General features: G+C 48.1%; 2 protein-coding genes across 16 annotated transcripts in view; one reads left to right on the forward strand and one right to left on the reverse strand.

Moving 5' to 3' along the window:
• The first annotated feature begins 7,204 nt into the window (after nt 1-7,204).
• Klhl25 (kelch like family member 25) lies at nt 7,205-40,134 on the forward strand. Of its 3 annotated transcripts, none has more exons than XM_015493101.2 (3): nt 7,205-7,356; nt 30,822-32,625; nt 38,390-40,134. In XM_015493101.2, the coding sequence occupies exon 2, from the start codon at nt 30,832-30,834 to the stop codon at nt 32,599-32,601; it is 1,770 nt and encodes a 589-aa protein (XP_015348587.1). In that variant the 5' UTR covers nt 7,205-7,356; nt 30,822-30,831; the 3' UTR covers nt 32,602-32,625; nt 38,390-40,134. The 3 variants fall into 3 exon arrangements, with proteins under 3 accessions (XP_015348587.1, XP_048646249.1, XP_015348586.1); XM_048790292.1 differs by lacking the exon at nt 7,205-7,356 and adding an exon at nt 7,371-7,507; XM_015493100.2 differs by lacking the exon at nt 7,205-7,356 and adding an exon at nt 18,070-18,436.
• Nucleotides 40,135-54,374: 14,240 nt separating this feature from the next.
• Nucleotides 54,375-70,671, reverse strand: part of Akap13 (A-kinase anchoring protein 13) — a 320,766-nt gene continuing 304,469 nt past the window's right edge. For 10 of the 13 annotated variants that reach the window (XM_048790293.1, XM_048790302.1, XM_048790300.1 and 7 more), the window contains 8 exons: nt 70,662-70,671; nt 67,154-67,315; nt 66,190-66,260; nt 65,663-65,707; nt 62,660-62,710; nt 61,436-61,885; nt 59,698-60,025; nt 54,375-58,948 (listed from right to left, as the gene is read on the reverse strand). The exon at nt 70,662-70,671 is cut by the window's right edge and continues 185 nt beyond it. In XM_048790293.1, the coding sequence (XP_048646250.1) occupies nt 58,899-58,948; nt 59,698-60,025; nt 61,436-61,885; nt 62,660-62,710; nt 65,663-65,707; nt 66,190-66,260; nt 67,154-67,315; nt 70,662-70,671 (1,167 nt within the window). In that variant the 3' untranslated portion in view covers nt 54,375-58,898. The remainder of the gene's footprint in view (nt 58,949-59,697; nt 60,026-61,435; nt 61,886-62,659; nt 62,711-65,662; nt 65,708-66,189; nt 66,261-67,153; nt 67,316-70,661) is intronic. The other 3 variants (XM_048790296.1, XM_048790299.1, XM_048790298.1) reach the window with 3 other exon arrangements.

Here is a 70,671-nt window from a genome sequence, read left to right on the forward strand (position 1 = left end):
TTTAAGATTTATTGTCTGTGTATTTATTATTATTTCCTTTGAGACTTCTCTTTGGACCCATGGATAATACAGTTTACCAACTCTTATGTCTGTTTTATATGTGGTGAGTTTTCTTCATATGATCAGGGATAGGCTGTTTTCCTCCGCTATTGAATTGTACTCACCCAGCAAGGCCTACTGGGAATGTTACCTCCCCAATTTATCTTTCCCTCTGTGACTCTGCCAAAGCATTTAAATTTGAAACTCTATGGCATTCTTCATTTAACTTTTCAGCTTGAGTGTTTGGGGCACCATTGAGCATTAGTTGTGCTATGTTTAAGGACAGAACTATGATTTATTCTCCTCTTTGTCTTAATTCCTTTATATCCACTCAGCTCCCAGCATGGTGCCTAGAATGCATATGGGCTTTTTAAAAATTTTTAACATTTTTTTTAGTTGTAGATGGACAGAATATCTTTATTTTATTTTATTTATTCATTTATTTATTTTTATGTGGTGCTAAGGATCAAACCCAGGGCCTCACACATGTGAGGCCAATGCTCTACCACTGAGCTACAACTCCAGCCCTAGAATACCTATGTTTAATTCACTTTTTGAACATTAACATATTAATGAACAAAGCCTGTGACCTTTGAACAACTCCCAGAGGGCATCCCCACTCATCCAAGCTGGAACCCATTTGAGAGTGGAAAACAGTTCCACAGAACACACTGCCTATTTTTTGGAGAAATTTTCTGGAGCCAGGCCCAAGAGTCCTCCAGTTTTGTCCTGGCTACACCCACAGCTTCAATGGATGTCTGGGAGGAGACTGGCGGGTAGAGGCCATTCCCTCTGCCACTGCCAACCAACTGGGATCAGACTCATAATGGGACAAGATTTTCAGAGGTGGCAAGTGAGAAGTACTGAGCTCCTGCCCCTGCAGTTGGGGAGCGAGACCAGGGATGACATTCATGATAAAGATGACTCCACTCACAAGAGGCTACTGAGTTAGTTTTGAAAGGTCCTGGCAGAGTCTTTGTTTACTTACATGCATTAACAAGAGTACTTTCTTATGTTTCCCTCTTTGGGGCTGAAAGGCCCCTCACTAAATACAGTTTGACATCTTTACCAATTGTTCATTAACCATTGTTCCATACTTTGTTTCCTTTCTTCTTGTTTCTGCTAAGGAGGGGAGTGGGACCCGCCTGGTCAGTGACTGTAAATGGGACTGTTTATTCTGTGATGCACCCCACCTTTCTCCCTGGAGCTCATTCTCACCTCCACAGATGGCTCCTTCACTGTTGACCTCTCAGGCTGGCCCTTGGACCCTAAAGTTTCTCTCTGGTGTCTCTGAACATGCCCACTGCCTCATAGACCAAAATGGTGATGACTTTGCCCCGTCCTGTACTGCTGGTACGTGAGTAGGCTTCCTATATCAAACACGGTCTAAACTGTGGCATTTCCAGAGTTGTAGGGTAGGGGGAGTACATTTCAGGCAAAGGGCTTCATGGGCACACTGCAACAGAGACTGATGAATGGCTTCAGCTTCTTGGAGTAAGAAAGAGCAGTGAGGGCCAGAGGACTTCTTGCTTGTCCTGTAGCCCCCACACGGCCATTCTTGCCTCCTGCAGCCTGTCTCTACAAAACCCAGCGCTACTGTTCCTTAGTGTATTCAAGACCTAAACAGTGGCTCCCCAGTGAACTTGATCTTGGCTACACACCTTGCAATGGCAATGTCAACACCTACCCACTCCCTTGGGAGTCAAAACCGAAAAAGACATCTCCTGCCACAACCTCACCTGACCAAGGGTTGGATCTTTTGGGAGCTTGACTGAAAACAGAAGACTCAGTTGACTTTACCCAACACTGACATCATAAACCACTGGTTGCAGGGTGGCGGACACTACTTCCAATGTTATGTTCCATTCATTCTGAAGTCACTGGATAAATAGTGACTGAGAACCCACTGAGTGCCAGCTACAGTTCTAGGTCAGGAGATGAGGACTTGTGCTCATGGAACTTATAGTCTGAGAGAGAAGACTGCCAATTAAACCCTCCTCCAACAAGTATAATTTATATATGTGGGTGTTATAGTCAACAACCTCCACCAGAGCCACTTGTAGTTAAACAGGTGGAGCTTCCTGCTTATTGCTTATCACAGTAAGGGAGATCACACACCAGGGAGGACATGGGGCATCTCAGTAACAGGATGTTAGAAAGACACTATAGTAGGATTTGGGCTTTGATAGAGTGGTTGAGGAGAGTGCCCAACAAAGTGGGGGTTGGCTCCAGATTGGTGTTATTAGAAAGCAGGAATAAATCCATGATAGGATAGCTCAAAAAATCTTATCTAAAAGAACAGTTTTGCCAAGTGCAGTGAAGAACACCTGGAATCCCAGCTACTTGGGAGGCTGAAGCAGGAGGATCACAAGTTCGAGACCAGCCTGGGCAATTTAGTGAGACTGTCTCTAAATAAAACAAAGACAGGCTAGAGTGAGGTTAAAGATGAAATTTATAAAGAAGCAGCAGTTTTTCATATCAATCAAAAGAGAAAGATGCCTGTTATGTTGTGGTTTGGACAATATGCATGCTTTATCATCTATGTTTGGACATGATGTTAGAGTGGTCTTGTTTCTGCCTTGACCCTTCTTCATCATAGACTGGCGTTATCTGATATTGATGTTCTGTGAACTTGTTCATGTTCAGTGGGAGAGTGCCATGGCCTAGCTGTGTGTGCAGGGCCAGGGCCAGCTCCTGGATGTCAGGCACAGTCTCCATCCATCTCTGTATATGTGTTTGTTTGGGTGTGCTCCTTGACTTATGATGGAGGTTATTTCTTGAGAAGCCCATTTTAAGTTGAAAATATTCTCAGTCAAAATGCATTTAACATGCCTAATCTACTGCACATCCCAGTTTAGCCTATCCCACCTTATTTGTGCTCAGAAAACATACATTAGCCTATAGATGAAAAAAATCATCTAACACAAACCCTATTTGATTTTATTTTAAAAATTTTTTTATTTGAAATAAAATAAAAGTGCATTATAGTTATGCATAATTGTGCATTACAGTTATATATAATAGTGGGATTCAGTTTGACATTCATAAATGCATATAACATAGTTTGCTCCATTTCAATCATCAGTACTTTCTCTTTCCCTCCTCACCCCTCCCCATCCCCTTCCTGTATTGTATCAGTCTTCTATGTATTTATTTTTAATTGGTGACATATATATGTGTGTGTATGTGTATATATATATATATATATATATATACACACACACACACATTGTATGTATGTATATACATATATACATACATATATACATACATGTATATACATACATATATATACATACATATATATGCATACATATAATTGGAGTGTATTGGGATATATTCATGCATGCATATATCAAAATTTGATCAATTTCACTCCCCAGTTCTTCCCCTTTCCTACCTTGCCCTCATTCTACTAATCTCCCTTCTATCTTCATGAGATCACAAATCCTATTTTATAAGAAAGCATCAATTTCATGTAAGTATTTAATACAACACTGAAAGTGAGAAACTTTGGTTGTATGGATGTGCTTTCATTCCATCTTAAAGTCAAGAAATCCCTAAGTCAAACCATCGTAATATCATCATAATGGGGTTACTTTAGGGTGTTTAGGAAGCCCAGTGTGTTACAGTGACATTTGAGCAGAAAACTGAAGGAAGCAAAGGAGGGCACCTTGCGGTGGGGAAGAAGGTGAGGAGATGGGGACAGTCTGGGTAGAGCCAGCAACAGTGGAGTCCTTGAGGGGGAATCATCAGGCTGGCTGGTGTGAGGCTTAGCATGGGGGTCAATGGGTTTGGAGCAAAGCACTCAGGGACAAGGAGGTGGGAGATGACAGGTTAAGTATTGGACATAGCTAGATCAAGGCAGGCCTGTGGGCAGCATAAGGACATTGGCCTTCACCCTGAGTGTCGTAGGAGCCATTAGAAGGCTTCTAGTGCACAGCCATAAGGAAATTTTGTTGTAAATAGATCTCCTGGCTGTGTGAGAGTGGCCCCCAGGGGCAATGGTGGAGCAGGGAGATGAGTGGTGCAAAGGGCTGGAGAGAAGATACCACGGGGACCAGTCAGGGCAGCAGCAGAGTGCTGTGAAGCACCCGGACTCTTCAAGGATTTCCTGATGGCTTGGAAACGGAGTAGGAGAGAAGGATGCCAAAGTTTTTCACTTAAGCAAAGAAAAGATTGGATTGTGCTTTCCTGAGATGAGAAGCCTCTCTGGAAGAGCAGCTCTCTGGAGCTCAGTGAGGGCCTGTTTAGGTTGAGATGCCCTGAGACCTAAGTGGGGAGATATGGAGTAAGTCGATGCATGTGTGGGCCTGGAGCCCACAGGAAGTTGGGGCTGGGGGTGTGGATATGGGATTTACCAAAGTTTATAAGAACATCATGACTTCATGGTCCTACATGAGATCAGAGTGTGGATGTAGGTAGGAAAAAATTCTTATATATCTGCACTCGATTTCTGTGTACTCCACTATTTTTAAGTTTGAAAGGTGAAGAGAAAACACAGAAGAGATTGAAAGGCATATCCAAAGAGGTTTGGAGAGGACCAAGAGTTCAATGATCTATTAACAAATATGCATTGAGTTCAACCCATCATCCAAGAACTTTTAAGACTTTAAATTCTGAGCCACCAGAAATACTGGGTAGATGGCAATACTGGGGTGGGGAGGAAGGTTTAGGCAGGACTGTAGGCTGACATCAGGCATCTGTTCTTCCCTCTTGTTAAGAGAACGTTGACTTTGGGGAGGCAATGTACTCAAAATTTCCCAGATGCCCTTCCAATAAGATATAAACAGAAGTGTGATATGCAATTTCTGCTTAAATGGTGCTAATGCAGCTGAGAGGAATACATCTTTTGCTCTTCTACCCTTATTCCTTCCTGTTGTCCAGAATTTGGATGTTATAATCAGAGCTCCAGCAGCCACCTTGGACCTTGTAAATGGAAACCAAGGATTAAGGATGACACAATGAAAACATAGAAGCCCATGTTCCTGGCAGCTGTTGAGTTGTCAACCAGTCAAGGATTGCTAAACTTTAGATCTTTTGAATGAGCAAGAAACAAACTTTCATCTTATTTAAATCACAGTTAATTTTGGCTTTTCTGTCATATGCAGAACAAGCTAATTCTAACTTATAGATTTGTTCATAGTTCTTCAAAACTGGGAAGACAGCTTATGTGCACTAAAGATTAAAAGATGATTGTTTATGGTCCCTGCTCTCCCAGAACTCCCTGTACACCCAGCTGGCCTGGTTGGCATCAGGTTATTTAATGCCACTGGTAAGAGCTATTATGGTGGATGTGTTCCTGAGTCCACACCAGGACTAAGGCAGATGATAAAGCAAGCTTCATCTTTTTTCCTCCTTTCCTTTCAGATCATATCTAAATTCAATAACTCAACATGTGTTCTTGCTCTGATTTCATTCCATTGACTATATTTGATTTTAATATATTCCACTACCTAATTTAAGCCTTGAAGTTGAAGAGGAGAAAATGATAATGTGGACCAGATTTTAGATGGTTGGCACTTATAATTTCTCAGAAAACCTGTAAGGAATAATAAGCAATGGTTAAGAACTTGCTAGGAATCAATTTTGCATGTGAAGTTTCATCCAATCAACAATTATATAAATACTCTAGCCCTAGAAACTTGGCAGGATGCTAAAACTACAAATATGATCTGTGTCATTTCTTTAATGGAGCAATTATTTTGATGTTGTGTTTTCCTTTTGGAAGGTACCTTAAAAGTACACTTGGCCAGCTTTTCACCTCTGGCCAATCCTGCTCTTAAATATCTGAATCCTAGTGTCTTAAATGTCTCCAGATCTGGGCCAAATGGAGATATTGAACACATACCGGGTGCCAGGTTCATTGCATATATTATCTTACTTAATCTTTACAATAACTCTGCAAGAAAGGTTTTAGAATCCTCCTTTCACCCATAAGAACCAGACCCTCAGAGGGTACCAGCAATCTGCTTACAGTCATATATAGCTCATGAGGAACAGAGCTGTTATTCAAATTCAGAACTCACACTGCTGTTTGCCTGTACATCAAACTGTTTTCCCCCAAATACCTTTGTTGGTGATGCCTTCTCTATTGTCTAATAGCCTTTTAAGCCAGGGAATCTCTTATGAGCAGTGTAAACAGATTTCTGCCCCTGGATTCTATTTCTCAGTTTCCACTAGTCACAATCCTAACCCTCTTCCAAATCTTTTGTACATTCCCTTTCTCCTCTATCAGCCTTCCTTGCACCTGCATATCAGCATGATCTCTGCTTTCTGGGAATTCTCCTTACTCCATTCTTGGCTTTTATGGCGCTTATCACTTTATTTTACCAAGGTTCTTTGTATTTTTGAGTGATATACTTTAATCATTGATTTTTAGTAGGAAGGAGAAAAGAAAGGGCAAATTTATTGCACACTTTTTGTCTCCTTTAATCCCCTGAATAATCCACTGAGTAGTTTTTATCTGCCATTTTACATATGAAGAAACTGGACACACAGCAGGCTGAAGAGGTGGGATGATTTGCAAACACGGATTTGCAAGGACGTCAAATTGGAATTACAGATCGTTCTCTCCACACCCCGCCCCCTCAGACTAGCACTTCGCAAAGGCGTCCATTAAAATGGTTCGTGAAATAAATTAATGGATGGGCGGATGAATGAATGAGTATTTAAAGGCTGGTTTATAAAAGAAATTTAGTAAAAAATGACATAAAAGAGCTGAAGTTCCGCTTGAAATATAGATTCCTTGTACACTTGGGGTTTGGTGGCTGCAGAAAATCACAAACGTTCGGATTAAAAAAGAAAGGGCTCCCTTAACGTTGAGACAACTAAAGTGTGACTTTGCGAAGAGGTCTACAACGCCTGTGATTCCGGGACAGACGCGCAAACTACAAAGCTCCCTCCTTCGGAAAGCTCTGGAACACCGGCACATTCTGTTCCCAAACTCGGGCCTCTGGGGGAGGGCAGCGCCTGTCCCTTTAAGAATCTGGTCGAAGTCCTTTTCCTTGCTCTGCCCCGCCTCCCCGCGATACCGGCGCGGTCTGGACGCCCACCTCTTTCTGCTTGTGAGGCGGCACTATGGGTTCGGACGCCCATCCGTCACAGAGGCGCCACCTCTGATTGGCTGTTACGCTTCGGGCCGGGAGGCGGGGCGGGAAGGCCGGAGAAACTAGTTTGTTGGCGGCGCCTCGGCGGTACCGCGGCGGGCGCATTCGGGGCCGTGGGCAGCCGGTCAGGGGAGGCGGCGCAGCGGCTGCAGAGCTCGTGCGGACGGCCAGGGGTCTCTGAGCACGGCGGGCGGCAGCGCCCGGAGCGGTGAGTGCCTGGGCTGGACTGAGCCAGGCTGGGGGCGCCGTCCTCTGGCCGGCTTGCGTCCGCGCTCCGGCCACCGCACCGGGGACTTGTCACCTCCCCCGGGCTGGACCCGGTTCGTGGAGTCCTGGGCAAAGTGAGCCTCCTCAAGGCCGTGAGTTCTGGGAGGAGCGCAGAGGGACTGGGGTCCCGGAGCTGCCCCGGCTACCGCGTGTCTTGGGGCCACTGGGGTAGGGGACAATGTGGGGGGAGGGCGGCAGCACTTAGCCACCCCAACCCCTAGCCCGGAGTCCTCCCGTCGCGTCTGTGCCTGGGGACTCCGCGAGGGTATTTGCTAAGAGCCCTGGGCGAGGGAATGAATTGTTTTGCAAATGGATGTTGCGCACGGGAGCTGCTACTTTTCCCCCTGGGAGCGGTTGATTCATTGAGTCCACACACTCTCTTTTTAAAAAATTACTATTGATCCTGGAAAACGGAGGTTGCTTGTCTTCGAGGATATGAGCGGCAGAGCTCTGCGCCCTGGCGGAGCGAAGTCCCCGTTCACTTGGGCCCTGCCTGGTGCCCTGCGAGGACAAGAATTGAAATGTTGGGTCTACTCCAGCCGGGTCCTGGAGCCTGCTACCCTTTTGCCCCAGGCCTTGTATGCCCCACTAGACAAGAGTCCTGTATCTCTGTGCGTTTCACGAGAAGGGAGAAATGGGTAATAGTCCCAAAGTCACACCCACCTGTCCAGCTGGGTGGTGGCCAACCTGGCAGCTCCAGAGCAAGTATATAGTCTGATTCCTCTTCCCGCATCTTGACCTGGCCCCGGGATTCCTCCCGTTCCCCCCCCCCCCTTCCTTTTCTCCTTCATAGTTGTTTTAGCAGCTTTGCCTTTGGGGAATTGTGTTCCCAGGGGCACCAGACTCCTTTTTTGTGTGTGTGCTGCTGCTTCAGCCACCCCAAAGTTCACTCCCACTGTCTTTGAGGTAAGAAGAATTTCCATAAAGACCTGGTCAAAGGAAGTGGGTGGTCAGCCCAGGCCCCTTCCCTTTAATCTGGGTTCTTGAGTCCTGCTGAGCTCCCAGTGCGCTCTCTCCCTTGGGGAAGGCTCACTGGGCTCTGGTGCTCCCTGGTGAGTCAGGGCAAAGTGTGTCAGGTGTTTGGGTCCTTTGGTTTCACTCTGGCATGGCAGTGGGTCAGGGAAGGAGGGAAGTTGCCTATGGCACAAGGACCAGACTGTGACTTGAGACTCAGGCCTTTGGTATCCTGGGACTCTGTCTCCCCTTTCATAGGTGGAACTGATGCTCAGTGGGCCTATGTGTGCCCTTAGGATTTCTGGGTGATGTTGGGAAAGCATTGCAGCTGGGGGCTGGGAGGAGTAGGACACAGGGTCCTCCCCACCCTTAGAGTTGGTCTTTCTAAGACCTGGAGTCCTGAGTTTCCAAGCTGTGCCTGTGGAGCCTGACAGAATTATCTTTTCCCAGGCCCCACAAATATTTCGATTTTGATTAATTTGTTAGGAAGTGACTCCAGGGAGGTCATTAAGGAGAGTAGACAGAAATGGAAGAGTAAACCTTCTTCCTGGGTCTCAGGCTGCTGCTGAATTTATGTGTGTGGTGTAGAGACAAGAGCTGTGGGCAAGTTGCACGCTCCACATTGGAGGCAGCTTCTGTAGCCTGATGTCCTTAATGGCATCTTAAACCTGTGGGCACCCAGTGTTGGGAAAGGAGACCAGGAAGAAAAGAAAGAAATTACCCTGTGCCAGACTGTACAGTCTGCAGTGAAAACAGGCCTGGTTCTTCCCAGTATAGAAAGAGTGAGTGTGTAATTTAGTGAGTGGTCTTAGTCATTCATTCCTTCATTTATTATTTCATTCATTGTTTCAGACTTGACCGGGGACCCTGCTTTTAGGGACCTCCTAGATGAGAGGGTGCTGGCATGTGGATCAGGCGCCCTGACTATCAGAGTACAGAGAACCTCAGTGATTAATAAAGGCAGCAAGGGAAGCTGAGGGGACACTGAGGAAGAGTGCAGGTGGCAAAGGTGTCCTGGAGAGAGGATGCCTGGTCTAAGATAGAAAAGGCATGCCTCAGCCCAGATTCTCCTCTCCTGCTACCCACCCACATTTCTCCCAGAGCCAGTTCAGGTTGATGTCAAGTTAGGGCACAGGTGAGGTCAGAGAGAATGCAAGTGAGAGGTGATGGAGAGGTTCTTCTCAGCTGTGGTGGTCTGCTCTGCACTGGCAGTAGTCCACTCACAGGAAACTGGGTGGCTTCTGAATGCGAGGGGTCCTGACAGAACCCACCCCATTGTCCCTAAAGACCAGCCCATGGCCTGACCCCTTAGTCCTTCTGTAACATAGGGTAGTGGGGGTGTAGCCTGGCCAGAGTGGGCTGTCAGAGCTGGGACAAGCAAATAGAGTGTCTAGACAAATGAACTGACTGACTGAGATAGTGGTTTTCGTCTAATGTGGTAAATTTCCTAATTGAATTGCCTGCTCAGGGCTGTCGAAACATTTTCCCCAAACCAGGAACACTTAGTTTGGACAAGTGGAAGGAGTGGCAGGAAGAGGGAGAGCTTACGTATCCGCAGCTTTTAGTCACACCATCCCAGCAGGACTTAATCAGTCTACATCTGTCCCCTGGTGATTGCAGCCACCTTTCTGCAGGTTTCAGCCCCTTTTCTGGACCACCTCCCCTGGGCAGCACCAGCTCCATTACTAGTTCTAAAGGTAGCAAAAGCTGATACCAGTGGCTTTAAGCCATTGCCTCACCACACTGACTTCAGGTCCCTCAAGGGCCATTAGGAGGTAGGAGTTTGGGGAATTAGAGGGACAGAGAATGGCTTCAGGGATGGGCAAGCTCTCCGTAAGCCCCTCAGTACAGTATCAGTGGAAGGAGTGCAAGCTGTGGACCCAGACTGGGGCTCCATGCTGCTGGGTGTCTGTGACTGAATTCTGTAACCTCGCTGGGCCTTACTGGTCTCTCCTGGGATATCCTAAAGATTAATAGTGTCACCGTGTAGACTCCTCTAGAATCTTCTGGCACCAAGTGGACATTGGTCATAGCCAGCTTCCTTTTCCCCTCACCCCATTCCCTGGGCACAGACTGAGGCTGGGTGCTGGCTTGCAGCCCTTTCTTGGGCCTCAGCCGCCTCCCTGCTCCTTCCAACCCCTGTCTCAGTGCCCTTTCGGATGATAAAGGGTAGACAGACACATGTGGCTTATTGACCTGTTTTTAAAAGTGACAGCTCCGTGGTCTCAGAAATCCAATTTAGTTGGGAAATTGCACAGTGTTTTCTGCAAATGCATAAAGGTCTACCCAATCTTTCTTCCCCTGCTGAGGCTCCCTTGGGCTATCCCTGTTTCAGCGACTAAGGCCTGAAAACTAGCTCCACCTCTTCATCCTGCCGTTGGGTCCCTCAGACCTAGAACCTGTTGGCAGAAAGAGCACTAAAGTGGTGGGAGTCCCACCTGTCCTGCCCCTCCTGGCTGTGTGTCTCTGCAGGCCCCCTTACCTTTGTGAGCTTCAGTTTGCCTTTCTACAAAAATGGGCATTGCTCTTCCATGTAGTGTTTCTGTTAAATGTTTTCCTGTGATATCTCAAAGGTTCCTGCAAGCTCTGATGTCAAGCAGCTTTACACAGCTTGGGGTGTTGGCTCAGCCCTCACAGGTAGGAAGAATTTGAGAAGCGGCAAGTGGAGTGCAGAGGAGCCATGTTAGAAAACAGGAGCTGAGTGGATTCTGGTTCCATCTCTGCCTCTGATACATACTGTGGGCTTTGGGGTTACTCTCCCTCTCTGGACCCTCCTTTTCCCTGTCTAGGATGATTCTAGTAGAATGAGAGGAGTGCAGTAGCTAAGCTCCTTGTTTCCTCATCTTGACGACTGGAGATGGATTGGGTTTTCCCAGTATCTCCAGAGGGATAGGGCTCTTCTTCCAACCTCCCTTGGTTCCCTGCCCACTCCTTCAGAGTTTGGGGCCTGCATATGCCCGTGGGTGAGGGGACTGGGGAAGCCAGAAGACTGGGTCAGGAAGTACCAGTCTGGGCCCAGGGGGAGCAAGCATGGGCTCAAAGGAAGATGCCATGTGGGTGACTCACTTTGCTCACCGTCACTGACTGGTCCTGGGGAGGGAGCTGGGCAGCAAATAGAGGAGCCCCTGCTCTGTAACAGATGGGATGAGACCTTGCCTGTGGGGTTTCCCCTGGGCACAGAACCAGAGCCACCAGAGATAGTCAGAGTGTCCCTTTGAACAACAGGGATTGTGAGGAGATGAGGGGGACAGAAGGAGGAGGCTGAGTGCCAGCCTTTGCCCAGGAGGCACCTGCAAGACCTGTTGGATGGCTCCTCCCACTGAGCATGGCCGTGGGAGAGCTGTGGCTGCTGCCCGCCTGAGGACCACATTCACCTTGTGCGTCACTCTCTCCACCTCCACAAGATCAACGCCTTTGCCTGGCAGCTGTGTGGAAGTAGGGTACAGAGATAGGAGGGACAGAAACAAAGAAGCCTTGCATGTTCTCTGCCTATTCCTGTTGAACCCCCAAGGAGGGTCTGACTGCACCTCAATCTCGGCCAAACAGAATTAATTTCCTAATTAAGATAAGAGAAGCATTCCTAGTCCAAACCTCAAGATGAATTGTCTGCCAGGTTTGCAGTTGGCCAGGTTGATTTGTCTGGGTAGAAGTGAGGGCCAGGAGTCTTTTTCTAAAACACCATGACAGTGCATCCAGCGTCCAGAGTGTACATTCTGCTTCACCAGAGCTGGGCCTGTGAGTCCTTGGTCAGCAAGTCCCTTGACCTGTGAATGCCTCTGTTGTGAATCAACAGTCTCAGAAATAAGGGAGAAGGGTATCACAGGCAGTGAGTATCTTGGCACAGTGCTGGGGTGTGAGTGGCATGTGGGGAGTCTGCCTCAGTTTGCACATTGGAGAGTAAGATCATTGTTGGTCTCTATTCCATTATGTCCAATGAGTATTTTTTGCCGTCAGTTCTCTGCCAGGCTCTGGAATTCAGCAGAAAACAAGATGAGGCCCCACCCTTCTGGGACTCCTGTCCAACTGAGGGAGACAGATAACAGACCATATAAATGCAGCTGTAGGAAGGGCTTGTGGGGGCGTGGACAGGGAGGTGAGAGAGAAAGGATCAAGGGGCGGAGGAGCCACGTGGGTGAATGGAGGGGGTCAAGGAAGGCCTCTGTGGGGTGGTGGTGTGTGAGCCAGCCATGAGAAGATCTGAGAGAGTGTCAAGACTGGGATGGCACAGGCTGGAGAGGGGCGTGAACGAGGCACCAGGGAAGGCTGCAACCATGACGTCGTATGGTCTTCTGATGCATAGGGAGACTAAGGAAAATATTGTGCTTTTAAGTTATCTTATTTTTTTTAATTAGCACACCAATAGATTCTTTTTATAAATGAACAATAGAGGGGGGAAATAACAAAACGTGGTATGAAACTATGTCCCTCTCCCTGGTATATATTCACAGATATAGATTATGTATGGATTTTGATTTTTCCATTATTTGGATCCTACTCAGTACTCTACAACTTCTATCACTCAGTGTGTGGAGAAACTTTTACCCTTTTCATGGGCACATAATATTCTGCACTGTGACCAGACCACTATCTTTCATCCCTTTGTCTCCTAAAGAGATACTTTTGGGTCATGCCTGATTTTCCTCATTACAAGCAATGAAGTCTTGAACATCCTTGACTGTGCATCTTTATGAAAAAGTGAGACTGTTAATTTCCATCATTAAAGTCAGATGCCTTGCAGATAAACTTAGTTTTATTTCTCCACATTTTCACCCATCCTTGATATTATTCACATATTCAGTTTTAGTTAACATGATGAAGCAAATCTCATTCCTTTAAAAAGAAAAAATTTGATCCAGTGTATTCAGGCTTTCTCTTTTGATTCTAATCCGCCTCTGTTTTTCCAAAGGATCAACATTTAGCCAGGGCTAGTTCTGCCTCCTATTGGTCTCCTGGCCTCAGCTGGGGATTGAGCAGAGCTTGTGGCCCTGTGTATGCATCTGTGAAATGAGGCCCTTTAATCCCTGTCCAGCCCTGCCCCCTGCTAGCTGCTGTGCCCGGTGCATGGGAAAACATTCCTGGAAATTCATTTTATGCTCAGAAGCTCTGCAAACACAAGGAGGCATGGCTTTTACTAGTGAGGGCCAAATATCTGAAGGCTGAAACATTTGAGTGAATTCAGGGTTTCTAAACAAGAGTGTATCCCAGAGTTGGCCTGGGATGACTTTGCCTATGGTAAGCGGAGATGGCTTTAGGTGAGATGCAAAGAAATTCACCTGTCCTGAGAAAAGTTTGGCTCGGCTCCAGAGCACCTCTCAGAGGCCTGGCCAGTCGGGGAGTTGCCTCCTGTCCCACCTGTAGCAATGAAGAAATGAGCTAGCAGGACAGAGAAAGTTCCCTCACCACTCCATGAAAAGGCTCCAAAAGTTGGCCACCACAGACCTGTTAATAGAGATCAAAGGCTGCAGCTCCAAAACTTTGTTAATTTCCATGTATATTACTTTGGGGGTCTTTGTCTGTATTCCTGTAACAGAAAGCTTCAAAACAAGCAGAAGATTTACCAAAAGGCTCTTGTACTTGATTTGGAGACAGAAGCGGGCCAGGGAAAAGCTATGGAGACTAAAGGAGAAAGAGAAGCCGATCTTGAATGGTGGAAACCAGGCCCTTGACAGAGGAGTCAAGGGATGGTGGGGCCACAGCCAGGGCCCCCAGGGGAATTCATTACTGCCTAGTGGCACTCATCAGGCTCTTCTGTCATTTCCCAAGTGGTCTTGCCTCCCACCCTTGGAGAAGCAACATCCAGTTTGGCTGCAATTCCCCTGCTGCCCTGGGGATGATCAGGACTGAGCCCCAGAGGAGGCTCCTGTTATCCCAGGCAGCCGGACCTGGTTGAGACAGGCATGGTGGGGGAGGTGAGAGGGCAGCCAAGGGGACAGTGGGGCTCCCAAAGGCCTCTCGAAGGGAGGCCTCCTCATGTGTAATTTGTCTAGTAAGGAGAGGGAGGGCTGAAGGGCACTTTTGCTTTATTGGCCACCCCTTGATTCTGAAGACTGAGTGTTTAAGGAAGTGAGGAAGCGTCTCACTCTGGAGATGCCCTGGAGGTGGGGGCACCAGTGGGCCACTTCTGTCCTGGGCACCGCTTGCAGGCAGGTGTTTCACTGAGTTGGAGAGAGGTTGGATGGCCAGGTTTGCTTTTAGGCACTGGGACTCACTGGGATATCTGCATTGCAGGAAATTGCAGTTGCTATTTTTACCATTTCGTCCAGGACTTTTTAGTGGAAGGTACAATTACATGCAAAATTTCAGGGTTTGCCTGGCCAGCTTAGCCCTCGGAGCTGGCCATGGGCCAAGGCAGGTCCCCCTACAGAGTGGTCACTTGGTGTGTAAAGCAAGATATCTTTGCATATGGACTCACAGCTACCTTGTTGCTGGACGGCATCCTAAGCAGTTTCCAGTGCCCACAGTTTCTTCTAGGCCAAAAAGAGGACTTTGCTGGGGTTGGCCTAGATAATTGCCCATGAACACCTCATAATTGGCTGCACATGCAATGGTGAGGCCAGCTTGGTGAAGCCATGTTGTTCCTAACAGTCCAGGAAGTTGGAACTTTATTAAATGAAATTATTGAGAACCCATGCTACCCACTGTGCTAAATGCCAGAGCTAAATAAGACAGCCTCCACTCTCAAACCTCACACAATTGAAGAATGCAGAACACTTCACGTTTTCTCAGAACCTTTTAGATGAGCACCTGATATGCTTTTAATACATATACATTGTGGCTAGAGGCCAAGTGGGCCTGCACAGTAGTCCCCCCTTATCTGCACTTGGACTTTCATGGTTTCAATTATCCGGGGTGAACTGCAGTATGATACTATTAAATGCAAAATTCCAAAAATAAATAATAACTTTTAAATAATTTTTGTTACAATATATCTTACAATAGTTCTATTTTATTGGTTATTATTGACTTCTTTCTGTGCCTTATTTTTAAATTGAACTTTTATCATATGTTGTGTGTATAGGGAAGAACATAGTATCTCTAGTGTTCAGTACTCTTTAAGGTTCTGGGCACCTGTTGGAGGTTGTGGGATATGTCCTCCAAGGATAACGGGGGCTCTGTATTAGTTTCTATGGCAACATGGCAAGTCACCACAAGTTGAGCAGCTTAACATATTTATTAGTGCATGGTTCTGCAGGCCGGGAGTCTGGGTTAGCTCAACTAGGTTCTCTGCTTCAAGTTTCACAAGTCCAAAATGAAGGTGTCAGGTGGATGGGCTCTCCTCCTGAGCTCTGGGGAGATCCTGTGTCTGAGCTCTTTCTGGTTGTTGGCAGAATTGGGTTCTGGGTAGTCTTAGGGCTGAGTTCCCTCCATGCCACCTGCCCCTTCCATCTTCAGCCCTGCAGAGGGACTTCAAATCCTGTTCTGCTTCGAAAACCTGACTTTCAGTCTGTGACCAGCAGGAGAAAATTGCTTTTAAAGGGCTCATGGACTAGGTCATACTCACACAAATAGTCCCCCTCTCTTCAGGTCACCTGATTGGTAACATCATTAATTACATCTGGAGCAAAGATTCATTTCATTTGCAAATCCCTTTCCTGTATGGAGCAACATGTTCACAGGAATAAGACCCCAGGTGGAGATCAGGAGTCATCTAGGAGTTCCACTGGCAGGATACATCAGCCACACCAGCATTAATAACAGGAGCTCTCATGAATTGAGTGAACTTTACGTTGCCCCTTGTGCTTAACTCTTGATGTCTTGTCTCTCAGTTAATTTTTAGGACAGTACCTTGAGCTAGGGGTAGTTACAAAAGCCCCCGATATCCTTGGAGGACATATCCCACAACCTTCAACAGGTGCCCAGAACCTTAAAGAGTACTTATCACTAGAGATACTATGTTCTTCCCTATACACACAACATATGATAAAAGTTCAATTTAAAAATAAGGCACAGATGGGCTGGGATTGTGGCTCAGCGGTAGAGTGCTCGCCTAGCGCACGGTACCTGGGTTCAATTCTCAGCACCACATAAAAATAAAGGCATTGTGTTGTTCCATCTATAAAAAGATATTCTTTCTCTCTCTCTCTCTCTCTCTCTCTAAAAAAAAATAAGGCACAGAAAGAAATCAACAATAACCAATAAAATAGAAGTATTATAAGTTATATTGTAACAAAAGTTATTTAAAACTTATTGTTTATTTATATCATCTTTTTTCCAGATGAGAAAACTGAGACTCAGACTATAAGTAACACAGGCTGTTTTTACAGGTGCTAGCATTTGAAACCAGAGACACTTCATAGCCAGCCATTCTGCTAGGCTAGTTAGGATTAGTTTCTCCAATTTGCTTTGTGTGATTTACGGACCACTATCCAGAACAGGGTTGAGGGTGGCTTTTCCCCATCTAGCATTTAAAATGTTTACATATGAAACATGTCAATCATACTTCAAATGGCAGACTCTGGGGACCTTTTATGTGGGTTTAACAGATCTCTGGATCATTTTCATTTTTTACTCCAGTAAATGTTGTGGTTAATCCACTTTCCATTCCACTGAATTTATTGAGCATCTAATGTGTCAATCTAATGTGAACATCTAATATGACATAGAATATGTCCTCGCTCGAGGAGTTGCAAATATAGATAGGGGCACAATACACAGCAACATGAAGAACTGAAGAATGCTGACCAGCAGTAGGAGAAATGTGACAATACTGCATGCAGCAAAGAAACAGAGGGAGTTAGAATGGTAATTCCAGGAGAGAAGACAGTGGTGCTTTATTATTTACCACATCCTTGGCACTTGTAGGCCTGGCATATTGTAGGTACCTAGGAATTAATCATTGCATTAATTTTTTTGAGCATCTGCTATGTACAAGGCCCTGTACTGATGAACAAATGTGAAGACCAGAGTGCGTGACCTGATAAGGATTATGGAGGAAGAGGGGCTAGGGTGGGCAGTGGAGCTAGAACAGAGGCAACAGATTGAATGAGGTTCAGATGCCAAGCCTCCTATCAGGCTTTTGAGCAGGAGGGTGGTCAACAAGTAACCATCTGGTACTGTATTAGTGGAAGAGGGGAGACGTGGGGACAGGGGCTCTGGGCTAACCCAGTCTGCAGCAATAAAGGTAGGACCAGAAAAGAAAACATAATGCACAGATCCATCATGGAAGGTTTAATGGAACTTGATGGCTCAGCGATATGTTAAAAGTGTACATGAGCAAGTGACTATTTATGGATACCCATGTATTTGCTATAAATATACATACATATGTAATTTCAAGAGACCTAGAATCATCAACTGCAATGCCCGAGCTCAGCAGCCCATGCATGGTGTACTTTTGCTGCCCAAGGCCCTGCCCTCTGCAAACCACCAAGTATTGTTGTTTTGGAGGAGATCAAGGTGGTCCATGGGATAGGAAGCCTTCTGCTAGTGAAGGGAGGAACAGAGCAGGGCAAGTGTTTTAGTAGGTGATGGCCACCTGTGGGTTAGAAGGTGCTGGATCCCCTGGCAGCTGGCTATGTGGTAGTACAAACTGGGGGAGGGGGAAATGGAGGGCCCCATACAGGTCCCCACACTTCTACACAAGTTTCTTGCTCTAAGTTCTTAAAAGAAGGCATGATTAATGTGGAGATTAAGAAAGTTCTGCCATGCAGCGTCCTCAAAGTGAGATTGAGGGTTCACAGGTCAAAACTATTTTCACAGTAATTCTAAGATGATGCTTGCCTTGTTCACTCATTCTCTTCTGGGTGCATAACTCTGTACTAGTGTTTTCCAAATGACCCATGTACTGTGTTACAAAATCATGCCTGGGTGAACGATCCATTCAAAGTGCAGGACAGGCCAGTGGAGGAGAATGTCAGAGTACAAAAGTTCATAGACAGAGGTTCAGATTCCACATTGCAACAAGCCTTAAAGAAGCTACCACATGTCAGGTCTTAGTGTAGTATATCACAGAAGTGTGTCCACAGTGATCCAAAAGACTCTTAAAATCTTCTGCCTTGTCCAGCCACAGGAGACTGGGCTTCATAACCTGTAATCAAACCAACTCAGCAGGTCAAGTACAAAAGCAGGTAGGAGAATCCAGCTACTATTGTCAATAGTTTTTTTTTTTTTTTAATTAATTTATAAAAAACAACTCTTATTTATGCTAAGATGTTATCATTTGAATCTGGAATGTCCCCCAAAGTCTGATGTGTTGACGGCTTGGTCCCCAGTGGATTATTGGAAGGTAGTGGAAATTTACACACTAAAATTTACACACAAAGTAGGACCTAGTGGAAGAGGTGGGTCACTGGGGGCATGCCTTCAAGGTGGATATTTTGTCTCCAGACACTGCCCTTCTTCCTGCCCACCATGGGATGAGCAGCTTTCCCCCACCACATGCTCCCTGCCTATTTCTTGCCATAGGCCCAGAAACAGCAGAGCCAACTAACCATAAACTGAAACCATGAGCTCTAATCTTTACTTCTTTAAGTTGTTTTTCTTAGCTATTATGTCACGGCCATGGACAGCTGACTAAAACAACATATAATGGGTTGATCCTTTCTTCCTTCTTCCTTCTAGGGGTGGAACCATGGGTCTGTGTATGCTAGACAAGGGCTCTACCTGATCACCCCCCAGCCCTATTTTTATTTTTTAATTAACATATACATTTTTCTCAGTTTTAATTTTGAATATGGTAAATCTCAATAGACAAAACCACATAAACAAAAGCACCTGGGGGTCCTCAATCATTTTTACATTATAAAGAGATCCTAATTAAGCAATCTAAGAGTGACTATGTTCCTGTAAGTCCCTGCAAAGCTGGCACCAGGCGTCAGGCTCTGTGTTGAGTTGTGTATATCCAGTTCCCCTATTTAGTTGTTCAGCAGTCCTTTATGGTTGGTGTAGTTTTCATGTCCATTTTACAGATGAGAAAACTGAAGCCCTGAGAATGTAAATGTGGGGCCCAGGTCTCAGCACGGAAGTGGGAGTGCTGGGACGCTGGGGGTCCCGGATTGACATGGCCTTGAGCACTGACTCCAACTAAACCATGGATGTGTGCAGGTCACTTATCTTCTGGGCACCTGAGTTTGCACATCTGTACTATCGGGCCAGTGATGCCTTGCAAAGAGGTTGAGAGGACCCAGTGAAAGTACCTGTAAGGTTCCCGGCACAGAGGCTCTGCCCTCCTGCTTACTCTGTGCTCTCCTCATGGGGAGAGGAGGAGCTGTACCATTTGCACCAGCACAGCTAGGGAGGAACAGAGCTTCTGGAGACGGGAGGAGCTCTACTGCTAACAACTGCTGGTGCTTTACTCTTGTTTTTTCCCTGCTCTCTGATTTGTTCGTTTTTCTCCAGGCCGCTCATTGAAAGTGATATCTAGGTCAGCGTGCTTTTAACGGTTCCATCTGTGGCACTAGACAGCAGGAGGGAGCGCCTGTTTGCAGAGGGCCGGGTAGTCCTGAAGAGGAGGGAGGAACCCCCTTGGGATGCTGTGCTTGCTTTGAAGGGAGCTCTGCTCACGTCCCTCTTTTTCTCTCTGGCTTGCTCTGGTTACGCTGTTTCACCAGATGGGAGAGCCCGAGTGTTGGGCTCTTGACCCTTCTGTGACTAGAGCAGTGGTGTCCCTTTTATTGGCTCTGCTCTTGCCTAGACCCATAGCTGGGCTGGCAGATGACTCCCAGCTCTGGGGGACAGGGACAATCAGTCCAGCAGCCCTGCTGAGCTGATGGGAGTGGGATGTGACCTGGAGAGGTTGGATGGCACCCGCCATACACCTGATGGACAGGGAGGGGCCTGTACCTCCCTCCCTGGATGGGAGAAGCTTCTTTGTTGGAGGGCTTTAAGCATGGCTTGGCACAGCCTACCTGGGAAGCGGAACTTTTAGGACAGTGTGGCATCAAATCTCCATCATTCTCCAAAGAATTTTTCTCAAGAGAAAACAGTAATTCAGCCAAAGCAAAGATGTTATTTGGGGATAAAAATTCAAAAAATTACGGGTGAATAGATAATAAATTATGGTTCTTATATATTTCAGAGACATTAAAATTTATAGTTGACAACCACAGACGTTGAGGCGCCAGGAGATTCCTGTGGCTCCTCAGCATGTGCCCACAGTAGGCCTTCAGACAGTCTTTGCGCAGTACTGAATGTAGGATAGAAAATGTCAATTATGTGAAAAGCTAAGGTAAAAACAGTGTAACACAGTATCTGTCATTGCAACAATTTTCAAATGTATTTATTCATTTTATGTGATGCTGGGGATGGAACCCAGAGCCTCATGCATGCTGAGCGGTATACTCTCTGCTGAGCCATGCGCCCAGCCCAATTGCAACAATTCAGAACTGTTTATTTGTGGGTAAAAGCTGACAATAAGAAACCAAAATGGAAAGAGTTCTTCTGTTTGCAATGTTTCTCAGACTTCTATTGTTAGCACCCTACACCCCAAAATCTTTTTCAACCTTTTTTTCTAAATTTGTCCACCCCCATTAAATTTTAATACCCTTGTAGACCTGTGTGTCTCTCAGTGTACTGTGTGTATCTGCTTTGTATATAAAAACAAGACTGTTATCTTTCTCATTACTGTTGTGTTGTATTTTTCAGTAAAAGACAACAGATTGAGCTCCTGAGTTCATCTTGGCCTCCTTCCTTGGTCTGCAGAGCTGTCTGAGCAGAAGGGCACTGGCCATTGTGACTACATCTGCCCAGGGCTGGGTGTGTGGCCCACTCAGTTGCTCCCGTGGGAGGGTTCTGTTGTCTTCTTTCCTAGCCAGACAGCTTTTCTAAAAAAGATAGGTTGATGAGGAACCGGCCAAATCCATATGGTGCCTTCAAGTAGCAAGACAAGCCCTGGGAGAGGTTAGGCTCCTTCCCTAAGATGGCCTTTCTCACGTGGGGTCTGAACACAGAACACAAAATGACCTGAGATTCTGCATCCCACTGGACCCATTGTTGCTCAGGAGAGAAGTGAATTCTTTTTTTTTTTTTTTTTTTTTAATTATTTTTGCAGTGCTGGGGATTGAACCCAGGTGCTCATGCATGCTAGGCAAGTGCTCTACCACTGAGCTATATCCCCAGCCTGTGAGACATGAATTCTTACCTGCAGTGGATGTCTTGGGGTACAGGCCTTGATTTGCCTAAAGATTTTGCTGTACTGATTGTGCCAAGGCTGGTGAGAGGCTGCTCCTTGGGGTAGATAGAGAGGACATCATCCTGGTGCCAGAAGCTGGTGGTAAACTTCTGTGGGCCTTCTTCTCTGTCCCCTCTGGTAGAGGGGAAAGAGTGGATCGGATATGGATTCAGATGCCACCCCTTCCCCAGTTTTGTGACATTGGGCTGTGTAGTGCTGTTGTTGGCACAGACTTGAGCCAGAATCCTGGGCTCTGCCCACCCCTCCCCAGGGGGTTTGGGGCAAGTTTCCTAATGTCTCTCTGTCCAGTTTCCTAACCTGTAAAGTGCAGGTTCACCTGCACTTAAGGCTTTGGTAGGGATTAGATTAGTTACCACACAGAGCTCTTTGTTAATGATAATGGCTTTTTTATCTGTGAATTGCAGAAATAGTAGGGTATATAGTAGGATTGCACTTTGTGGCTCTTTTGCGGGCCAGTGAAGTTGTGTGACTGGTTTTGGCAGGTGAGTTGTGAGCAGAAAGAGTGTGTATCCTTCCCAGGCCAGGCATTTAATCAGTGCTATGCTTTCCAGAGCCCTCCTTTCTCTCTTTGGCACAGTGATTGGTGACGTGGTAGCAGCTCTGTCTGGTTTCCTGAGCGTGACAGGAATAAGGTGAGAGTGACAGTGATAAGGTGAATGCTTACTACAACCACAAAACATGGTATGAGCAAGAAATAAATCTCTGTCCTGTGAAGCCACTGTAAAGTCTGGGGGTTGTTTGTTGCTGCAGTGTAACCTTATTTACTCTGACTAAAACAGTCATGATCATATTGTACTTGGTTGTCAGGATTAAGTCTGATAACGTAAAATGGTCAGTGTGAAATTAAGTATATGGCAGTCATGTCTTGACTCCCTGCCTGGCCAGAATCCCTCCTGACCTACTGATTCTTGCAGCAAGTGTTGCTTCATCTTTCAGCAGCTTCCACAGGCCTTGACCCCTCACCTCCAGCTCTGTACCGCCTTTGGCAAGACAGAGTTGCTGCCCAGGTCAGGCCCAGCACAGTGAACCTTCCTGAGGGAAGACATCAATCTCAATAATGCCCATCAACCTGTAATAATAGCTCCGACACCCTGACCACCGTGGCTGCAGTCAGCCTGGGACATGACCATCGATCACAGGATCTTTGGTAGCTGGCCTCCACCGGCGTGCTGGACGTTGGCCAAGTCCAGCGAGAAGCTGCAGTGGTGCTGCACCGACATGCGTGCTGTCCCTGCCACTTTTCCAGCCCTGGCTGTCGGCGGTGGGGGCCACATGCAGGTCCTGGGATTCCTTGCCTGCCTAGGCCCTGCGTGTTGGGAGGTGCAGGTGTGAGCGGGCCATGACACTGTTGAGCTGGTCCTCAGAACAGCAGGTGGAGACCAGGTTGTTCCCATGCTGGGACCGGGTGAGGGTGTGATTCTGCTCTGTTAGGGGAAGCTCAGGGGTGGTGGCCTGCCATCCCGCCTTTCACAGGGAGCTGTTTGATGCAGGGACATCTGGGGTCCCCCTGAAGAGGAAGCCTATCGTTACACTGTATAGTGATGGTCTCTCTATTCCAGACCCTCTAGACCCACTCTGCATTCTAGCACAGCCCTGGACAGACGGCCGGGGGCCCAGGGCAGGGCCATCTTCCCACTGGGCCAACTGACTGAACCTCTTCCCGTAATAAAAAAGCTCAAAACCAAAATAAATAAATGCACATACAGTGGAATACATAAATAGTTCTGATCAGCTGCATCTTAAAAACAAAAACAAAAAAACCCAGGATGTGCACAGATTTGGTGTTTGGCTTGGGCGCTGGGGATGGAGCCCAGGGCCTCGGGCCTGCTAAGCACCAGAGTCCCCATGGAGCTCCCTTGCAGCCCTGCGGCTTTTTGAATAGATGTATGTGTGTAAAGGGTTTTTGTCATTGTTTGGCTTTTTTGAAGGCCTTTGAAAGGCAGAAACATCTGGGGAAAGGACTCGTGGTCTGATAATTCATTAGAATGTTCTGTGGCTCTGATTCAGATACAGCAGTCATTCATTTTACTTCCAGTTAACAGTGAGATTTGGGTGCTCAGTAAGGGTGCTTTGGCTTCCATTGGAAAATTGAAAGGACCGATGACCCTGTGCCCTTGTGGGCTTCCTGAGCTGGACACGGGGGCAGGGCTGGGCAGGAGCCACAGGTGGGAAAGCCTCTCCTGGGAATATGTCGCAGTGCCTTGACCTACACGTGGAGGGTGCTTGGTAGACCTTAAGTCCTTCGCCAGTGCGGTCTCAGGGTTAACCCAGATCCGACAGGCTTGGCAGAGATCTTCAGTATTTTTAATTGTAAAATAATACATACTGATTAAAAAAAAAATCAACAAACTTAAAAATTGTCCAGGGAACCCCCCCTTATCCAAAGAGGAAGTTGGGGAAAGAGTAATCCAGTAGTATCTACTCTGTTATTTACATGGTGACAGTGTAGTGGCAATGGCCGTAAAGCAGCTTGACCCAGTAAGCATTGCTAGGCCAGTGCTGCTATCAGTGGCTTCCAGTTGACATCCCAGCCAGTTCTCACAACAACCCTGTAAAGTAGCTGCTTTTTAAATCATCACTTTATAATTGAGGAAAATAGGACCAGAGAGGTGAGTTAACTTGCCTAAGGTTGCACAGTAATGGCTGAGCTGTCTTTAGGATCCCTATTCCTAACTATTAGCACTGAGAAACTTTGACCTTTTTTCAGCACTTCCTTGACAGTTATATTAGTGGAACTGGGGCAGAATACCCTGAGAGAACAGCTCCAAACTACTCGCTACCTCTCCCATCTCCCAGCACCCATGTGTGTTTTGTATTGCCCGGACATCTTGATTTTTGTTCTTTTGGTTTTCAGCACAGTCTGTGATATCCAGCAGGTGCTTAATTAGGATTTATCTCAGATTTTTAGATTGGGTGACCTGGGCTTAGTGATAAGAACATTTGCCTAGAGTGTGTGAGGCCCTGGGTTCAGTCCTCAGTACTGCACACTGTGTGGCTCTCTGTCTGTCTGTATATATTGACCTGTGAGCACTATAGTCAGTGAGGTCAGAGGCTGGGACCCCAGTTCCAGCCCCCACCTGGGGTCCTCTGTTCTCCATCTCGCACCTGCTACCACTGGAATGTCCAAGGTGGACCTTCACTCACATGGTGGCTCCCGAGCCCAGGTGGCCAGAACAGCAGGGGAGGCCAGGCAGCTCCTGCCCGCCCTGAGGCCGGCACTAGCTTCCTCAGCACTGCCACCAGGGGTAGTCTGCCTTCCCTCCAGCTGGGCCGGCCTCCCCTTGAGTGAGCCTTACAGAGATGAAGTGGAGGCTGCCAGTCTCTGAAGAACTCAGCTTGGAACGTGCAGTGTCGCCCTGTTCCCAGTGGTAGTCCCAGAAACTGCCCAGGCTCAAGGCAGGGGCATAGAGCCCCCCTTGGGAGTGGGAGGTGTGTCTGCCCCACTCGCCCACGTGAGCTCTCCCTGGCCCCTCTCTCTCAGGCCCCTCTCTCTTTCCTGAAGCCTCACTTCCACCTGGCCTTTGCACTTGCTGATCCTCTGCCTGGAGCCCTCCTTTCTCGCCTGCTCTGGCTTTTGAGTGTCAGCTCACATCCATTTACAGGGCCTAGATGGGCCCACCCTCTTGTCCCTCTGTAGACCATTTGATTCTGTCCTCACACGCAGGAAGTAAGAATACCCTGTGCCCTCAGTTGCTTACTCACTCCATCCCGCCCTCCCACCCCAGCCCAAGTGCAGGCCACCCCTATGCCTGGCAGGTGGTACATGGAATTCAGGAAACTTAGGGCCGGTGAGTTAGAACCAAGTGGTCAGCCCTCGCATACAACTGCTGGTGTCTCTGGTGATCAGAACTGCAAGCAGGAAGAGAGGGCAATGAGAGTCTGGGGTGACAGACTCCACTTCCAAGGCGGGATTGGCCCCCTGAGCTGCTCCTCTGCTTCTGAAGTTGATTTCACAGGGGCACCTCCAGGGCCCCCCACCTCTGGGCACTGCCCTTCTGTATGGTTGGCCTGGGAACAGCCTCTCTGAACTTTAGGGAGGCCGAAGACCACCTGTCCCTGCAGCTGGTTGTACCCTAGCCTGCAGTGCCATCCCTCAGGAGAGGGGGCTGACAGGGCAGGGCTCCCCAGGGAGGTGGGAGGGGAGACTTCTATCATTCTGTTGTCTTCCCTTCCCCTGCTGTGACCCCCACACACCCCTCTCAGAGTAGGGAGCTCAGAAAATGCAGTCAGGCCAGTGTTTCAGGAGTGTGGTGGGAACCTCTGTTTTCTTATTAAATTGGGAGCCGTGGGCTGGGGATATAGCTCAGTTGGTAGAGTGCTTGCCCCCCCCCCCAAAAAAAAGGTAGGGGGGTGGGGGAGCCAGGTGCCATGGTGCACATCCTTAATCCTAGCTATTCAGGAGGCCAAGGCAGGAGGATTGCGGAGGCCAGCCTGGACAACTTACTGATACCTTGTCTCAAAATCAGAAGGACTGGTAATGTGCTTGTGGTGAAGCGCTTGCCCAGCATGCTCCACAGCCCTGGAGTAAAACCCCAGAACCGCAAAACAACAACAGAAACCGGGAATGGCGGAAATGGGCTGTGGCAGGGCCCAGGTTCTTGTGGTCCTGTTGGCGCTGCCCCGTCCCCCCCCCCCCCGTGCTTACCTGGGCAGCAAGGGCAGGGCTTGCCTTGCTGTCAGTGCTGGCTCCTGCCGTTGCCATGACTACTGTGCCTTTTGTTCACCGTACCAGAGCACCCAGCCTGGTGTGGTGGAGGTCCAGCTGCATGCTCCTCTCTGAGGCTGACGTCTGGACCCAGAGACCCGCACACCATTGGGAAGACACGGCCCCTTTTCCAACTTGAACCAGAGAGCCATGTGGGTTTGCTGCAGCCTTGAGCTCTTAACATGGCCCTGAGCTATCCACACCCAGGAGCCACCCAAAAGCAGAGCAGGGAGCGTCTCCCACCCCACTGGCCTCCGGTGAGGAATGGTGGACTCAGAGGGCTTGCTGGCTCCTCAGGTGGAGCGAGGTGAGGCAGGGTTGGTGCTGTGCCCTGGAGTCAGGCCTCCCAGAGAGCATCAGCCAGCAGCAGCTTTACAGGCCTCTTCATTTTCCCTTCAGAGTGGAGCCTTCGGCCCTGGAGTCCCGGGATTGTGGCAGGTGTTCTCCTGAAGGCCTCACCCCCTTTGTTACTTTTTGCCTCCTTCATTTGAGTTACTTTGTTTCACTGTGCACTTGGCTAACCTCACAAGAGCACTAAGAGACATGGGCTGCGCACGTTGTTATTGGGTGCATTTTAATAGTTCCTTTGCAGGTAGGGACACCAGGCAGGGTGTGCGAGTGGCCTTGTCTGAGGTGATCGGGTCCTCTCAGCAGGATGATGAACTGCCGCTCTGTGGCCTTGCAGTGATATGCACCTGTGCTCTGTGCCTTCAATTCATCAAACCCTAGGGCAATGCTTAGATAATCACAACCTCTCTGACATAGTTATAGTGTGAGAGTGTCTGATTGATGGTGGCCACCAAAGATGGGGAGGCTGCTGGGAGGTCACACAGGACTGCTTCTTCCCTCTAGGTTGCCCTCCCCCTACTGCCTCTGCCTTACACTGCACTCCTGTGGCAGGGGCTGGGGCATAACTGGCCCTGAACACACAAGAGCAGTCTCCTCAGAGCCAGGCTGGGCTCCCTGGAGGTAGAAAGAACAGAGGGACATACACAGGAAGACCCCTTACCAAGGCCAGCAGCCTCAGTTAACTGATTTCCCTGTGAGTCCTTGTCCCAGCCAGGACCCATGGTGGCAGGTTTCTGACCTCAACAGAGAGTGCAGATCAGGAGTAACCCTGCAGGAATGAGGGGCTCTGCTGTCCTCCCTCAGACTCCGTCATGCGCAGAGCCATCATCCGCCTTGCTCCCAGCCCTGGTCCAGTCCAGTGAGGAGAAAAAGCCTGTGTCTCTCCTGAAAGTTCTGTATACACCATAGAGTAGTCTTCAGGCCCATCTGTGGAGTGAGGCCATCCCCACTGGGTCATGGGCACAGACTGATTGGCCAAGCCTGGCGGGATGTGCCTCTTGAGCCATCGAGGACAAAATGCCCACCCTGGAGTGGAGGAGGGTGGAGGCAGCGGGCACCCAGAGAATAGCCAGGTGTCAGCATGAGGAAGGGGCATCCTGCTGGTTCAGTGACACACAGCCAATGTTCTTCATGCACACACGTGGTTGCAGCCACCTGGGCAGCGTTCACTACCACCGTGGTCTTCCTGCCCTCTGAGTCTAGACAGCATCTGGGAGCAGTCAGTTTGGATGTTATGTGAAGTGAGTTTCGTGTGTTGAATGTGTCTCAGGACTGTCTCACCACCAGAGAAAGGGACAGGTGGGTCCATTCCATCAAATTGAGGGACTGCTGTTCATGCTGGATGTTGAGACGCATCATTGCGCACTGCACATGGTCCCTGCTTTGCTGGACTCCTGTGCAGCTAGGGAGACAATACTAAATAACAGGTTTGGAATGTGTGTGGGCCTTAGTATTCCTTATCTGAATATTGGGTCCAAGTGCCTCACTTGGGATATGGTGAGGCAATGGCTACTGTCACTGGGAGACTGACCCAGAGGCAGGTGCTGTCCAAAGGAGGTGGGAAGCTGAGAAACAGCCAGGCAGGTGCCTCTGCTGCTCTCGGCCCAGAGGGTCCCCCAGGCTGGCAGCTGATGGGAAGCGGGAACCTGCTGTGGTACAGTGAGAGTTGTTGGTGTCTATTATCAAGCAGCCATTCATGGTGAGTTTAGCAAGACACTGGTCATCTCGGGCTCTGAAGAGGTCACTACTGTATGGCCTTCTCAGGGCAGTTGTTGGGATTTAACCCCACTTTGGGACTTCCTCAGTCTGTTGAGCTTACCTATAACCCCTTTGAATGGAGCCTCCACCTGGATGTCCTCACCAGTGCCCTGTGAACACAAGTGTGGAGGCCCTGCAGCCCATGATCACCTGCCTGAAGAGCACAGACCTGGGATTTGTAAGGGGCTAGGGAGGGGATTACTGCAAGTGAGGCACTGCCCACACCAGAAAACCCCTCAGGCCTCCATCTGCAAGCTTGGGGTATATTGTCCTCACGGCATGGCCGTGGGGAAAGCAAGAACTTTACCCTCATCGCCCGTCAGGGGTCAGGTCTTGTGCATAACTGGTGGAGCCCCACATGCCCCTGGGGGGAAGAGGGCTTGGGCCTGAGAGTCCCAGAGTCCTTCTTAGTCTTTGGCTTGGAGCCCACATTCTGCCCCCCCAACCTGGTCTACAAATCAGAGGCAACACTTGCCTCATAAAATGGCCCTCACGGAGAGGGGGGTAGGATAGGGCTCCCGGGTGAATGGCCACGCTGGGGAAAGAGGCCAGGGATTGAGGGAGTAGAAGCTGGAATGAGGATTTAGCAATCACAGCAAGATTTGGGGAAACGCATTGCAGGGTCCACAGTTCATATTGGGCAATTCCCACGGGTCAGGGGCCTTGACAAAGCCTCCAACTTACCGCTCGGCATAGCCTCTCAGCCTCCATGACTCCCTATCCTAGCTAGGGCTTCAGCTTCAGGGCAGGCTTGAGAAATAATTGCCCAGTGAGGGAATCTCAGAGGCCTGAGCTGAATGAGGATCTGACTTTAGAGAAAAAAGGACTGAGGTACAGAGAAGGGGAGAGGTACCCCAGGCAGAGTGTGGGAGTGGCAGAGATCCCTGTATACAGCCCGATAGCATCCTCGCGCCCACTCCCAGGCAGGTGAACTTCATGACCTCGGGTGTGCAGCTTCACGTAGCAGTGTCTGTGGAAGGTCCCAGGGTCTGCCAGAATCTTGGGGCCTAGGCAGCAAGGACAGGAGCAGGGACTTCACCCACGCAGCTCTGATTACATTAGTTTGTGGCTTCTCTGGTTCTTTGCCAAGGAAGGAGAGAGAAAAACGAAGTTGGACGCTAATTTACAACTTCACTGAAGCATGAAATCGCTTCCTTCCTTTACCAGATTATACTTAAGTAGAAAATTGACTTTGGGTGGGGGCAAGGGGAGTTATATACTTTTGAAAATTAAAAGTGAAGAAGAAACTTCGTTGTGCCCACCACTGCTACTGGGAGGAAAGCAGCACAGGCTTTGGGGGGGTCAGGATGCAGGAATGCAGTTTGCTTCTTGGCTGCGTTTTCTTGAAGCGTGTGATTTTTCCTGTCTTGTTGGTGAGAACTTCCTTTGACAACACTAAACTGGGTCTTGCTGGACTTTAAAATGCTTTGGAATTTTTCCCCAATTCAAATTTAATTGAATTTGGATCAAAGCCAAAGTGCTTTGAACCCTCCAGATTGAAGCAGGTGGTGAACCTCTGCCAATCCAGTTGCACAGTTGCGGTGCCCAGCAGAACAGGAGGCAGGAGACACACACCCTTGGTGGCCAAGATTCTGTAGTTACCTAGAGGGATCAGGAAGGGACTGTAGGCTTTGAGTGTTATAGCTGCTTTGGTGCTGAGAGTGTCTCACTGTCATCCCAGGCCTTTGTCTTGCTCCCCAGGGTGAGTCACTGGTGAACTGGCCTCACCTCCAAAGCCTCACTCATCCCAGCTAGGTGCAGAGGTCTCTGCAGATCCCTAGATTTGGAGAACATATCCACACTGAACATTTGGGGAGAAGGGGGTGTTTGGCTCCTACTGTTTGCAGCCTAGCACAGGATGGGAATGGGGGTGGGAATATGGAAGGTTCTGCTGGGGTGCTCACTGGTCCTAGGGAACATGTTTTAAAAGTCCCCCATGGCAAATTCTCCAGGAATCCAAGCCTTCATATGCTAACTGAGGGTAGAGGCGGGCCTCAGAAGTGGACAGCCTGCATGGGATTCCTGGCCCTGGCTCCTGGTATAGCTGCTCTGCCTCTCTGAGCCTGGGCTGCTCTCACTAAACAATGGGTCTCACAAGAGACCCTTCAACCAAGGACTCCTGAGCATGCAGTGTGGTCAAGGGCACATGCTACTGAGCGCTCCCTTGGCCTCTGTCTACACAAATCAGGATGCCTCCCATGTGCTCTTCACTAGGAGAGGCAGCCCTAGCTGGAGCTTACCCCAGGGATGGCTCACCTTAGCCCAAAGATGTGTCCTAGTGTTTCCAACCTAGGAACAAAACCAGTTTCTCCAGGGCAGAGAGAGACCCTTGGTGCCCATTGTTCTTAGAGGTGTGGCTTAGGGAGTGGGGACGGTTTGCCAGAGCTGAGCAGAGTGGAGGGGAAGGAGAGGCCAGGGTGTGTGGGGCTGGGGGCTGGGGGCTGAAGGCCAGGCCACCAAGAGGGCCTGTGGGCAGGAGAGGCCTCTCTCACCTGTGTCCCTCCCCCTGCAGTTTGGCTACCATGTCGGTCAGCGTCCACGAGACCCGCAAGTCACGGAGCAGTACGGGCTCCATGAACATCACCCTCTTCCACAAGGCCTCCCACCCCGACTGCGTGCTGGCCCACCTCAACACGCTGCGCAAGCACCGCATGTTCACCGACGTCACACTCTGGGCGGGCGACCGGGCCTTCCCCTGCCACCGGGCCGTATTGGCCGCCTCCAGCCGCTACTTCGAGGCCATGTTCAGTCACGGCCTGCGGGAGAGCCGGGATGACACGGTCAACTTCCAAGACAACCTGCACCCCGAGGTGCTGGAGCTGCTGCTGGACTTTGCCTACTCCTCCCGCATCGTCATCAACGAGGAGAATGCCGAGTCGCTGCTGGAGGCCGGCGACATGCTGCAGTTCCATGACGTGCGGGACGCGGCCGCCGAGTTCCTGGAGAAGAACCTCTTCCCCTCCAACTGCCTAGGCATGATGCTGCTGTCCGACGCCCACCAGTGCCGCCGGCTCTACGAGTTCTCCTGGCGAATGTGCCTGGTGCACTTCGAGACCGTGCGGCAGAGCGAGGACTTCAACAGCCTGTCCAAGGACACGCTGCTGGACCTCATCTCCAGCGATGAGCTGGAGACCGAGGACGAGCGGGTGGTCTTTGAAGCCATCCTCCAGTGGGTGAAGCACGACCTGGAGGAGCGGAAGGCCCACCTGCCCGAGCTCCTGCGCAGTGTGCGCCTGGCCCTGCTGCCGTCAGATTGCCTGAAGGAGGCGGTCTCCGGCGAGGCCCTCCTCATGGCGGACGAGCGGACCAAACTCATCATAGACGAGGCCCTCCACTGCAAGACCAAGATCCTGCAGAATGATGGGGTGGTCACCAGCCCTTGTGCCCGGCCACGCAAGGCAGGCCACACGCTGCTCATCCTGGGGGGCCAGACCTTCATGTGTGACAAGATCTACCAGGTGGACCATAAGGCCAAGGAGATCATCCCCAAGGCAGACTTGCCCAGCCCCCGGAAGGAGTTCAGTGCCTCTGCAATCGGCTGCAAGGTCTATGTGACGGGAGGCAGGGGCTCCGAGAATGGGGTCTCCAAGGATGTCTGGGTGTATGATACTGTCCATGAGGAGTGGTCCAAGGCAGCACCCATGCTGATCGCTCGCTTTGGCCATGGCTCGGCAGAGCTGGAGAACTGTCTGTACGTAGTAGGGGGACACACGTCCCTGGCCGGCGTCTTCCCAGCCTCGCCTTCAGTCTCCCTGAAGCAAGTAGAGAAATATGACCCTGGAGCCAACAAGTGGACGATGGTTGCCCCACTGAGGGACGGTGTCAGCAACGCTGCAGTGGTAAGCGCCAAGCTGAAGCTTTTTGTTTTTGGAGGGACCAGCATCCACCGAGACATGGTATCCAAAGTCCAATGCTATGACCCATCAGAAAACCGGTGGACTATCAAGGCTGAGTGTCCCCAACCTTGGCGGTACACAGCTGCTGCTGTCCTGGGCAGCCAGATCTTCATCATGGGAGGTGACACAGAATTCACAGCTGCCTCAGCCTACCGCTTCGACTGTGAGACCAACCAGTGGACACGGATCGGTGACATGACTGCCAAGCGTATGTCCTGCCATGCCCTGGCTTCAGGAAACAAGCTCTATGTGGTCGGGGGCTACTTTGGAACCCAGAGGTGTAAGACCCTAGACTGCTATGACCCCACTTCAGACACGTGGAACTGCATCACCACCGTGCCCTACTCACTCATCCCCACGGCCTTTGTCAGCACCTGGAAGCACCTGCCGGCGTGAGGAGCACCTGCAGAGCCCAGCCAGGTGAGCCCCAGCCTGGGACTGCTCTGAGCCCCCAGAAGGACCAGGGGAGACACACTTCTGCTTGTTCCCACTCTGGATAATGGTTGCTGTGTCTTCCAGGGAAGGCTAGGTGAACAGCAGATGACTGGGATTTAGGGACCGGTGACCCTGGGTTGAGGCCAGGGTGGCATGCTTGCTGGTGTGCCAGGGAATTTCTCTCTCTGTTTCATGCGTGAGTTGGAGAGGAGGCCTTCCTTATAGCAGGCAGGTAGGTGGGCATGTGAATTAAGGGAGGCCATTCCTCCAGGCCTCAGAGTGGGGGTTGCCATGGAGCAGGTGCCCATGAGTCTGTTGGTCTCTGTTCTTAGGACCACGGTTGTGAGAAATTGTTAAATGGAAACCAGTAAAGGTGCCACAGACAGAGAGAGCCGTATGACACATTAGGCTCTCAGGAGGGTGAAAGGAGGGAGAGGAGACACCAGGACTTAGGCCAGGTCTGGGATGGGCAAGAGTCTAGTGAGGGGAAGGAACAGTGGGAGGAAGGTCTGCTCTGGCCCCACCTCCTCTGAAGGGGGTGTGGTTTTTCCTGCAGCTGGTCAGAGGCAACATCAAGTGGCAGGTACCAAAACTAGAAGGGAGTGTCCAAGCCAGCCTGGCAGGTTGCTCCAGGAGGGACCAGCAAGGGTGGTGGGTTCTTAGGCACCAGAGAAGGGTTCTAGATGCTAGACATGCTCTCCATAGTAAGGCCCTGGGAAAGGCTGGCATGTCATTAGCTCTTGTCCTATGTCCCATCTTAGAGCCTTCCTCCTGTGCACACCTAGGATGGAGAATGGAGGGTGGCCCCCAGGGGCATGGGAAGCTAGAGGTGTAGTCTAGCAGCAGGAGAGGAGGCCTGGAAGAGCCTTCCTGCATGGGGCCAAGATGTTTTCATTCCCCCAGCTGCACCAGCGACCTAGCTCTGGCCTGGCCCCACCCGCCTCCTGCCCTTACAGGGCTGAAAGACCCCCTGTGCAGGCTCAGGCCCAGACCCCTTCAGCCTAGGTCATAGGAACTGTGCCAGGAGGTAGCCAGAGCCAAAATATTAATTTCCTCAATGAATAGGCAGAAACAAGTGCTTGAAAGCTGTACACAGTGACAGCAGTCCTTCTTAGCTGGGACTGCTCCTAAACAAAAGCTGATGTCTCAGCCCTTAAATGAGATCCAGCCAAGCCTTTGAATCACTTAAAGGGCCTGGCAGGCATCAGGTCAGTAAGCACAGGGTGCCAAGCTCAGCCTGTGTAAGATCTGCCCTTGGTTCTCTTTAAGGCCTTTTGGATTTGTTTTGTTTTGTTTTAATCTGCTTTCTTCTTTGGGAGAAAAATCTTACCCTGCCAAATTTCTTGGTCCCATGGGGAGTAAGCTTCAAGGAGGATATTGACATCTCTGATTGATGACCTTTTCTGACTCTAGGTGGCTTAGAAACCTGGGGTGTTAGGTCACCTGCAAGGTGGAGGCCCCGCTTAGACTGGGGGGGAGGGTGTGTGTGTCTCTGTCCATCGCTGGAATCCTGAGCGCATGGATTGGTGACAGGACTCAAGTGGGAAGGGTAGGAGCAGGGAGGCTGCCCACCCCTGGATCATGTCCCCGCTGCCTGTCCCTGCCTGCTGGGGTGGGGGCAGCTCAGCTGGACCTGGCAAACCATGTAGTTTTCAGGAATTTCTGTGCTTTGGGGACCCCAGAAGGGAAGCACACATTGGCTCTGACTCTTACTGGTTGCTTGACGCTGGGCAGATTATTCCATGCCCGGGGCTCTGCTTTCCTGTCTGGACAGTGGGAATGGATATTGTGTTGCTCGCAGTACTTGGCTAGAGATCAAGTGAGGGGCCAGCATCAGATGCTGCTTTTCTAAGGGGGAGGATGATGATATCACGATGACAGCTTTGGGATACTGTACTACAAGGGCCTCGATGTCCCTAGCCCATCCTCACAGTTGCAATTGCTATAACCCGGGTACCTTCGCATGCCCACCAGAGTGCTGCAGAGGCTTGTCCCTTTAGTCAGTCTTCCCTGGTGCACGGCGGGATGCTGTTATCAGCCCCACTTTAGGGATGAGGAAGTGGGCTAATTGCACAAGAGCCAGCTCATCCTAGATGGGCCTAGGAAGCCCTCCCAAACCCTGCTTTCCAGAGCCTGTCCCCAAGGCATTCAGGCTGCAGGTGTCCTGAGCTCCTGCAGTGGGAGCTCCAGGTTGCTCTGGGCCCCAGCTGTGGCTCTGTGTCCTTTTCGTGGGCCCTAGCAGCCAAGTGGAGTCCTCCTTGCAGCCCCCCTCTGTCTAGACCTCTCCTCCTCTGACTCCTGTCCCCTCTGGTCAATGCTGGGTTTTTTCAGGCTCTGCAGGTGGCTGCTCCTATGCCCCTTCTCCTGCCTGGACAGCTCCAGGTTCTACTTAAAGGCAGGTTCTCCTCAGGAGAGCAGCACTCACAGACAAGCAAGCAGGGCAGAGAGCTGACACTCAGGGCACTTGCCTGGCCCTTCCCATGTTCTGGGTGGCCATCCATACCTGCCCTTGGCTCCCTGAGAAGTGGACTGAGCTGGAGGAGAGCCCCCAACTTAGCCATCAACCAGAACCCCACCTAGAAATGGTCTCAGCCCTCTCCCCCCAATTACATGTCCCTCTCCTGTTCTTCCAACCTTTCCTGGCAAGTAGCAGCGGGTGGGGTTCCAGATGAAGGTCCTTCCCAGAAATGTAGCTCTCCCTGTGCCTGTAGAACTCCATCCATCGTGCCTTGTGCAGATGCAGCTCCAGGAGCCACTAGCCAAGGTCCCCTGCAGATGGCAGCTTCTCAGCACCTCTGGTGGCCTCCTTGCTCCATGTGGAGCTCTTGCTAGGGGCTGCGTCTGTGCTGAGTATCTTTGTCCTTCCCTAGTCCTCCCAGAACAACTTGTCATATCTGTTGCTACCACAGGGTTGGCAACATGACTGTGAGAGCCGATAGCTGGCATCGGGTGACCATCCTGGGAGGGTTGAAGCCGGACCTGGGCCCTAGGCATGCCCCACCCCTGCAGGCATCTCTGGGGAGAGTCACCAGGCATCCTCAGGTCCTGCAAGGCATGGAGTGGCCCTTCAGCAGCACAGTGGGACAGGGCATTGCTGTGTTGAAAATTGAGCACCATCAGGACCTTGACCCCTGGGGCCAGCACATTCTCTCTAGTGTCACAGTAAGATCCACATCCCTAGGGATGGTTGGCAGTGGGACCCTGGAGCTAGGTGTGCCCCCATTTCCTTGGGTTGCCTGCTGAGGGTGGACTTGCCACAAACGTCCTTTCCTTTTACCTCTTCTCCAGCTCCCCATGTCCCTCCCTCCCACCTCCGTCCCTCACAGGCTTCAGGACATCAGTGCTGGCATTCAGGCCATGAGAGCTCGTCTCCTCCTCACAGGGCTCGGGGGCTCCAGTCTCAGCTCAGTCACTAGGGGAGCCTGTCCCTCCAGGAGCCTGGGGTCACTTGTGCCTGTGAGAAGCCTAGGAATAGGATGGCACCCGGGTCTCCATAGGGCAGTGCAAGTCCACAGGCAGACCTGCACCAGCAGCCCTCAGCCCGGGCCTTGGCTGCGCCTGCTGCCCAGGCAGTGGGGTCGACCAGACCATCTTCCACGGCGGAGGTTTGTTTCATTTTACAAGGAGGAAACCAGGCCTCAGAGAAGAGGCTGTCAAGAATTAGGAGGCCCCCTCAGGGACGACCTTGGGATGAGCCTGAGAGCAGCTGGGGGATGGGAGAGGGAGCACAGAAGCCTGGCTTGCGGCTCCCCGGGTGCCCAGTCTTTAGGGCACCATCTCTCCCTCTCAGCAGCCAGGGGTGCATAGCCCCCACCCCGGCACTGGTGACAGTGGGGCCTTGCCCTGAGGGGACCCACATGCCAGCCTGTGATATGCTGAGGTGGGGCCCAGTGGCTGGGACGGCCCTCTCAGGGGGACCTTGACAGCCAGGCCCTGGAGCTCTGGTGATGCCATCTAGAGCATCATGAGGGGTGCCTCGTGATTTGGGAGAAACTTGGAGGGATTTGTGGGGCCTCCACTAGTCCACTGAGAACACAGCAGCTACCGTGCCAGCCCAGCACAGGCATCTAGAAACTTGCTGGCACTGGAGATGGGGATTCCTACAGGCAGGAATCCCCAGTGCTGGCTTCAGGTTTTTTTTAAACTATGTTACTTAAATACATAGAAGCGTACAACTAAATAAAAGCTCCTGTGTTCCCAGTCTTAGCAGCTGCTAGGCAGCACAGATGTACAGGTTAAATGCAACAAACGCCCAAAGACCCCTGAGACTGGAGCACCCAGGATATTTTGCAGAGACTGTGCTGCCTCTGCCTTTGGGAGTGAAGGCTGCATGGGCAGGGCTGTTAGGGAGCACAGCCTGCCTGTGCCCCAGGAGCCCCTGGGGCAGCCTGGCATTTGGGACTCAGCTGTGACTCCTTGGTTTAGAGCTGCCTCGGAGCCCACAGCACTTCCAGGGCTGAGCAGAGTCAGAGCTTGTTGGGCACTGAAATTGTGAGTGGACACAACAGGTGCACCAGAAGACCCTCATGGAGGGTTCTAACCCCTCCCCTTAATACAGGGGACCCTCCTTTGAGAAACCCTGCCCAGCAGATCTGTTTGTGGGGGCTTCTCCCTTGCTGCCCTGAGGGCTTCGCCCTCTCTTCCAGGTCCTCCACGGGCTCAGTGCTCTGTCCTGCAAGGTGTGTCTGTCTAAATCCACTCAGGAGCTGCAGCCTGGCCAGGGGATGTCTCCCTGGGCTCACAGCTCCAGCCACATCCCCCCTCAGGGTAAGGATTTGCTGAGCTCTGAGAACCAGAGCAGCAAGTCAGCTCTTCTCCCTGCTTCAAGGCTGCTCCCCACAAGCCTCTCCCAGCCCTTGGATTCTCAGCTTCTCTGGAAGGCATCTCCTCACTTCCAGGGGAAGCACTGCTGCTCAAAGCGGGGTGTATTGGTAGAGAACACAGCACAAGAGTGTGAGCTTCCTGATCATAGGGACAGTCTCACCTGGTCCCCACTGTGTCCCCACAGCCTGGAGTCAAGAGGCTGTGCAGTAAATGTTTGTCTACAGCACACATGAGCCTGCTGGCTACTGTCCACAGCCTGTCTGTCACTTATTCCTCTTAACAGCATGGCCGACCACATGCCTGCCCTCCCCCCTTCTTGCAGACCCTCCATCTGCCCTTGTGTTTCTGCCTCACTAGCCTACTTTTATTTATATTTTCAAATGTGCCAAATTCTCACCTCAGGATCTTTGCACATGCTGTTCCTTCTGTCTGGGCTGCCGTTCCCCTCTAGCTTACTCCTGCCCATCCTTCTGGTCTCAGGTTAAATATTACTCACTTCCCACATCCTCCACCAAAATAAAATGAAGGCCCTGGCTCTACTCTCATTTTTAAATTTGTTATTTGTAGCACTTCTCTCTGTATAATTATTTGTACAAGTCTGTGGTTTCCCCCACAAGGACATGGATGGAGACAGTGGCTGTGTCTGTTTGCTTTCCTGTGCCCCAAGGTCTCCAGGGTGCCTAACAGAGTGTGTAGGGAATGTGGTTTGAGATGAATGACGGGCAGATAGGTGGTATCCCACATTGCAGGTGAGGAAACCTCCGTGCAGCTGGTGACGGAAGAGCCCTGTTCTTATCCTGGGCTTCTGCTGTCGGCGCCCGAGTTCCAGCACTGTTATGCAGCCTCTTGATTTTGTTCCAGTTTAGGACAGAAGAACAGGGCCACTGATTCATTCTTTCATTCTCTCCCATTCTCTCCTCCACAGACTCTGCGTGTCTCTCCTGCCCCGCGGCTGCGGCCCTCACTTTCACAGAGTGGCCTTGACCCCGCTGCCACAGTGCAGAGCTCTCCGAGTGGCCAGAAGCCGACTGCACCAGCTCCAGGCTGCAGCAACCTCGAGGCTGTTCTGAGCTTTAGACAAGACAAGCGTCCTGTGGCCCTGGAAGCCTCTTCAGCTTCGAGTGGTTTGCATGGAAGAAGAGCAGCCAGAGGACAGGGGTGCCAGCAAAACTCCCCTGGGCCTTTGGGGAGGACACACCTGCAAAGGCTCAAGGTCATCTGTCAGCAAGTCCTGGACTTGGGCTGGGAGGTCAAGGTCAGAGAAGGGGTGGGGTGGCAGCACAGGAGAGCTTTGGGCCACTTAGCACTGATGGCACAGCCTTTGATTCTAGGGCTACTCTCTGGGAGGCTGTAATGTCACCCACAGCTGCTGTCCCAGACCTCCGGGAGGCATGTCCACCAGAGTGAGCAGAAGGCTGCAGAGGAGAAAACAGCATGGCTTTCATAAAGGCAGAAACCCCACCTAGTGACCTCATTGACATCCGCAAGTCTTCATTAGTACATGCACTCAGACCCCCAAAGCCAAAGGGGAGATTCCTGTGGGCAGTGCCCCATGAGGCCCTCAAACCTTAGTCCACTGGGGACCTGGCCCCAGGATGCTGTGCCTAGGAGGCTGGGTCAACTCAGCAAGACTCGAGGCCCTAGGAACTGTCCCCTCAGCCCACCCTAAGAGGCAGTAGTGACTCCCTCTCCTGATGGGACTGCATCCATCAACAGCACCAAGGGCTCTTTCGGGAGACCACACCTGTCCTCAGGTGGTGGCCCTGCCCTCTAAGACTAGGGGCAGCTGTGAGCTGGGGATAACAGAATTACCACAGGGCACCCGTTACAGATACTCCATGGCCAGATTCGTCTCAGTAGGAGGTTGGTGACAGGCCTCCAGCCAGAGCCCACTGTCCTCTCTGGCGGTTTGTCCTTGTAACTAGTGACACTGCATCCTGACCCATTTGCTCTGTGAGCTCAGAAAGTAATAGAATGGTCCCGAGAGAATTGCCAAACACTTGTTTATTGCTTTCACTTCCTAGTTCTTGGGGAGCCCCTCATCAGTGTACTCCCAGAATTCAGACTGCATGGAGGTCAGCTTGACACCTGGTGTCAGACTTCAGTCTCATCCTTCACTCATCCTATCCACCATCTGAGGGAAACAGGGACATGGTACCATGGTAGGGGGCTGGGCAGGGCTCCCTGACCTGTGGCTTCCCAGGCCACCTGCCATTTGCATGTGCTGCCTGTCTGGCTCAGGAGTGGGATTCAAGTGGGCTATGCTGCTGATAGAGACTGGGGTACAGACCAGTTACTTAATGACCCCAAATGTCCCCATACCTCTACACTGGTGCTGCCCCTGTGGGTGTCTTTTGGGGAGTGGGACTTTGGGCTGGGTTTGCCTGTAGATGTGCTCCAATAATCAGTTACCCACCAGGAGAGAGCTGAAAGTGGCAGTTGCTTCCGGTGGTACCTTAGACCCCACACCCCACCCTTCCCAGAGGCCAGCCTGTGCTCTCAGGCTGCGCCCCAGGCGGCTATACTGCTGGAGAACTTGGGGCTCTTGGGCCCTGTAGCTGGTGGAAGATCTGCAGGCCTGCAGGGAGTGGCCCTTGACCCCGTGGGCTGCTGAGCCGAGATAAAGCACACTTCTCACAGCACAAAGGACCCGGCCATGGTGCTTTCCCCCCAAATGTGTTGCTTTTATCAGTTTTCTAACTTAATAAAAAAGAGTTCAGAAAGTCTTGGTCTTCCTTGGGTTCTGGGACCAGTTTTGGCAGACTTGAGTTCCTGCCTGCCACCAGGGCCTAGGGTGTGCCTGTTGGCGTCTGATTTGGGGCCTTGTGGAGAACCCACAGGAGGAGAGGATTCCTCTTCCTCCTTGAGTGTTGTTGCCCCAGAACCCTTTGCGTTGATCTTGGAGCATCCCAATGCTGCTCCCCCTCCTCAGTTGGAAGTGTAACTCCATCCCTTTCAACAGGCATTTTTTGTGCAGTATGGGCTCCTGATTGGCACATAGATGTGAAAGCAACAAGCGCCATGAAGTGGGTGTGACTTTAGGCAGCTTTCAGACCTCAGCACGCCTGACTGCAGGGTGGGCCCTCAGTAGTTATGCCACCGCGTTCTCAGCACCCCTCAGCACAGCCCTAAGCAACGTAGCCAAGTGGCCTGTGGCGGGGAGGATGTCGACTGACTGCAGCGTGGTGCTCAGCTTCAGTGGTGGCCCTTGAAACGCAGACCCACAGAATCCACATGGGGCCTTCAGGGTGTGAAGAAGTGATCCAGATGCTGAAGGAGGGTGTGATGTCAGTTTTCTTGTGACTTTGAATGGAGCACTTCCCTGCGTGTATCACAAGAGTGTGTTATAAGTAGATGAGCCAAGAGCAGAGTGGTCCTGTTTGCCACAGCCCCTGAGGCAAGGCCCCGGGAGGGACATCCTTGCCCACTCCACACACCGCCTACTCCTACACCGTTGGTGGGGATACCACAGTGGATGCGGCCAGTTCCTTGGTAGCAGAAGCCAGGGCTTGGCCTCTGGTTAGACTGCTGTAAATGCAGCCCAGACAGGAGAGGTGGCCTGCTGTGTAGTGACAGTGTGAGCATCAGCAGACCCAGGCTTCTCTCATTGTCCCACCGTCTTCCAGGCAGTGCCCTATTTCCTGTTACCACATGGTCCCCCCAACTCCTGCCATCCCATTGTCATTCCAGTTGGAAGAAAGGGGAGAGGAGGCAGGGGCAGACAAGCCCCTAAGGGCATGACTCAAGTTGCAACATAACTTCTGTGCCCTCTCAAGATGTGTGGCCTCTGGGGAGGCTGGGAAGTGCCCAGCTTCAACCCCAGGACTCTTGTCACTAGAAGAGGGAAGATGGACAGGTAACAGATCCCTCATCTACAAGCTGGTCTAAACTTGGAAGGAACCTGCTCACGCTGACCTGCCTCCTCTTCTCAGGGAGCTACTAAGTCCAAACATTGAGAGCTGACAAATCTTCTGAGAGCCTGGCTCTGCTCATGAGTATTGTCCCCTGGCCAGTACTTTGTATAATTACCTCCTTTAACCCTCACAGTGACCCTCTTGACCTCTTTTTTCTCAGAGGCCACAGGAACTTGCCCAAGGTCTCAGTAGTAGTAAATGCCACGTTGTCACCCATAGAATATGGCCACTGGGGCTCTGCTTGCCTGGTCTCAGGTCTGATGACCTCACCCTTGGTTATACCATTTGCTTCTCTAGTTAGACTTGCTGATGCGGGGTTAATAGAAGGAACTGAAGTCAGGTTCTGGAAAGCACTAAACACATGGCCAGCACCTGCAGAGCCCTGATACCGGGGAAATGGCTGCAGTAGTAGACCAATCCATGCACTGCTCAAGGGCGGAGTGGGAGATTGCCCCCAGTCATTGACCAGCAGGCCTAGAACGTGACCTCTCGGGAGCCAGACTGAATCTGGATGGGGCTTTGGGAAGGAAGGAGCCCTCCCCATCCATCGGTGTGGGGCAGGTTTCCCTGGAGACTTGAGTCCCTAGATGGCAGATGGAGCTTTCCTGGGTTGTGGCAATAAAACTGGCCATTTCAGAGGCTTCAGCATCCTGCAGGCCTGCTGGGGACACCACATGAACAGGGCAAGTAGAGGGTGGCCAGCTGCTTCCATGCTACGTTCAGCCAGGTTTCCCTGTATTCAGAGGGACTTTCCTCCACCAAGAAGCTGAGAGGGGAGCCCAGACTCCTCAACCCAGTGTCACGACAACCAGCCCTTGCTCAACACCCACAGTTGTGAATCCTAATAGGCAAAGAAAGAACCTTTAAAGAAGCAATCGTCTTTAATCTCAGTTTGGAAACAAACTTCTGTGCATCTGGTTTGTCCCTGGGTGGGTATTTTGTGTGGTAAGGGAATTTCATGCTCCATCCATCCAGATGGTCCCCAGTCCTGCCCCATTGGCAGGAGAATGATGGCTGTGCCCTCAGAGGAGGGTGGCCTCAGCCCCACTTGACCACCTCATCCCACTCACAGCACATTCAGAAATTCAGGCTCTGCCCAGGGAGCCCGGAGTGGTTCCGGGTGAGTTTTCCAGGATGTGAGTTATGTGAAAATTCAGGTTATGGTACCAGCAGCCCAGAGGCGTGAATGAATTCTTCCCAGGTGCCTACAAGAGAATTTGGGCCCATCCATGCCTTGAACTCCAACTTCTAGCCTCCAGGTGAGTGAGAATGTTTCTGTTGTTGAACCTACTCAGTTTGTGGAGCTGTTATGGAAGCCCTAGTAGATTGGTTACAACAGGTGCCTCTACTGTGTTTTTTGTGGGGTGCAGCTCAGTGGTAGAGCATGTACGTAGCACGTAGGAGGCTCTGAATTCAATCTCCTGTATCAAAAAATAAGAGCATCCTCTTAAGCCCTGTCCTTGGATATCAGGAGGATGCAGCGTACTCAGAAGACTCAGTCTTATCCCTGTGGGTACCATGGGTCATAGCTCAGTGGAGGGAAAGCCAGTGGCTGCAGGCTGCTACAGTGCCCTATCCAGGACTCAAGCCAGGTACAGCAACACGTTCCTTTCTGGGGAAGAAGCAAGTGCGTGCAGCTTCCAATGGAGCCAAGGACTTGACTCACAGGCCTAGAATAGTTGGGGTCTCCTCTCCCATAGTGCACCTGCTCCCCTTCTCCTGCCCTCTTGCACACTCCAGCAGCACCAATCTGGCTTTACTGTGAGTGTCCTGAAGTCAGCTCCGGAGAACCACTCAGCAAGCTGAGTCTCCCATGTTAGGCCCATAGGAGCTCCCTCAGGCCCAATGGAGTCTGCCTGGAGCCCTTTCTTCGCTGCACAGAGCTGCTCCTGGATTTCACTTCAGACCAGCCCTGGGCCAGTGGAAGTGCTTGCTGAGCCTGATAGGAGCTCTGAATGTCCTGTACCCATGGGTGATGGGGGATCCATAGAGGCAGGGCCCACTTCCTTAATTTGGAAACTGAGGCTCAATAGCTATGCTAGGGTCAGCCATTCATATATATCTTGTTTTTCTTTTTTTGTTTTGTTTTTTGTTTGTTTATTTATTTTTTTGTTTTGTTTTGTTTTAGCCCTGGGGGTTGAACCCATGGGTGCTTTACCACTGAGCTGTAACTTCAGCTCTTTTGAGACAGGGTTACTTGGGGCCTCCAACTTGCAATCCTCCTGTTTCAGCCCCGAGTCCCTGGAATTACAGGCATGCGCCACCCCCCCCCCCCCCTTATCTTATTCTTTATTCACTCACTTGGCCACCAGGTGCTTGCCCAAGCTAGAACTTACTGGCCAACTTTGTTAACAAAGAAAAAAATGTAAAAAATATAACACACACACACACACACGCACACACATGTATATATATGTGAAGTAAGGTGGCAGAGGAGGGGAGCTGGTCTCACAGCCCGCTCTCCTTACCCCTTCTAGGTGCACTTCTATCTGAGGTCAGTGTGCACACACTTTGGAACTCTGCTCACCAATATGACGTCTCTGCTGGGCTCTCTTTTGTGCACTCCACACCATCCCTGTAGACGTGACCATGTAGCAATCACACATGCCGTGGCAGAGCATCCCAAATTAGCTGTGTCCTTCAATAAGGCACTTCAGTTCCTTGCGTCTCTGTTTCCAAATCTGAGACATTAGGCATGGCCATTTCAGTGACTTTTATGAGAATTGAGTGAGTTAAGGGCACATGTGGGTCTTAGGACTCATAAGGTCCTGCAAACAATGCATGGGGCTCAGTAAGTGTTCAACAGCTCTTTTTGCTGTGTGGTTATTTGGCCAAGCACATTGACCTTTCACTATGTCACAACCCATGCAGCTCGTCCCCTGTACATAACCACAGGGCCGATTCCCCTCTGTTGGTTTGTATGTTGGTGGCTTGTCACATGACCATGAACTTTGTACCAGTTGCTTTTTTCCTCCTGTGTCAATGCTTTGAACTATGTTCTACGTCAGCATGTTTTTTTTAAATATGTATTTTTTTTTTTTTAGCTGTAGGTGGACACAATACCTTTATTTTATTTTTATGTGGTGCAGAGGATTGAACCCAGTGGCACACGTGAGCCAGGCGAATGCTCTACCACTGAGCCAAAACTCCAGCCCTCAGCATGAGTTTTGAGGTTCGAGTGCACTGTGGTCTGATGGAAAAGAAAGGCTGTGAGGTCAAAGGGCAGGGTCTTGAGCAGGTGAGCTGACCTGGTAGCCAAGCAGATCTAGATTCAGATCTGGCGTCATCCATCTCTAGCTGCCTGACTTTGGGTAAGATTCTCTTTCTGGGCTGTTTCTGTTAAAGAAGGCTGGAACCCTGCCGAGAAGGGTTGTTGATGGGCTCGAATAAGAAAATGCATATTTCTTTCCTTCAGATCCACATTGGGTTTGGAATAGTTCAGGGAGTAAGGAGGACCTTGTGAGCTGTGTCCCTCTCCTGAATCATCTCAGTCTAAAGCTCTGGCTGAGAAATCAGGATGTCCTGAGATGTAGACCTTGATCCTGGAGCCAGGGGGCAGCACGTGTGTCCCAGGTGCCTCTGCCCCTCTAGTTTAGGGCCTCCCCTCGCCCACCATGTTTTGACTGAAACACGGGCCTGCTGAGGCCAGGAGTTGCCTTCAGAGAAAAACTGAGCCAAATAGGGCAGCAGCTGAAGCTTGGTTTCAGGGTCTGTTCTCCGAACTGGAGGCACCCTGTTCTGGCCTTGGGCTGGGCTGGATGGATGACTGGAGCTAAAGTTCTGAGGGTCTGCAGCTACAAAAGAGCAGTGTTGTTTTTTTTTTTGTTTGTTTGTTTTTGGTTTTTTTTAGATGCTCAAAAACTGATTGATTGGGTTGAATTGGGTGGAGCTGGGCAACTTCCCTGTCCTTTCCACAGCTAATGATGAGGAGTGTTGTTCTAATATCATGGGCTCCATGATCAATGATTTGATCTGTGGTGCACCAACTCCAGGCCCTGACTGTTGGCAGTCCTCTTCCCTGGGCCCAGAGGGCCAGTTCTCCCCAGAGGTGACAGCCCTCACATGCTCAGACATCTCTGAATGCCCCTTGGGGGTCTCTACCAGGACTGGGACCAGGGAGGGAACAGATGACAGAGTGTCCTCCGGGCCATGGCACTGAGGACAAATGCCAGCCCTGAGAGCTGGAGCTATGAGCAGTTCTTTGCACCAGGTGTTTTGTATGCATATGCTATTAAGCTTGATCCTGATATTTAAAAATCTGTAGCTGTTAACACATATTAACTCTGAGTACCATGGGTTTCTCTGATGTTTCCATGCATGCTTGGTTGGAGCCTTCCCCTCCTAATGCTCCTGTCCTCTCCCTTCTCCCCTCCCACGGTTCCATTCTCTTCCCCCATTATTTTCAGGGCTCTTTGTTTCTTTTCCTTTCCTTTCTTTCTTCTTCTTTTTCTTTTTCTTTTTTTTTTTTTTTTTTCAGTTTCCACATTTGATAGGAAACACGCGATACTTGTCTGTGTCTGGCTTATCTCACTTAACATGATGACCTCAGCATAATCCTGATTTGTATTTTCCTGATGGCTAAAGACATTGAGGAAATGCTTAACAAATGTATTTCTTCTTTTCGAAAGTGTCTGTTCAGATCTTTAGATCATTTATTGTTTGGATTATTTGTTCTTTTGTTAACTTTTTGAAGTCCTTCATATATTCTGGATGTTGCTTCTCTGTCAGATGGGGAGAGCCCCACATTTGTCCATTTTCTGTCTGTAGCATGGACACCAGGGCTATGAGGCTTACAGCTCCAGGCCCCAAATTACTTCCTAGTTAGACCAGAGGGCACCAGGGGCCAGTCTCTTCCACTCCTAAGTTCCCCACTTCTCACAGATGGTAATGAGTAATGAGGTTTTAAAAGCCATAGCAGAAAACCCAGCGCTGCTGTGGGTTGTGCCTGATGTGGGGTGCCAGGGGTCCCAGCTCCCCCTCCACTCACCAAGCCTGGCTTCCTTTTTCTCATTCACACAGACCTCTCTGTAGGCAGTGAGTCCCTGTCAATCCTGCTCTCCACCAAGAGGTCTGAGTTCTGCTAAGGGTCAAGGTAAGACCTCACAGGACACTGTTTTTTTTTGTGCTCCCCGCTAGGCCTTAGGACATTTTCCATTTGTTGGGGGTGGTTCGGTCACACTGAGAGGCAGGATGGTCCAGACACCAGCTCTCCTTGTATGCAGATGACCTGCCTTAGGAAGTCCCTTTTCTCCTCCAGCTTCAATTCCTTATTTGTTCACATACATACACACACACACACACACACACACACACACACACACACCAATATTGCTGTTGTAAGGACTAAACTGAGTAGGGTAAATAAAAATGTCACTAGATTTCCATTAACAATGTTCACTTTCTTTACCCCATATAAGGTTTTGATTGACAAGTGGTGTTAGGAAAAAAAACAAAAAACAAAAACAAAACTAGAGACAAGAAAGCAATCTAACTTCTCTGGGAAGTCAAAGGAAACTCCATTAGAAATACATGTTTCCCTTTTAGCCTTGGTTTCCAGGAAGCCCAGAGCCAACTATGAGCTTCCTCACAGGGACTATATCTTCCCTCCTGTTGTCATGAATGTTTCCTCTTTCTTCTGTGACCCAAATTTTCTGTATTATGAGCCACCCTATGGGAATGGTTGCCTTAAGCACTGAGTTCAAAGGACCTCAGTTCCTGCTTGGGAAGTTCAGAGTTAAAACAAACAAAAACCCATTCTTTGGCTTCCTGATTCTAAGACTTTTCTCCTGGGGCAGGGGTGGGGGGGCTGACTGCATCCCAGAAGAGTGTTTGTGTGTATGTGTGTGTGTGTATGTGTGTGTGTGTGTGCGCGGGCATGCATGCTATTGGCAGGGACAGTCTCCTCCAGGTCCAGGTGAGCCTGTGGCTGAACAATAAGTCTTCTGGCCCATTGCTTTGCATGGTCAGGTCATGCGTGGAGGATCCTTTCCAGGAGATTGAAAAGGTCACGGTGCATGAGCTGGGTTTGTCCAGATTTGTCTAAGCAGGAGTCAGGCTAGCAGGTACAGAAGCATTTCTCTTTTCTGGTAAAAGCCTGGGCTCCAAATGCTTGCTGTGACAGAGTGACAGCAGGGAGACTCCAGGGTGCCCCTTTATCAGGAGGAAGTGGCCCAGCGCCCAAGGACATCAACCTGAAGATGTCCTTTGGAACTCTCCAGCATGTTTCCTTTCTGGCAGCTCTTTCCCCAGAAAATGACTCTGCCTGGGGCTGCTCCTTCCTTCCCATCGCCCTCCCTCAATTGTCCTTCTTCCATTTCGCAACAGAGAGATTTTCCTCTGACCTGTCCTGAAACTCCCTGCACTGCCTAGATGATAAAAAACTCCTGGGGCACAAAGGGATATGTTAAGAATGGGCAGCACTGGAGGAAGAGGCTGACACACGGGGGTATACAGTGCCTTTTGGAATTCAGTTGACAAGTGCCTACCAATGTTGCACACACAAAGATGTCCATCTGGTCACTTGGTTCATCTACCCATCCACATATACACCTGTCCACCCACTCACCCATTCATCCATCTGTCCACCCACCTACCCACCTACCCATCTGCCCATTTTATGTACCTTCTCCCTCCCTATCCAATTCTTAGGGATGCAGAATAACAGTTTGTTGAGAGCCACAGCCGAAGGGGCCCCAGCAAACTTCTAGCTGCCAGCAAACTTCCAGCTGCCGGCTGATGATTGGCTCACAGCGGCCCCAGCAACATCTAGCTGATTGGCTCCTCGGCCCCAGCAACATCTAGCTGATTGGCTCCTCTGCGGTGATGCTCATTGGGCTGTTTCCCTGCCCTTTCAGACCACGGAGCTGCTCATTGGGGGACTTTTTTGGCTCCGCCCATGTGACCCAGCCAATCGGCCTCAAGAGCAGGAGGATTGTGGGAGGGGGAGAGAAGCTTGTGTGGGAGAGAGAGGCTTGTGGAAAGCCGGTGGTGGCAGTTGAGGCTCTGAGGATTTTTCCTGAGAGGCTGTTTTGTTTGTCATGTGTGGTTCTAAAAATAAAGTTAGTTTCTTTTGACAAGTGGCTCCTGATTGTGCCCAGCCAGACTGCGGCAACAGTTAAATTTTAAAAACAAAATCAAACTTTTTTCCCCATGGAAATTGAATTCCGAATCAGCCAATTGGTTTATTGCTTTGACTTTGACTTTTGACTTTGACTATCATCTCCTAGACACTGAACAACTGAAATCTTCTTTGAAGCATGTAAATGGTGTGTTCTAAATTATATACAGATGGTTCCTGACTTATAGCAGTAGTTCAACTTCATGATTTCTTGGCTTTATGATACAAAAGCAATATACATTGAGTAAAAAGAAACTATTCTTGGGATTTTGTATTTGGTCTTTCCCTGGGCAGTGATGTGGGGTGGGATACTCTCATGATGCTGTGTGGTGTTCTGTCAGCAATGTGATCACGAGGGTGAATAGTGGGTACTCTGTTGCTAAGCTATGATATTTGGTAGCCTAGATATATTAAATACATTTTTTACTTACAGTTTTTTCAACTTACATTAGGTTGATCGGGATGAGGCCACATTGTAAGTGGAGGAGCAACTGTATTTTGTTAAACTTGAGAGACCAGGTTAGAGATCAACTTAAAAATATACAAGAGGCACCTGGTTGTTCAAAAGACTTTTAGGGGGAAAATAGTATTATAAAAGGAGCCCCTGCATATTATCCTTACGAGTAAAAATTTGGAAACACATAAATTCCCAACAATATTTTATCCATAAGTAGATTATTAAGCACCCACTATTCATTTAAAAAATGTGAAATGTTGCCAAATGTGATGGCACACACCTGTAATTCTAGTGGTATGGAAGGCTGAGGCTTTGAACTTGTGATCCTCCTGCCTCAGCAACTTAGCAAGGTCCTGTCTCAAAAAAAAAAAAAAAGAGGGATGGGGATGTGGTTTGGTAGTTTAGCACCCCTGGGTTCAATCCCTGGTACTAAGCAAATGTGAAATGTCTTAAGTAGAATATGTCTATGTAGAATATAACAATAATTTTTTAAACATCTTCATGAAATGTTGCTAGATAGTTTATTCCAGGTAATGAGATAATAGGTGTTTAGAAATTATTTTAAAATGATGGTTAGCCCAGCATGGCAGCACACACTGTAAATCCCAGCAACTCTGGAGGCTGAGGCAGGAGGACTACAAGTTCAAGGCTGGCCTGGGCAATTTAGTGAGACCGTTTTTCAAAATAAAAAATGAAAAGTACTGGGGATGTAGTTCAGTGGTAAAGTGCCTCTGGTTTAATCCCTAGTACCAAATAAATAAACAAACAAACAAACAAACAAATACATAAAATAAAAGAAAGAAAGAAAAGCAGAATTTTCCACCATATATTGTTCAGAGAACATGAATCACAATGATATGAAACAAAACCTCCTAAATGTTACAATACTCTTGCAAAGGTGGCTAATACCAGGTCAGGAGGGAGGGTGGGTGGGAAAGGGCAGAAGATGGCCTGGAGTCCTGGGAGGATCTATAGGTAGCCCCATCCTCTGAGTCTTGCACGTCCCCAAGGTTAGCTCAGCCCAATAGAGCAGGTGGGGCTGCTTCTGGAGGCCTCTGGAGCGTTCCCTGCCCAGGCTGTTCCCTTCCCATGGGCACTGCTTCTGTCTCATTCCCTCTCATGTTTACCCTGCTGCTCGGCAGCTCTGGCAGGCCTCAAGGCTTTGGGGAGAGAGGTGCTGCCCTTAAGGCCTGGAGTCCTGGGAATGCAAAGCCCAGGTATCCATCAGACAGAGAGCTGGCTGCACTGGATCAGGACAGTTCGTGACACACAGGAGCGGGGGTGCCTCACCTGCATCATAGATGCTGATCTCTGAGGCTCAGCCTGGGGATCACACAGCCTGGGGCTTCTCAACCTCAGTTGCATGGGGATATTAAAAAGTCCTGCCACTTGGGCCCCACCCCAGAGGCTCCAGTGTGATTTGCCTGAAGTGTGAGGCTTGAAGGTCCCCCATGACTCCAGTGTGCAGCCAGCTGAGGCTGAGGACCACTGCTCCACTCCAGGCACCCAATTTTGTGTACATGACGCACGCATTGCAGGCCACATAGCCATTCAGAGACAAGGCCTCACAATCAGTGGTAGAACTATCTACAGAGCATTTATCCTGTGCTCAGTCCTGTCACTTCATCATTGTGACAGCCCTGTGAGGCTGTCCATTCCTACCCTCCAGATGAAGAAATCGAAGCTAATCCCTGCCCAGAGCCCTGCTCTTCCTACCTCTGCTCACGGACATCTACAGAATTGTTGCACAAACAAGACCAGGATCCCATGGAAGGGACCTCTTTCTCCAGGACCTCCCTGCTCTAAGGTGGCCATGAGCTCCTGTGATACTTCTTCCACTTCCTGTCTCCTCCCTCCCCTCACCCTTCCTGCTTCTGCCTGTGGGAGTATTAGGATCACACCTCTGCTCCGGAACTTTAGTAGGCCTCAGAAGGCCTCTGATGCAGAGTGTTAGCTCCATATGCGAATTCCCTGGCTTCACCCATCAGGTTTTGATTTGGAGCTGGGGTGGTGGGGCCCAGGGAATTGCATTTCATCAAGAAGCCCAGATAATATTAAGGCAGGAGATCCAGTGACTGCCTTTTAGAAAGCACTATTCTAAGGAGAAAATCCAGTCTCCCTTCCCCACAAGTAGGGAGACCAAGTCCCTCGCTCCAGGGTATGGGGGCCCATGTGATTGGGGGTGGGGGGGCGGTGCAGGCTCCTGAGAGGCCTCCACCAGTCCTTCTCACTCTAATGAGCCCCGAGGCTTCAGTGAACTCATTCCCCACAGACAGAACACTGGCAAGCTTTCTTTGACCCAAATGGGTCTGCAATCTTGTGGGTCCCTTGACATCAGATTAAGTGCTCCCACCTGGCAGGTCATCTTGTACACACATTTCCCAAGCTGTAGGAGGTAGGCCTTCAACTTTTCTGTCCCTTCCTGCTTTTTCTCTTTCCCTGACTCTATGGGGTTCGTGCTACTATTTTCATTATACTGAGAGACTAGCTCAAAAAGATTAATCACACACCTTAGCATCACACATGGTATGAACTTGAGTCTCTGTCTCTCCCAACCTGTCTTCCCTCTCATGCCAGTGGAAGAGGGTGAGAGGGATCTCTTGGTCCCCTGGTTCTAGGTGGAGCAGAGCTGCCTGACCTACCTTTAGCCTCAAGACCTGTGGTGGTGGGTGGGGCAGTGCTCCATTGATTCTAGTGGAGGGGCTAGGCTGCCACCCAGGTCCCCTTGGAGGCTCCAGCAGGAGTGAGCCTTCCTGTTTCAGACCTGGCCCAGCTGGCAGAAAAGTGGTCACTTCTGTCACTCCAAGGTGTCTGCCATAGTCCTGCCTGTTCTTTATTTCCAGAACCCAGGCTTGCAGTGAAGATACAGGCAGGAGGAGGGGATCTCCGCCCATTTCTTGGCGGGGGGGAGGGAGGACAGGGGCTCAGCTTCTGTGGCTTGAAGCCAACTGGGGAGAGGTTCAGGCAGCAGCAGGACTGAGCAGGTCTGCCCATGCCAGCTCCAGCTAAGGAGCAGACAGAGAGGAGGTTTCCCTTGGCTGTCTGGGAAGCTGTTTTAAAAGAAGTGACAGTAAAGCTGAGCCAAGTGAGGGCCAGAGGGGACCTGCACCAAGCTCCTACATTCACCTCTTCACCGCTGACCTCCAGCTGGATGCAGTCTGCTCTGAAGGAGGAGGGAAGGAAGGGTCACTCACTTGTCTGTGCTCAGCACTGGAGTTGGAACCCAGACCCTCTGCTCCAAAGTTTGTGATGGCTGTCACTCACCCCTTGGCCTCCTCAGACTGTCCTCTTGGACCACAGAGGCATCAGTGGCCCTCTCCCAAGTCCCTCACTGCTGGGCTAGCTCATGCCAGGGCAGGCAGTGTTGTTTCAGATGACCTCCTTTGGACTGCAAGGATCAAGGCCACATGGAACAAACTGTCCATTTCGGACTTCTAGGCCTGGAGAGGGGTGGGAAGTTCAGGGGTTGAAGGGCAGGGTAACAGGGAGGAAGAGGAAAAGCAGGTCTGGCTGTTCAGGAGTCTCAGGCCTATTGGTTTTCCCACTGAGGCCTCCCTCATCAGTGCATCGAAGACCCATTTGTCAGTGAGATGGAGAAATAATTCATGCCTATTTTTTGACAAATTAAAATATATGAGTGTGTGGGAAGGCCTTTTTCCCTTTTTTTTTTAAATCTCCTAAGGGTAAATAAAGAGTTTCCCCAGGAAGAAGGAAAGTAGCCCAAGGCAGCTGGAGGGAGAAGCCCACACTTGGGGAACTATTTACAGCTGTGGGATTACATTATGAAAGGAGGAGGCCTGCTGGGGACTGGGGGCTGTAACTTGGATACTCAGGGCAGCCGGGGATGGTAGATGCAGGAGATGGGGAGGAGCCAGCTGAGGGCACCAAACTGGAACAGAGATGGAAAGTCAGTGGGGTGCTGAGGCACACACCACTTCCTCCTAAGCCTGGGGCCCCCTTCCCCACTTACACTCCTTTCAGGACTGAAAGACACCCACAGGGGTGGGAGAGCAGAGTTGGATGGGACTGGAAGGTGGTCCCCAGGCACCAAGGCTGCTTTGGGGATGAAGTGAGGGGTCACCCACTGTGAAGGGAGTTAGTTTTATTCTTGCAGCTCAGCTCTGCTTCTGTTGCTGCTCGAAAGGAAATTATAGGACCTGCAGACTGCACAGCCTTCCTCTCCTGCAAGCTCTTTGTGCGTCCCTTTGTCTTTCTGGCTTAGATTTATCTCCTTCTGCTTAAATTACCCGCTTTCTAGGCAGACCCTTGCCTACAGACCTCATGCAGATGGAAGGATGGCCACCCCCAGCCCATGCACCTTCCCTTGGGATGGGGCATTTTCATAGGGGCAGGTTTGGGCTCGCAGAGGCCCCGGGCACAGCAGCCCTTCTTAGGCAGGCGAGACTTCACACCCACACTGAATGGCCAGTCATCTAGGATCCTTGGAGCCCTCTGTGCTCTGTGCTTCTGTTGTTCTTTTTGGAAGGGAAGAATGAAACCTTCTTGCCCCTTTTGCTTCCCAGACAGAGCCTGTCTGGCTCAGAACCAACGACAGTGGGGAGCCAGGAGGGAGGCCATGGGAACCATTCCTCCTGCCGGGCTGAGGTGTCTGGGTGGGATAGGGGTGGGACGGAAGGGACCAGCTGGATAGCTCAGTGGGGGAGGGTCCTGCTGGAGCTGCAGTGACAGTGGAGGGCGGAGAAGTGGGTGAAAAGGGACCAGTGTTCCCCTGCCTCAAGGAGAGGCGGCTATTGCCAGGGATACAAAAGCCTCTGTGAAGAAATCTGTGCACTTCCAAGTTCATGGAAAAAGGGACTACCCGTCACAGTCTGGCAGGACTCTTCGGTTGTTGGGGTGAGGAGGGGCAGAGCCAGGATTCCAGGCAACATTGCCATGTCTTCTGTATCACCAGAGGGCCAGTTCCAGTAGGCTCAGACTCAGAGAGGTAGGAAGCCAGTGCCGCTGGACATGGTGCATCTCAGTAGTTTCCTGGAGTCTCCCCCTCCCCACCCCCACCAGCCTTCTGAGACCAGACCCCACAAATCCCTATGGAGCTACATGCAAACTGGAAGTTCTCTTCTTGAATTAGTTCTGGCAGTTGCTCATTTGGGGATGGGTTGGAAAAATCTGGCAAAGAAAGGAAAAGGAACTTTGAAGACAATAGACTGAATACCATGGAACACTTGGATTGCATTAATTAAATGGGAATAAGTTTCCATTCTGACCTCAGGGCAGATCAGTCACCCTCACGATTTGGGTCTGGCTCCAGGAGAGGGTCAAACTGTCCTCTTCACTGCTTTGTGCCGAAGGTATAGAAATAAACCTTTTGTCTGCTGGGGAAAAGGCTCTCCTCAGAGCTGGGAGGGGGTGAGTACCTCTTTTACCAGGAACCCAAGACAAGAAACAAATCCCAGCAACAATCAAGACTTCAATGGAAATTTATTTTTTTGAAAGGGCTGAGGAGAACTTTTACAAGAGTCTGAAGCCAGTAACTAGAAAGAAAGATAAATAAAATACAAAGCCAGTATGCTGTGGCAAAATTCCAGAAAACACACTGAAAAAAAATCTTTAAAGTTTAAACCTGCTTCACTTTTATACATAATTACAAATTAATGTACAGCATTAGGGTTTTAACCCACCTTTTTATTTACTAGGAGTTAGCACAGATACAGATACAGCATCTGAAACAGCCATGGCGAGCAGAGGTGCCAGGTGTGTCCTCGGCGCCCTCTGCAGGGCCTGGCGTTGCAGTGCACACAGCGAGGCTGACCTGGATCATAGGCAGACAGACTGGGCTGTCCCTCATCAGCGCATGGAGGACCCATCTGTCAGGTGGTGGGGAAAGGCAGGGGACAGCTCATGTTAGGGGGAGGTCTGGAGGGCCCTGGCACAGTGGCTCCCACCTGGTTTAGGGAGGTCATCCGCTTCTGGTAGTGGACACTCAGCCAGTAAGGACCACCCATCTCAGTGAGATGGAGAAATAATTCATGGCCTGCCCAGTTTTTGACAAATTAAAATATATGAGTATGTGAGCAGGCCTTTCCCCCCCTCCCCCGCCTTCCTTTTATGGCAGCATTAAAATACTTTTCAAAACCTGGCCAGCAGGTAGTAGATTCCAAGGCTCTGGTTAACTAGGAATGTTATGCTATAATGAAAAGAAAAATTAGGAACAAAACCCAAACAAACTCTTTGCCCTCTCAAATCTCTGAGGAAGGGTGAGGGAGAGCAGCAGGGCTGGTGGGGACCACCAGGAGGTACTATTGAATAAAGGCAGGGATCAGGTCATTTGTAGGCTTCCACATGCAAACGGCACCCAGGCCCAGAGGGGAACACCCTTCTGCAGTGTCTGGGGTCATCTTGGAGTCACCTTCCTGGCTACCAAGTCCACTTCCTAGGACTGTCCGTCTATCTACCACTCCCAGGACTTGACTGTCCTACGGATACAACTGTCATGCAAATACCAAAATCCTTGGGAAGAAAGAACTGGAGCTGGAAAAAGAGCCTTAGAAACAAAAGAATGTAAGTACTTTTATGGAGAGTGATTTCTGAATCAAATTCTGACCTACAAAACTTATGGTTCCATCCTTTATTTAAGGTAGGGCTATTTAAGCCCTTGTACATCAACACCATCCCCACAACAAAGGAACAAATGAAACCCCAAGGGTCTCAAAAACATGTGCCGCCTACTACTACTACTACTACTACTACTACTACTACCACCACCACCACCACCACCACCACCAAGGCCTTGGGAAGATAACAAACAAGGGAGAAAATTAGCAAAGGGATAGCGTTTAGTGGCATAACCCTGAGACATGGAAGAGAAAAGAAGGCAAGGTCCGTACCTTTTCAAAAACATCTTGATGAGGAGTTAATGCTTCCCCACAAGATGGCTCTCACAGGGTACAGGGAATGTTGGCAAAGGTTGGATGTGGCAACTTGCATGTTTTCAACCCTCTTCTTTTTCTAAAAAGAAAACAGTTCACATCTAATTGTCTCAAAAACGGTGCCAACTGATGAGAGCGCATTTAAAGTGCATGTCACCCAAATGGGATGACAACTACTGAGATGATCATAATTTTTGAGAGAAGATGTGGTCTCCTTTTAGGAAACCTGGGGATTCTGGGTAGTAATTCCATCCATCCCTTGAAATTCCATAATTTCAGGCATCTGCTTTCTTTAGCTTGATGGTCCTACTGTGGGGAACTAGTGTGGGAAATACTTGTGGTCCCTGGAAAACCACTTCTTTTCACAGGAGAGAAACCTACACAGAGCAGCTAGAGTAGTTCTCAAGGTTGAAAGCAAAAGCATAAGCAGCAGCAATACCAGGTCACTCCCCAAACACAACATTCCCCTTGAGGCCAATTTCAAAAAAAGAAGAGAGATGGAGTCTGCATGTGAGAGCACGGCTCTTGGTAAGTGGTTCTCTTTCTATATTCCCAGCAGGATACTGGGTGACGTAGGGGAATTCAGGGGATTTTTTTTTTCCTTCTCATTCCCAATTTGTCCAATGAGAACCTGACCACACTGTTTTGAGTTAGGTGTGGGCAGAGGTGAAATATGTTTTTAAAAACAACCACTAATAGACCAAAACAAGCTAGATGTTGTACCTAGTAAGGAGTAAACTATACCTGAAGATTGAAATCAAGCCGTGTGAGGCTGCACAGTAACTTACAGAATCCAAAGTGATCTGTGGAAGACTGAGCAAATCTGATCAGCACTTTCATTTCAAACATGGAGAGCAGGACCATCTGTCCTACCTAAGAATGGGAAAGAACCAGAGGTCTTGGTTGAAGACTGCTCTCCTGTGAAGGCCAGGTGGGCCAGAGATAAGGACACTGTGGTGTCTCTGAGGAAAGTCAGGAGAGGCTTCAGCTATATATGTGGACTGATGGGAGGAAAAAACTTTTTGCTGTTTAGAGTCTTTGGGGAGGTACATCATGGTTTCAATAGAAAAATCAGCTGGCTTTAGTCTTAGAAGTTTGTTTCTTAAAAGTTAGAATTCTTTTATGACAAAAACAGGCAAAGGAAATTCATAGGTGGCAAAGTTTCCTAATTCCTAAACAAGGAAGACAACATCAATAAAAGAATGAGTGGAGGAGAGGAAGGGCTATAGCCCTGCCCCAACCCTAAATTTTCTTCTGGACCTTCAAGGCACTTGGAAAGCCAACCAGCCACGAGTAAACAGCACCAGCTGCTACTTCATTCTCTGTGCTGACCAGATAAACTGTTGGGCTAGTACTGGTTCACCTTATAAACAAAAACAAAACAACATACATACACACACTCTCACACACAAATAAATAAAATTTAGGCTAAAAATTCTAAACCAGACCTCTTTCAAATAAACTGAAAGATAAATATCTCCATCTGCAAGGCCAGCTTGCAATTCATCAACAAGCACCAAGTTAGATTTGTGTTTGCTTTTTTAAAAAGAATGTTCAAAGCCACATGCTTCTGAGGGGCAAAAAGCAAGAACTGTATGCCACATCTGAAGCACAGAATTTTCCGGGTCTCCTCCATGGGGAGTACCAAGGTGGCAGTATTTGGGGCCTCAAGGGAAACCTTACCAATAATCTGTCTAGCATGTAACAGCAGGAAAAGCCTCAAGCAAACACAGAACAGTGGAAAGAGAGAAGGAAAACCAGGCAGCATTGTGACATCTTCAAGGGGCAAAGCATAATTAGCAACCTTAGATTTAAAAATATTTTTTAGAAAACCGAGTTCTGACAAGATCTCCTAAGAGGACATGAGTATTCCCAGCCACTGCCTGGTGCAGACCCCCTTCTCAGTCCCCGCTGCTGAAAACTGCTATAGGTAGGCTTATCCTCTTTGCCAGAACTTACTTATCAGACAGCCATCCTAGTGTGTGTGCTGGGAGGACAACCTCGCAGAGCCTTGGCACAGCCAAGCGGGTGGTGGCTTCTGCTGACAGGGCACGTGCTCTCCCACAGGGAGGACCAAGACACAGCAGCTGCCCTGGGGGAGCCCTTATGAGGGCTATTCTGGGTGGTGACAACCAAAAAGTGTCACCACACAGATTATAGTACACAGGAGGCTTCTCTGTGCCTAGAATCTATAGGCAAGTATCTTGCACAGCCAGTATATTTCTTCTGGATTTTTTTTTTTTTTTTTTAATATCAGGTATTGAACCCAGGGATGCTTAACCACTGAGCTACATCCCCAGCCCTTTTTATTTCTGAGACAGGGTCTTGCTAAGTTGCTGAGGCTGGCTTTGAACTTGCAATCATCCTGGCTCCCGAGTTGCTGGGATTATAGGTGTACGCTGCCCCATCCAGCTCCTCTGGATTTTTTTTTTTTTTTTAAAGTCTGGGACAATGAGATAAAGGTGGTACAGATCAGGTACCTTTTATACATGTCAAGTCTTCTCTAACTGGTTTCACAAATGCTTGTTATCCTTTCCAAAATAAAATGAGAAATACATGCAAAAACGGGGTGATGTGTGCACTGGGTGGTTTAAAGGGAACTCCATCTATTAGGATAACAGGATGAAGTACTGAATAACCATGTGCCATCTGGTCAGTTTGTTTTTTGATTTTGGTTTTGTTCCCCAAAATAAAAGGCAGAGTTTCAGAGCTCATTTGGAAACACTCTTTCAAGCTGTTAGGAATTCCTGACATGTCCCAAACCATTGCCTGTACTTCTGGGGCCACTGTTTTCGGTGTAACAACCTGAGTAGGGCCAGCCCTACCCGTGAGCCTGGGCAGTCACAGATAATGGATGAAGTGGAATCTGGGTTTCCTTCCCCACCCTGACATTCAGACAATCTGTTCTTGTCCAGGACCTGGGGAAGACCAGGAAGACTGGATGCTGAAAAGTTGTAGACATCCAGCGTAAGGGACTTGAGCACGCTGGGGCAACAGGAGAGGCGGTGCTGGGCACCACAGCCAGTCAGCAGGCAGCTGCCTCGGCAGAGAGGATAAGGTCAGCAGAAGATCTCTTCACCTTCCGTTGATACTTCTGAAGCGGGACCATCTGGAACAGTAAAGCCAGGAATGACAAGGAAATCCTGGAAAAGCTGCCCTTTTCATTTCACTTCCTCTGTGATGCAGCAGGTGACAGGGGCTTTGTGGACAATTAATTCACTTTCTACAAATGGGGCTTCAACACTCATGTAGTAAGCGAACTCCTTAGTGATTTCTTCACTAATTCTTGTCCCCATAACTTACATGATCACTAGAGTTTATAAACGGGCCTACAAAAGGGAAAGATCAATTCTAATGGAAGGTACAGAAAAGGATTCAGGGCAAACATTGCACATGATTGGGAGACATTTGGCACGGCTCAACCACAGGCTCTCTGACTGCTGGTGCATTAGTTAATCTGAGCCTAGTTTCCTCATTTCTCTTAGGGGCTTGCAGGACCTACTTTATACAGTCACTTGAGGACTATACCATCTGATGCTATTTTTTTTAAACCAGTTAATGGATGAAGCCTACAAAGGGAGGACCTGAATCACTTCCTTTGGGCAAGTTCCACTTCCTCATGTGGAGAATGCTACAAAAATGAAACCTCATTCTACTGGGCACGGGTGTGCCACACAGCAAGGGGTTCTTATACACTCATTGCTCAAACATTCTTAGCAAGTGGGCTCAGGAGCATGAAAGCTTGGCTTTCATACATCTGAACTGTATCCCCTTTTTAAACCCTCATGTCACTAAAATCTCCCCTCTTTTAGAATATGGATACTATGGCCAGAGGAAGACTGGATATGGGTGACTTACCACCAGGCTGGGAGCGGCTTCCTTTGTTCTTCTTTTTTTTCTCCTTCTTTTCCTTTGGCTTAGCTAACCCAAACAGGCGGGTGGAGGTGCACGATGGGGCCTGGCTCTGTCCCTCGGGTAGTCTGTTTGTCTGGCTGGTTGAACTCAGTATGTGAAAGGGCCCCTTATCTTTGTGTGTCCGAGAGATGCTGTTCCTTTTGGGGGAAACTGAAAGTTCTGAGTCCAATGACCCTGTTTTGGTTACTGAAGGTGCAGATGGCAGTGAGGACTCCTCAGGATTGGGAAAGAAGGATGGGATCCTCATCAGCTTGGTGTGCTGATGTGAAACCTGCACATATTCAAGAGAAGGCATTTTAAGCTGGAGACCATCAGCAGCCCTAGTGCCCATTCAATAGTTACTGGCTGGATCCAACTGGTGTTTACCCACTCCCACTGACTATGTAGAGTTCTGTCCAAAGATTCAGAACTGCTCATTCACTGCTTTCCTCCAAGTAGTCAGTATCCATGAACATGTTAAAAATATCACCTTTGATACCATTAATATCTATTCTACATGTCAGTATCATAAAGGATTAATAGTACCTCTCTGATGGGGCAGCTTAGGAGAGAACTGCCACTCCCAGAGGAAATAAGCACAGCTGCCTATCTCAACACTGACTTACATAAGGATCTAGCTATTTCATAGCAGAGATTACAGATCTGTCTATGTTAGAGGGTAAGTAAAATGAATTGGGCTTACACTGATCCTAGTCAAAGGTTAAACCAGAGATAAAGCCATTGGATTTCAGTTGCCTGGGAACCTTCTGTTCTCAAGGCTGTGCTGATTTTATTGGGTGGGGGTGGAATCCATACTTGGGTCATAAAAAACAACAGAGTCATTTCTTGTTCCCTACCATATGTCTGAAAACTTCTGTAGAAAGTGACCACTGCCCCCACTTTGGAAGATGCCTCTTCAATTTTCTTTCATGGTCCCATGTCAATCACTCAAAGAAACTGGGTAACATGAGTTTTAAAAGCGAAGAGATCTGTGCACACCCAGGCTTTCTATCTGGCACAAGTGTCCATATTCCAGAAGAACTGTGAACCATCACTGAGATAAAGTTGGGAGGCAGTATGCTGAACAACTGAAACCCTCTCCATGTAAACAGCAGCTACCAAAGAGGAAAGGTCTTCAACAGCAGCACAGGACGAATCAGGCCCTGAGAGTCCAGGTGTCTCACCACCCCAAACAAGCAAATCTGTGCAGATAGCCATCTACTGCTGTCTCCTGGCCACAGCACTGCATGTTATGGGGTTTCCTTGGTGTTTCCCTAGCAGGTTACAAGTTCCTTTACGTGGAGGCCAAGCCTGGTTTCTCATGTGGCACAGGACAGAGGATTTGCTCCCCAAATCCTGAATGGCTGACTGCTATTCTCTCAGATATGCTGAGGCTACTTACTTAGCCCATGTTGGTGCTGGCTGAGGAAGTTCAAGTGAGTTCAAAGGGTTCACTGACTTCCCTGGCCCAAACCCCTGAACATGTCCATCTTCCTCTTCAACTTCCTAAAGATGCAAAAGGCAGATAAAGACACTTCTTCCCCAACCCCATCTCAGAGTAGAGCGAAGACTGTAAAAACAGGGATTCTCTCTCTGCTTGCTTTTTAAATGATGCTTAGTTAAGAATGTCAGCCATTACGTGACTTTCCTAGTACAGGTAAGGAAAAGCCCTCTCTCCTGGCTGGACAGAGACTCTTATTACCTGACAGAAGTCCCGTTCCATCTGCCTCTGGCTGAGCCGTTCCGCATCCCGCCGCAGTTGCTCTTGTTCTCTCTCCAGCTGTTTCTGGGCAGCACGCAACCTCTCCAGGTCACACTGGTATGTTCCCTTCTTTTGCTGGAGCTCCTCTTGGTCCTTCTCCAAGTCCTGCTGCCCGCGCTGCACCTTCTCCTCGCGCTCAGCCAGTCGAGCCTCTCGCTCCCGCAGTTCTCTTTCCCGGGCCTCCCACTCACGCTCCCTTCTGCGCTTCTCCTCCAGGTGCTGTGCCTGCTGCTTCTGGAGATTAGCCAGGTCCTGGCGCTGCTTCTCCAGGCTGCGCTGCTTCTCCTGCTCGATAAGGGAGCTGGGGCGGGATGAGCTCCTAGTGAGTGCTCTCTCGTTCAGCACCAGCTTCTGGTCCTCAATGTAGGTGTCTTGCTGTAACACCACACCCTGAGGAAAGCACACAGCAGACAGCCATGCAACTCTGACCCAGAAGAGCAGCGTCCTGCTGATTTCATACCAGGGGGCACTATGGGAGACTGACCCTTCCATTTAAAAAAATATTTTTAGCTATAGTTGGACATAGTACCTTTATTTTATTGATTTATTTTTATGTAGTGCTGAGGATTGAACCCAGTGCCTCACATGTGCTAGGCAAGTGCTCTACCACTGAGCCACAATCCCAGCCTCCCTCCCATTGTGTTTTAAGGGTCTGATATATGATAATAAGATGCTCTAGAACGACAAAGGTGCAGGAACTCACTTTCATGTCAAACCTGGTCACATACTTTCTAGAGTCACTTCTATATGCCTCCATCCCTAGGGTGCAGAGAGTATGTATATACTGCAGGTGGGAGGTTGACTCTTCAAGGAAGGAAATGAGCAGGATTCAAGGATATAACAGCACACAGAGGTATGGAAGTGGAAACTTTACAATTAGAGACTATCTGGAGTGAAATGCTCTCCTAAGTGCATGTAAGCACCCTGTGTCATTAAGCAGGACCCACAGACAACCAGCTGTTCATCAATTCTAGTCTTGGAAGGTTGATGGTGCTCCAACCACTGGATTTTGTAAGTCTCACCTTAAGAGCCAGTCTTCTCTAGGTCGAGGCTCCCATTTACTCATAAAGCAACACAAAAACCTCAAGATTCAGGTCAACAAAAATCTCTCTACTCTTGTTCTCTAAACAAGAAAGTGCACAGACAGAAGATGAAGGCATGTACCTGCAGAGTGCTGAGGAGTTCATGGAGATGAACAATGCTCTGGACAACCTGCTGCAAAGGAACAAAATGACTTCATGAATTTCAGAGTCCATCACACCAGATGGCATGACATCCTTACAATACAAGAAGATACTTCTATTAAAATGTATCATAAAGCTTCAGCTATTAAAAATGACTAGCAAAAATGATATGTAGACCAATGTAACAGAATAGAAAGTCTCAGGATGAACCCTAAGAATTTAGTATATAGCTGGGCATGGTGGTGCATGCCTGTTATCCCAGTAGCTTGGGAATTTGAGGCAGGAGGATCTTGAGTTCAAAGCCAGCCTCAGCAATGGCGAGATGCTAAGCAAATCAGTGAGACCTGACTCTAAATAAAATACAAAATAGGGCTGGGGATGTGGCCTAGTATTTGAGTGCCTCTGAGTTCAGTCCCTAGTATCCTCCCTCCTGCCAAAAAAAAAAAAAAAAAAATTTATATATTAAAAAAAAGAACTGAGTATATATGTAGCATATCTAATCTCCAGAGAAGGAAAGGAAATCCAATTAATTTTTCTGAGAAAAGCGGCCAAATTTCTGGAAAACATTAGGTTGGGACCTTGGTTCACACACACAAAAATATTCAAATAGATGAATATATTAAGGGTAAAAACGGAACCATAAAAGAGCTATAGGGGAGGCTTTTTCAACATCAAAGTAATGAAAGAAACCACACACAAACATGAAGGACAAACTTTAACACAAATTCAAATGAAAAAAAATCTTTGATTTACAAAAGGCTCTCATAAATCACTAAGAATAAAAAGAAGAAAAAAAAGAATAACTCAGTACAAAAATGGGCCAGAAACACAAACCAGCAATTTACCAAAGAAATACAATGGTCAATTACATACAATATCAGCAGCAATTCAGGGGCTGAGAGTATAGCTCAGAGAGTAGCAGAGTACTGCTTAGGATGCCTGAAGCCCTGGGTTTAATCTCCAGCATGAACATAAGAACAATAATTAATAATTTATTTGAAATTAAATAAATGCAAAATAAAATAAAGAAAGGAAACCTGGATTTATCAAACCAACAAAACGTTAATTTAAAAAATGCTAACATCCATGCTGGGGAAATTAAGATTAAAAAATGGATTCTACTGAGGGGTAGAGTATGGTATCGTGTAACAGTTCAGACAGCAATCTGGCATGTTGATGAAGTAATGAAAAAACTATGCAAACAGTGTATGTACAAGGATGTTCCTGGCTGCATTATTTAAAAAACAAAGTGGGCTAGGCACATTGGTTATATGCCTGTAATCCCAGACACTCGGAAGGCAGGGGATCACAAGTTAGAGACCTTGACCCAAATTTAAAAGAGAGAGAGAGAGAGAGAAATAACTACTAGGAAGATTAAATAAATTATGGTACATGATACACTGATTAATATGCAGCTCTTCAATACCAGGCTTTGTACAAACATGCCTTGGGAAATGCTTCTAGGATGTGTTGAGAGAAAAAAGAGGACAAAACCCAGAGGTACTTATACAAATTGTATAAAACTATTTTCACAACACTCATACACAGAGACATATCAAATAGAAGAAAATGTTGGAAATATAAACAAACATTTATCACAAGTTATTACTCAATGGTGGGATTATACTTATTAGATAAATTTAAAAACAAAACCCCAAAACGTAGTTACCAAGCATAGTTATTTTCAAAATAGTTTTTATTCCTTATTTAAGTTTACTCTAGAAAGACAGAAGATCTGCCCTAGCTGCCCACTATAGTATGTACTTTATACTGGAATGCCTCAAAAACAAAGTAGTCTTGCCACTTCAGGAATAAACACACCAAACAGGATGCATTCAGGTGACTGCTATATTAGACTTTATGCCAACAAACAAAATACAATAGGGTTCATTTTGGGGGGTGGGGGGGGGTGAGGAGGAATGATTTCCTTTAATTTAAAAATTCAAAATGAAGCTCTGCAGGGATTTAAGCTCTTATGTTAAATGCAAGAAGGCAGAAACTAAAAGAATATCCTTGAGAGGTGCTCCCTGAAACCCAACTATCACAACCAGGTGTGGTGGTGCATGCTTGTAAACTCAGTGACTTGGGAGGCTGAGGCAGAAGGATCACAGTTTGAAGTCATCCTTGGTAACTTCACTAAACCCTTAGTAATCTTAGCAAGACCCTGCCTCAAAATAAAAAAAAATTAAAAATACTGTGGATGTGCCTTGGTGGTTAAATGCCCCAGGTTCAATCTCTGGTACGTCACCCTCGCCCATGAAAAGAAGCTACTATCACTTTATCTGATTCTAGTCTACTTACACACAAAGGTAGAGGTTCAGAATAAGCTAATCGTGGACACAGCTGTGACTCTGAAGCTGATTTTATCCAAAGGAGTCAGGGAGGGTCTGAGGGACAGCAGTGTTGGTACCCTGCAGGGTCAGGCAGAGAGCTCAGCTGAGGGCAGTTACAGGAGACTACCATCAGGGTCAGACTTCCACCTGGGAGGACCCTAAGGCTACTTTACTTTGCTCCTTCACATACCATACTGCATGAAAGACAGTGTTCAAAGAAGCAAATTCAACTTTAGTTCTTGAAAGAGGAAAATATTACTATGCAGTAAGTTAAATTCCCATGTTCAGACTTTTGACTTTTGGGATAAGGTTTGTGTTATAGGAAACGTTAGTACAAATTGTACTATGTGAACTTGGACTAAAGAAAATCACCAATAGGGCTTCACAGCCCTGTGTAGAGAAAGCTGAAGAAAAGCAAGAAGCTCTTAAGGACAGAGAATTGGAAATAGCCTTAGGACAATACTTTCACTGGCAAAATTCCAAGATAGTGCCTAAGGCCGAGGAAATGGCAGAGGAAATGGACAATTGTATGGTTTTCATAAATAGATTATAGCCAGGAGTTAGCTTGTTTATAACAGCAAAACAAAAAAGAATATTCTTAACAATGATTAGAAATACATATTCTTTTATATAGTTCATAATGTCCTTACCTCACTGTTTCTTTTAAGCATAAATACCAGGTTAGCATTTCCACCCTTAAAACAAAAAATACACATTTAAAAAATGATGATCTTGATGCAAAAGTTATATGCAATGTGTTTCTAAGTTACACTGTAGTTTCCTATTTTTTTCTTTTCTACTCTCACTGGAAGGTAGTATAGTTCTAAGGTTCAACTATTTATTACTGAAGTCATATAAAGAGATCAGGTTTGTTGGGGGGGCTAAAACAAACCTCTTAATGAAACTGGTCCTGGCAGAAAGATGGTGGAATTAAGAATGTAAACAAAGTGTTTACACTCTAAAATAAATCTAAACCAGGGAGGACAAAGCGCCAATGATGTGGGATTCTCAATTGTATAGTCTTTTTGAATACTGTGCTTTCCCTCAAAATAGAATTTTACTAAAAGTAGAAAGTCAAGCATCCAAAATAAGATTAAAGTAGAATAATTTTAAAAGTTTTGAATTCTGAGGAAAGTGCCAAAGAGGTTCAGATATAATGTGTTCTAGAAATAAATACCTTTTTCAGACCACTATCTGATTCTGTTCTCCTAAGATCTTGCCCATCATCTCCTTCTTCCTTCTCACCTCCTAAATAAAAAACAAAGCTGTTTTTAGTTGTTGTTTTTAAGTTGTGAAAGAGACTAGCCAAGCAAAGAATATGATATAGATAATTTAGGGATATGATATTTCTGAATTATATTAATACTTCCCCTGCCCTCCAAAGGAAAATCTACTTGGAGTCTAAACCATTATTAGTAATTTCACTCATGCAAAAGCCCTAGAAGCAGGAAGGAAAACCAAGTAAGGTTGAATATCCCTGCCTTGTCTAAATGCATGGGATCATAATGTTTTGAACTTTGGGTTTTTTTTTTCAGGTTTTGGGATATATGCATGTTATGAGTTATCTTGAGAACAGGACCATGCCAAAACACAAAATTCATTTGTTTCACATATACCTTTACACACAGACTGAAGGTAATTTTATACAATATTTTTAGCATGCCTATGTTCTGACTATCCACTAAGTGTGGATTTTTTCATTTGTGGCATCATTTCAGCACTCTAGAAGTTCTGGATTTTGGATTTTGAATTTGGGGGTTAGGGATGCTCAATCTATGTTATTATTTCTTTGGCTATAGCTTAGCTGAGATCACAGAAGAATATTTTTTGTTAGTCAAAATGAACATAACTGAGTTTTTGTTTTTGTTTTTTGAGAGAGAGAGAGAGAATTTTTTAATATTCATGTTTTAGTTTTCGGTGGATACAACATCTTTATTTTATTTTTATGTGGTGCTGAGGATTGAACCCAGCACCCTGCGCATGCCAGGCAAGCGCGCTACCGCTTGGGCCACATCCCCAGCCCAATGACTGAGTGTTTTAGAATGCCACTAAAACATTTATTGATTAAATAGGACAGACAAGATGGAGCTACCAGAATACAAGTCATTTTTAGTTGTGTGGGAGAGTCAAGGACTGCTTACCTTTGGAAGCACTCATCTGATGGCTGTCAAACCCTCCAAAGGTCTCCGCTCTCCGGGGCAGAGAAATAGGACCAGCCATGACTTCTTGCTCAACAGGGCTGCTGATGGCTTGCCCAAGTACACCTCCCAGGCTTCCACTCACCAAACCCTGAAGGATCTCCACTGGAAAAAAGGTAACACACAAAGCTGACCTTCAGTTTTTCAATGAGGAGGAAAACATGTCATGGTAATGCATGATATGTACAGGGAGCAGGATGAGGATGTTCTCAGAGTGACTAGGTGACTTTTCTGGTCCAGAATGACTCAGTTCAGGGTATACGTTTTAGTTGGATTCTATGGAAACATTTCAAGATGAACCTTCAACTTTACTTTTATTAAATCTGGGAAATTTGACAGTTTAAGGAAGGCAGAGTAATTTACTGGAAGGAGCATGGCTTCTGGAATTAGACCCAAAGATAATCCCTGAAAGCAAGGTAGGTCAATGTGAAAACATCAAGTAAAACTGGTGGGGTTTTGGTCCCTCTGATGGCAAGGGGTTCAAGGGGCTCGAGGAACCTAAGCATCTGACTTCTCAAATCTCACCAATTTGGGCTCTTTTCTAGAGCAGAGCCTACAGAAAGGAGAAAGTGCTAAAAGTTGAGCAGAAGAGGGACAACAGGAATGAAAGAAAGAAGGTCCTGAGAGAATCAGAGGCAGGAAATATCATAACAAGCATTACATTAAAAAAAAAAAATCCTACAAAAGCTGGGCACTGTGGCAGCCTCAGCAACTTAGTCAAAATAAAAAGGGTTGGGGCGGGTAGCTCAGTGACAGAGCACCCGTAGATTTGATCCCTGGTATTACAACAAAACCACACAAAAATAAGAGAACTACCAAGTAGAAAAGTTATCTGAACCTCAAAGTTTAAAAACTAATTTCATATAAAAGTACTGAAGCTGAATCCCATATAAAGTTAAGAAATGGAGGGAGGGTACAGAACAAGGGGAGTAACTTCCTTAAAGACAATAAAAAAAAAAAAAAAGCATAGCAGAAAGATTATACAGAAAACAAAAATGCTTAAACACGTTGAGAAAACAAACAAGATGTAAAAAAACCTAAGTCAAAATTAGAAGAAGAGATGAGGTGGCAACACTCAAAGAATTGAAACAAACAAACAAACAAAAAACCCCCGGCTCAACAGGTAAAAAAAAAAAAAAGGAATAAATATTAAAAAGATGAAGAAATAAAAAGTATTAAAAGTAAAGTAATAAATACTGAAAATATGCAAGATGGACGATCACTTGGGCAAATGCAGTTCCTGGAGAAGCAAACCACCCAGGGAACAGGGAGAATACCTGAAGTCTGTGATTCAGGAATGCCTCTGCTGAAACCTGTGACCACATCAAAACAGACACTCAACCAAAACAACCAACAAGAAAGCAGTCTAATACTAAGGAAGGTTAGCAGTTCTCAATAATACAGATAATATGAACTTATATCTCTGTTCAAAATAAAAGAAACNGAACCCAGAAGGCCCAAACCTGGGGAGAATAGTAAGGCTAGGGAAAAGATGAATTCAGCCCAACATCAAAACAGACAACTCAACCAAAACAACCAAACAAGAAAGCAGTCTAAATCAACTACTTGACTTGACAAAATTAAAAAAAAAAAAAAAAAAAAAAAAAATCCTTTGGTCATCTAAGCAAGTGACTTCCATGGGAAAATCAAATAGTCATCAGCCTCTGAGAGCAACACTTTATGCCAGTACAAAACAAAGTAATATTGGAGAAAACTAACACATCCAAGGGAAGAAAAAAACAGGCCAAGAATTTTACATCCAGCAGAAGAGATTTTCAAGTACAAAATGCTCAAGTGATTACTGACATGCACGAATTCAGGATATTATTCTCATAAGGCTTTCCTAAGGTATCTCCTGGAGATAAGCTTCAGACAACCATAATGAATAGAGGGACACTGACCTAAAGACTGATGGTAAGCTTTAATTTTATGAGCTTGTAGAACAAGAGTATGAAAGGAGAGCTCAGTATAAATGGTTACAAGCTGACAGTATAGACACAGAACACCTACTTAAATACATAGGGAGAATGGGGCTAATGTACAAAAACTATGTTTGGTAGCAGGAGTACCAGTATTATTTATTTGACACTGATGTGTGTGTTAAAATAGAATAAAGACAGTAAGTAAATACAGGATATTCAATTCTATGACGCATCTTCGAGAATGAAGATTCATAAGGTGGAAGAAAGGACAGAGATTTAATATGAGACATTAGGTTAAAAAATCCCTATACTTCACAATTTGATTAGATACATCAACATGAATTCATATAAATATATTCACCCAACTCTGTCCACTGAAAAAGCCCAAGCTAGCAACAATGACATATTGAGTAATATTGACCATCCCCAGTGTCCACATTATAGTTTTAAAATATTATTTTCCACTAAAAAAAAATTAGAGCTCTTGGGAAAATGGTTGATTCCTATCTGGGACAGAAAACAATCAAGATGAGCCTGGACCATCTTACTCTACCAGATAGTAAAAAGAGTTCTCAGATGACTATGGTCATGCTACATAATGCAAAGTCAAAGAAAGAGATGCTCACTTGCAAACATGGGACACTCTGAGCTTTAAATGACATTGAGAATTGCAATAACTTGGAACTCAGTGAGCATGTTTAAAACCATGAATCCTCCATATTTATTTTATTTATTTTTGATTGAACATCAGTGATCCATAGGCTCTACCACTGAGCTATACCCCAGATTCAACAGAAAATGGCTCAATAGGTGAAAAAAGGAATAAATATTAAAATAATAATATTATTAAAAAATATTATTATTAAAAATAATAATAATATTAAAAAGAAAAAAAAGTATGGTTCCTCCCTTCAGAAGGACCATAAACCAATTTACTAACTTTGGAAACTGATAAATAAAGGGAGGGGGAAAAAACCCCAAGAATTTACCCTATTTTTCCTATGTTACCAACTCCTCCCGCCAAAAATAACAGCAACATAAAAGGGGAGTCAATTACATATTTGGTGCCTCCTGATAAAGAATGCAACACTACAAAAACACAGCTTGCCAAAAGGAATCAATTCTGAGCAATTAAGCCTCTGAACTCAGCTGTGAATTTGAAGGAAAGAGAGGCCAGAACTGCAGTATGAATAATACTCACCTTTAGTTTAAACAGCTCAGATGATTCAAACACAGACTATATACAAAGAAGGGGACAGTGTGTAATTACTAGTAAGGGCAGAAATATCTGCTCCTATTGGAAGGAGGGAGATGTGATGGGAACAGGGTACCTGGAGGGGCTTTTAGGGTGTTTGGCTGCATTGTACTTCTTGACCTGTATAAGGATGCTCAACTGATAATTGAGCCAAGGGTTTACTCTAATTTTCTGTATCGGTGCTTTATTTTACAATAACACAGTAAAAACTGTTAACAGTGTTTAATCCACATTGGGAGAGGCCAAAGAAGGAGTAATACTAAATGGTAGTTACCCTCATTTAT

Source organism: Marmota marmota, unplaced genomic scaffold (assembly GCF_001458135.2).
Source record: "Marmota marmota marmota unplaced genomic scaffold, marMar, whole genome shotgun sequence".
NCBI classification, from domain to species: Eukaryota; Metazoa; Chordata; class Mammalia; order Rodentia; family Sciuridae; genus Marmota; species Marmota marmota.

Coding starts and splice junctions, on each gene's coding strand:
- Klhl25 (XM_015493101.2), top strand. CDS start 30,832: ATGTCGGTCAGCGTCCACGAGACCCGCAAGTCACGGAGCAGTACGGGC.